Genomic DNA, 72089 nt, shown 5'->3' with positions numbered 1-72089 from the left:
AAAAAAAATATAACATTAGTATAATATTTAAAATATGTTAATTTCATTGCAAATATTCCTGCCTCATTTTGACCCTGGTCTAACCTTTGAACAGTGAACCAGTGCGTCAACTAATTTAATAGTCAATTCGGTTCTAATAACATTGCAACATATTGTATAAGAATCAGTAAGTTATCTTAAGATGATTTAAGCACCTAAAATAAAAATAAGTTAAGTAGAGCCATTAACAATATTTTATAAGTAAATGAATAAGTGAAGTAAGGAAATTAATAAGTGAAGTAAAAAAGTTTTGATATTAATTTAAAAGAGAAATAATTTTTTCATTTCTTTCAATAATTTAATATCAAATTAGTACTTTAGGACTATAGTAAAATTTTAAAAATTTAAAAGCTTTAAATGTAAATAAATTTGGTCAAAGATCGTTTATTGAAATTCTCCCTAAAAACTAATCATTCAACTAGTGTATTCGAGATTTATACATAAATGTGTTTTTCACATTACATGAGTTGTGAATTAAAATAGCATGATAAATTATAAATCTTCATCCGAAAATATTTATAGGTCATTCTTCAAAAATTTACCACAAGTGTAAAAAACACATTCACTTATATATCACATATATGCTAGTTACGTTTTTTTTTTAATTATAATTTGCGAATCTTAAAGGTTAACATGTAATTTGTAGGTGAATGTTTGCAAGTAATAATAATATTTAAAATATTAATATTTTTTAATTTAATGAGATATTGTTCAAACAAATTCATAGCCTACTTTTACCCCAAAAAAATAAAATTTCATAACCTATGTCATCGGCCGATATGGCTACTAGCTCCTTCGAAGCCTTGGCCTAGTTGATCATTTCAAGCGAGTCCTTCGTGTCTTTGTCACGCTAGCTATCTTTCCCTAAAATTAAAGGAAATGTTATATTGAAAGCTCACGTAAAAAAAAAATTAATTATCATAAATTTTATTAATAATTGAATTAATTTTTTATGTAAAATTTGTATGTAATTTTTCCAAAATTAAAAACACATAGCACATTAAACCAGTGTTACTCCCGTGGAAATTCTTTGCAAACTTATGGGAATTATTTTCTTTTTTTCTTTTTTGTTTTCCGAGATATACTAGTTGTCATGAAAAGGAATCTGAGTGTTATTCAAGTGATTGCCTTCTTCCAAGCAATGTTCTTCATACACAATTTTAAGAATTAAATTTTAGAATGATGCTTCAGGGGCAAAAGCCATTACCATCTATGCCACACTCATTTGATAACTAATTATGAGAATTATTATATATACTTGAAGCTTGCTTGATAACTTATTCGGGTCTTGTAAATTGAGGGCACAGGGTCCATTGCGTTCTCATTTCATGCATAGAGACTGTTTATTGAAATTAAAAATTTAAACCCTTTTTTATTTTGGCAATAAATTGTCTCTCTAGTAAAAAAAAATCTTGTATCTAGAAAATATAAATTAACTTTTTAAAAATTGGGGTGTATGGCTAGTTCATATTGATATACAAAATATTTATCATTGATATACAAAATATTTATCATTCATTTACAAAGAGTTTATTATTAAAATTTTAAAAATTTACATGGGATTTATCATTGAGATATATAACGATATATCATTAATAAATATAATAAATTAGTGATAATATAAATCATAATAAATGTTAAATTGTTTGCTTAGTTTGGTTCTAAAATAAAGGCTATATATGTAAAAACCTCTTGATAAGGATAAATTTGAGTCTAAAATCAAAATGGAAATAACGAATGGAAGTCGAGTGGGATTGGCTAATAATTTTTTTATCTTTCTCTTTAGCTTGACAAAACTGCCCTTAAGTTGGATCTACGCGTGTAAACATGGAATAAAAATATTGAAATTAAAATCCCATGTCATTTGCCCAAGTGTTTTTAGTTAGTCTCAGGTGGCACTTTCTATTAAATTTAACGGTTATTTTAACAGTAAAAGGTTAACGAATAATATTTGAAAGTTCAGCGTGTGTGTGTGTGTTTTTTTTTCTTTACATTTTTAATTAACTATATGTACTAATCTATATATATATATATATAAGTATAAGCACAAACAATGTCTTATGATGACACGTGTTCTTCATTGTATTTTCTTAAATTTATTTTTTAATTTTTTTATTTTTAAAAATAGATAAAATCACTTTACCTTCAAATATCTCCCATTATCTCAACTTCTTAAAAGAGCCTAACCATAAGTAACATCTAACCAAGACATGTGTCCCTAATTTTATTTTTCTCTATTTATTTTTTATTTTTTAAAAATAAATAAAACTATCTCACCTTCAAACATCTTCTGATCATATTAACTTTCTAAAAAAGTTCAACTGCAAGCAACATTTGATGACAACACATCTAACATGTCCCTAATGTTGTTTTACTTTATTTATTTTTAATTTTAATTTTTTAAAATAGATAAAACTGTCTTACCTCCAAACATCTCTTCATTATATCAACTCTCCATTAATATTTTACTAAAATAAATTATTTTATTGTTACTAACATATATTATGATGACAAGAAATTTGTCATTTAATAGTTAGAATCAAGATTGATAAATCCAATAGTCATTTGTATTATATTGAATTTATCAATCTAATATAGAATAATATAAATTTACCTTCTAAGTTCGAAACATGTCCAATTTACAAAATCCTGTAATTTTAAAGAGCCACACAAGATTTTAATAATGATATATAAAACAATCTAATTTATATATTTTAAATTTCCTTTTACTTCTCCTAATTTTCAGATTCCACAATCTATTCACTTTAACCAGAACTTCATAAATGTTGTTTAAATTTAATATTTTAAAATATATAAAAAAAGTATCCACGATGAAGAGGATTTAAAACCAAACATTACAACTTCCCTACATTCGATTTTACCTATCTTTTATAAAATAATTTAATTTATATCCCCTCTATTAAAAAATATAAGGTATTTTTAACCAAATCTCATCTCCTAATAAAGTAGTTATCTATTTTTAAACCAACCCTATCTTTTCATATTTATCTTATTAAACATCCTATAATAAATATAAAGTCACTATCAATAATGGTATTTGTGAAAAAAAAAAAAAAAGCAATGAATACACCTCGAAAAACTAAAAATACCTTAAATTTGTAAACATCCAACTCATCAAAAAATACCTTATATTTTTTAATAGATAGGGAGTATGTTTTAAATTTTCTTATATTTCTTTTGATATTTCAAATTTCACAAGCTATCTACTTTAATCATAACTTCCTTAATTTTATTTAATCTTAGTACATTTAAATATATAAAAATTCAAACACTATAACTTCCCCTATATCCTGAAAATTTCTCTCCTATCATAGCCACTCCCCCCCATCCGAAAACTTTCCCACTATCATATCTTCCAAACTTCTTATTCCCAAATTTAAAATTGAATTTAAAAGATCAAGAGAAATTTTAATTTTCAAACTTCCCCATTCAACTATCAAAGACCAATTCCATTTATAGTTTTCAAGTAATTCTCACTTTTAGTTTTAATGCAACCGTCACATTCCACTCCTACATTCAATCTTTAAAATGCTAACCTGTTTTTTTTTTTTAATAAAAGACACAAAAACCAAAGGGTAATTTGCCCGTGTCATTATTCCTATGCTTACTCTCCTTGCTTAGCATAATTACAGGATCTAAAGGAACATGAATGACGAGATGAAAGCCATGAAGCACACAAGATCATGATTGTTTTTGTGTGAAGAGGGTGAGAGATTAGTGGAAAAGCTGCAAAGCATGTTTCAATATGCAAATAAGGTGGACAAGTTGTTGACATTGTTCAGGATGTTGGGAAGTTTTGGAGAAGGGATATTCAAGTTCTTCTCATGATGTTTTTAATTTCTTAACGACGTGATTACTGCATATGGAGACACAAATATCATTTTGACAAAGCATGATGTAAATAAAGTTAGCTTCCTCAATGGAATATTCATTCTATACCATATAGATAACAATTCATAAGTAATTTTCCCAACATGTACTTAATTGTAAGAATTGTATGTTTTTAATTTCTATTCAAATTGTTTATACAATAAGCTTTAAGGCTAGGTACAATAAGGCTATTATAAGAGGAATTGTTGGGAAAGAACTACAAAGAGATAGACTTCAAGAATGAGAATGGAATACCTGAAATTCGTACTTCAACAAAAAGGCAAATTCTTTGGCACTCAAGTATCAAGTTTTTCAATAACATACCAAGTTGTCTCCCTTATTACAGTGGATGTCAACTCAATTTAAGATGCTTTAAGAGAAAAGGTTCCATCTCATTAGGTTTTTTCTATCAAAAGTGAAACCAATTTATTTGATAAAAATCATTATTGCTTTAATATTGATTTTAACTCTTTTTGGATAGGCTCTCAAATTAAGTTGAAAAAGAAAATAAAGCATGAGAGAGGATTAACCAAATGAGAAGTAAGATTAAAATAAATGGTTGCAATTTTAAAGCTCACTCGTAATCATATTAGTATAAGTGAAATATATGTCATAGATTCTTAGCATATTGAAAAACAAAATCCTTACAGATGCATTTTATAATTTCATTATTTACTTCAAATATATGAATTTGTCCATTATGGATTGCGGAGGCATTGCTTTTAGAACACATAGGTTCTTATTTTTTGGTTGATAATAACAATAGAAATTGAGTTCTTAAGATAAGAGATGAGTCACACTAATTGTTGAATGAGGCATTAAGTTAGGTTGTATGACTTTTGTTATTATGCATTGTGATATTATTAAATTTTATTTTTTGTAAAATCTCTAAATTTAATTTATGAGTCAATCATTTTTATTTAAAGGCAATTTACTCTAAATGTTAAGTAAATATCATTATTTATTTAAATTATTTTTAAAATTTTCACATCCCGTACGATGCACAAGCCACATACTAGTTAATTATCAAAAACTTGGCCTTAGGCAAAATCTCTCTCTCTCTCACCTCCCCCCCCCCCCCAAAAAAAATAAACACACTCTCTCTCTCTCTCAAAAATTTAACATTACAAACATACAAAACTTCACACAGTCATATTTATAACGCCCATAATAAAGTATATAGTTCACAAACAAACAATATAAAAGGTTACGAAATATGACATATGCAGCATCCAATGTTCCATGAGGAAATATGTTTAATCCAACATTACTACACAAAGAGCATTAAAAAAATTTGTGAAGTTTCCAAAACATAATAGTCCAATGTCCCTGAATTAAGCAAACATGTGCACAAGATCGATCAACTCAACTGTTATCTTCGTACTCTCTTTTGGAAGAGATCAAACAAATATATGCTGAAATGAACAAAACAAACATAGAGGAATTAAATAATTAATATTTGTCAACTTTTCACATACAAAAAGATATGAAAAATAATATGGAAAATGAAGTCAGTATCAAAACTAATGATTTTATTGATTAACATATAATATATCAAGATAATTTCATAACCTAAATAATCTAAAAGAAATTTTATTATGTAAATCTCAATTATGGATAACATCTTGCTGAAACATTTGTTCAAATTTAAAATAGTGAAAGATTCTCAAGCCTCTCAGTCTGCCATTATTTATTAAATCAAAACATTTTTTTACAAAATATAAAAAATGCAATCTTCATTTTATTTATACTACAAATTATAATTGCAATAACATTTATTATTTGTTTATATTTTTATTCTATTGACTTGACCCATTAGAAAGACTAAGAATTGAATTGATATATTCACCTTGTTTCCATATTTTGCATGGAATTTTACTTTTAATATAAGCTCACCAACAATTGGTCAAAACAGAACTTGTGTTGAACTAATCTAATTTCAATTCTCAGAACTCTTTCTAAATTCACGTGTAAATACGTTATCCTAATTATTATATTATTCAATCATATATATTCCTGATCATGCCAAAGACCATTATTGAAACAACAAAAACAATAAATCCAGAACATTGACTAAAAAACAGAGCACATGTTGTGTTGTGCTGAGGAACTAACAACAAATCTTCATAGAGGAAGACATAAAGACATCATATTTACCTGCTAATCAAGCATCTAATGTGCATTAAAGGATTGTAAGCTTGCATCCATCTTTCATCTCCAATCTTGCAAGATATTCTTCCATTTCTTTGGATGACTCTGACACCTCCACATTTCGCAGATCAAGCAATGACCATAATTCCTCTGGAAGCTTAATCAGTCTTTGATAATAATACTAAAAATAATATATACACCTTCCCTTAAAAAATATAAAGCATTTTAATTGAATTAAATTTTAAAATAGTATAAATGTTATATTCCCTCTGTTAAAAGGTATTTTTTAAGGGTTTGAATATTAAAAATATAAGAAATTTTTTGTTTTTCAAAGTGAAATTAATATGTTTTTTCAAAAATGCCCCTAATAAATAAATTACTTTATATTTATTTTAAAGTCAAACACCTTATTAAATAGAAGTAAATGTAAAAAGATTATGTTAGTTTGAAAATAACTAATTATTTTATTAGGAGTGTAATTTAATTAAAAACACTTTATAATTTTAAATGAAGAGGATATAGTTTTTTTAACATTCAAATCTTGAAAAAATGAATTACATAGAATGAGATGGTAGTTATTAACAACAAAAGAAGGGCACAGCTGATCTTGCAACCTCCTCTCTTCCACTGACTGTCCCCAAGTCCACCCTTTTGGCTTCTTCCATCCCCATGTTTACCCTTTCCATATTATATTTCAATAATATAAAATAATTTCCATGCATGTATTATTTATTATTTATTAATATTTATATAATATAAGCTTATATAATAAATAAGTTAACATTATTAATATCTATTATATAATACAATATCACGGGAGTTAGTAGAACAATTCACAATAAATAGATAATTTATTTTTGCATGTTTAGGGAAAAATATTTAAACAAGCCAAAAAAATATTGATCTTTTTAGCTAAATTTGTGTTCCATTTCTTGGTTGCAATTCATTTTCATATTCTATTAACTCCATGACAGCTTTTGCGAGGTATGAACTCTATCAATTGAAGACAAACAAGGACCAAATGTCAATATAGTTTAGGTGAAGTTTTATGGAGTCAATTGCAATATAAAAAGGGACAAGTGAAAATTTTGCTGATGTGTTATGGGATGAAAAATTTTGTTATGTAGAAATGATAAGATATCCAGTAGCATTAATATAGTACACAGAATTTTTTTGGGATTTTAAACTTTATAATCTTTTGATTTGTCCGACATAAGAAAATTAGCATATTTTATCATTAACATTTTGAATCGTGAAATTTACTTCACTCATTAATTTCATCTATTATTTTGTCCAGGGCCGTGTCATTAAGGAATTTTGAGCCCTAAAGCAAAATGAGAAAAGGGACCTAACATGTAATAAATTATCAATTCTTATATTACTTTTCTAGTTTTTTGAGATGCAAAATTAGATAACAAAATTTTGTAATTGAGTAATTCTAACATTTCATTCTCAATAAATAATAAGGCTAGTCCATTTAATCTATTTTATAACATACTTGATCTCAAATCAGATTTAAGTAACTTTAATTTTAAAAAACTTCTTTCTGCAGTAGCAACTGTTATAGGTATTGTTAATAATATTCTATAAGCAATACACGCACTTAAAAAAGTATCTAATCTTTTGACATAGTTTAATATTTCAATTGGTGTGTTAATTTCTTCTATTAATATTTCTTTCAAAACTTTTAATTCTGAAAATAAATCAAAACTATCAATATTAGAATTGTCATTAAAATTTAAAAAATTTTAAATATTAATACAAATTTTTTTCAATTCATCATCATCCAAAGCTTTAAATTTGTTTGGATTCAAATAAAAAATTAAAATGATTTCATATTTTAAAACTTATTTAAATCGACTTTCAATAGAAGAAATTGATTGATCTGAGATGTATCAAAAATATTCAATATGAAAAGAATTTTTAGCTGAAAGTAAGATTTCATCAAAATATTTTTTTTCCTATGACTTGTACATTTTTATGAAAATTAAGATTTATGTTTATTTCAATAGTCTTTTTTTTTAAATTTCAAAGCAAATGCAAAACCATTTTTTCTGTAATCCTTTAAATAAGGCCCATAAATGCCCTCTTTGATAAAAGTTCCCAACTTTGTTCTTTGTTGAGAGAGAGAAGCTGATATACAAACTGTTGAGATGTACTTGCAACACGAGCTACTTGTACTGATTGACTAGTGATCAATATTCTACTCCCATTTTTGTCATTAGGAAAAGCATCATTTATGGCATGCATACTTTAGGGCTCCCATATGTCATCAAGAACAACAAAATATTGCTTTTCCCTCGAGCTTTATTTTATGTACTAATATATACATGACATCAAAAGTATCGTATCATATTCATTATAAAATTACTAACAATAATAAACTAACAAATAGAAATTAAACATCATCATCATCAACAATTGGGGGTACGTTTGGTATGATGTTATTTTGTGTATATATTTAATCTTTTTTAAAAATAAAAGTACATAATCTATTATCACATGACATTTTTAAGTTATAAAATTATCTTTTTTTCCCATACATTGGGAGGGTTTGGATCAGTTATGATATTTTTAAAAATAATTTTATAACTAAGCCACTTGACACTAGCTCAGGTGGTAAGACTAGAGTACGTTTGGGGTATGATGCTACCCACCCTGCAATAAGCAAGATGTGGGTTCGAGCCTAGAGTGGCCACAAGTGTGCGTGTTTCCTTCCATGGGAAAGAAGTAGGCAACACACACACACACACACACATATGTGTGTGTGTGCATGCATGTATCATAAATATTAAAAGAAACTTAAATTGGCTATATATATGTATTAATTTTCAAAAACTTGACCCTTGCTAGCTAGGCAGAATCTTTCTCTCTGATCTTTCTATCTCTCTCTCAATCAAAAAATTTAACCTTACTAACAATCCATACAAAACACCACACACATATCCATAATCCAAATATTTAATTCACAAACAAACCATACAAAAGGAAGTGAAATTTGATATGCAGAATCCAATTGCAATGTGCCAGAAAAAATATGTTTAATCCAACATTACACACAAAGTGCATTCAAACATCCATAAAGTTTCCAAAGCATAACACTCCAATGTCCCTTAAGCAAACATGCATACAAGATCGAGTACAACTCAACGCTTGTCTTCACTCTCTTTTAGAAGAGATGAAACAAACATATGGATTTAATATTTAGCACCTGAAACGAAAAAACAGAGAGGAAATAATTAACATCTGTCAACTTTTCACCTATAAAAAGACAATGATTTAGAAGAGATCAGATGAAACAAATATGGAGAATGAAATCAACATGAAAATTAATTATTTATTATTTAAACAAAATATATATCAAGATAATTTCATAAGAGTCATTTTTCCCTAAATAATCTAGAAGAAATGTATCATATAAAATCTAAGTTGTGGATAACATCTCGTTGAAACATTTGTTCAACGTAAACAAACATGAAAGATTCTCAAGCTTCGCAGTCTTTTATTATTTATGAAATCAAATACAATATTTATTTTATGTATACTTCGAATTATAATTGCAAAAACAATTATCATTTTTTACATTTTTATTCTATTGATTTGACCCATGAAAAATACCTAGAATTGAATTGGTATGTTCACTTTATCACCATATTTTGTATGGAATTTTACTCTTAACATAAGCTCACCAACACCCAATTAAAACCGAACTCATGTAGAACTAATATGCTAATTCCAATTTTCACTAAATTCACATGTAAATACGTTATGCTAATTACTATAATTTCATTCGATCATATATATTCCTGATCATGCCAAAGATCATTAATAAAATAACAAAAACAATAAATCTAGAGCATTAACTAAAAAATTAAGTACATGTTGTTTTGTGCATAGCAACTAACAATGAATCATTATAGAGGAAGACATAAAGACATCATATTAATCAAGCATCTTTTGCAGCATTAAAGGATTGTAAGCTTGCATCCATCTTTCATCTCCAATCCTGCAAGAAATTCTTCCATTTCTTTGGATGGACCTGACACCTCCACATTTTGCAAATCAAGCAGTGATCATAGTTCCTCTGGAAGCTTAATCAATCTCCAGCAATTATTGATAGATAAACTTTGAAGGTGAGGCATTGCACCTCTGCTCAAATTCCAACTGCTACATGTCACTTCACTCATTTTAAAGACTTTGCGTGTCACACTCCAAAATATAAGATGTGACCGGTATGAGATATATATACAAAACTCATATCCCATAAGTCTTAACTAAAAAAATTTTAAATTTTTAAATAATAAACACATATAATATATAAATAGAAGTGTTAGATATTTTATTTTTATTATTATTAATTAATTTTTTTTATATTTTTCATGCAACCAAAATTCAAAATTTCCTATAAAAAATTTTAGCAAAATGTACCCTAAAAATGAGACTTCCCATAATTTATCACCAACAAAGAACAACAATAATACAAACAAAAAAATTGCACTCCTTACCAACAATTACTCAATCTTATAATAAAAATGAGGATCTTGCCTATAATTGAAGTGCCTAGGGCCAAACCATTGATTTAATACAAGGTCTAAATTACATCAAATGCGTCTTGCTGAAGAAATTCTTTCACTCCATTTGCATGATAAAATGCCACAATGAACATGTTAAAATACAAGTTGAGCATTTCCATCTGAGACTAAAAATATTTTTTCAGTAAATAACATCACAACAATAAATAATTGAACATGAATAAAAGAAAAGTTTGAAATAATTATGTAAGTTGGAGATAACAATTTTCATAAAAATTTAATAAACTTCAAAATAAAATGGCTCTGTATAATTTTAAATAGAATTTTGAACCATTAAACTATCAGATTAAATATTGTTGTCATGTGATTTCAAAAAAATAAAGAATTTTGAACCATTAAAATATTAGATCAAATGTTGTTGTCACGTGATTTCAAAAAAACAAATAAACAAAATAAATAATTATACATAAATTACTAAAAAAATCAATGAAATGTAAAATCACCAAATAATCTAATTTATGATTATAGGGGCTTATCAGAACTTTAACAAACGTGAACACACAATTCACGAGGGTAAATAACTAAACTCGGCTCATGCCATGAAGACAAACATGGACACACAGTCCATAAAGGTAAGTAACCAAACGCAGCCGAAGTCACGAAACAAACGTGAACACACAGTCCACAATGGTAAGTAACCAAACACAGTTGAAGTGACGAAACAAATGTAAGCACCATGCTTACAAATAACCATCCCTCTATTCCACGTGCATTGGCTATCGCATAATACCTCCGATAAACACCCTGCTAGCTAGGTGTACCATGACGCGCCAAGGGCTAACGAAATTATTATTAGCAACTAGTGTTTTATATAAAGTCTCTTTTTAAATTCACTTTCAAACATATGAAAAAATAATCACTTGCAAAATATAATTTTTCTTCTCAGTATCAAACTCACATGAACCATGTAAAACATCAATCTTTTTAAAAAAATTTATAATTAATATTTCATAAATTGTTCACTAATTTTCATAGTTGCCTTTACCAAATAACAGACTATTAAAATTTGTAAAAGTATTTTCATCAATCCAAAAAGTATAAGTCATGACTCTAAGAAGTAAAACAATTTAATTAATAAAAGGAACTAATGCAAGAGAAATATATAATATTTATAAATTGTAACATCTATAAATTGTTAAAACCATATTTTGATAAAGAAAATTTTCTAGTATATAAATTGATTGGGACGTTATCCACTTACCTGAAATTTTTAAAATGCAAAATTTCTCTCTAAACTTTGATCACATTTTTCCTTTTCCCAACACCCTAAAAATCATGTTAAGATTTTAAATAAACTTTTAATAAACTCAATAATTTCCTTCCAATATTACCGCTATCAAAATTTTGCTATAATTATTTGAAATTTTAAAATCAGGACTCTACACATGAAAATCCATCAAAGCCATAGCTCAATGCTCAGTTAAAATACAATTTCATATTAAACTTTTTTATCAAAATGCTAAAAGTACATTATTTCCAAAGAACTCAATTGATTGCACAATATCTTCACAATTAAATTTCTACAGCTAATGCCAAGCTCAGTTGACAAGATAATAGTAGTCAAACCATTTTTGTCTTTCAAATATTGAATAAAATTTTAGTGAATTTAATTTCAAGCAAAACTGTTCTAACGAGCATTTTATCAAACACCTTATGAGCATTAATACTCAAACAAATACCAACATCTTCCTCTTCAATTTGCAGCACGAAACAAGGGAAAACTCACAGTCGAATCTTCGACAAACTTATTGTGGCAGCAAACTCACGGTGAACTCACGATGAATGCTGGAAACTGAATCAGAACGGAAAAGGCGAGTAGGAGATGAAAGTTGATCAAAGGTTCTCTCTACCTAGGTTCTGGAGCATTCGACGATGGAGGAGAAGGAAAATGTCGGTTAAGAAGAAAGAGAATTGCCACGCTCTGTTTTCACGCACCGAGGAGAGAAATAAAAACCTGAACATAAAGATAATTGGAAAAACTACAAAAAAGAGCACAGAAAAAATTACAACAAAAGAAAAAACAAAAATTATTAAAAAAACAATTTTCTTATAATTTAAAACAAAATAAAATTAAAAATTTCTTTTTAACTCTGAACCTTTAAAAAATTACTGGTATAAATTTCAATAAATTATCACTCTTCACTTGTTATAGAAATAAAGTAATTAAATAAAATATTAATTAGGAGAGAAATTTATTTAATTTTAAATTTATGGTCATTATATTCTTCCTTCATTAAAAAAATTTGGTCCTCCGAATTTAAACATGCTTACATGAATCCTTGAACAAATATGGATATCTAACATGCATATCACTTTCAATTCCCCGTGTAACTTCTTATAATGATCTTTGGAGTTGGAAAGCGAATTGAGAATCTCTATCAGATATTCCTATCGTTGGAACCTTATATGGCTAAACTATCATATCTATGTATAACTGGGCATATTTACACACATTATAAGTTATAAAATGAGCTGAGTTAATCAATTTATCAACAATTATCCAAATTGAGTCATATCCTTTCTTAGTACGAGGTAATCTAGCAACAAAGTCTATTTTAATATTTTTTCCATTTAATAAGCACTTATTGCTATTGAATAGTATCCATAGTCTTACATATTGCGGAATGTTTTTTTCCTTGAATCACGTAAACCATCTTAAAAGTTCTATGTTAATTCATTAATAGCATCAAGACAGTTGAAAAGTAAAAACTACTACACTTGAATTGATTTCTCAACCTTATTTTCTCTAACCGACAAGGTAGCATATCGAGCATAACATGCAATGTAAAATAAACCTATAATCAATCACATTGCCGTTTGTAACTTATCCCAAAGAATTTCATTTCCTCCTTCTTTCTTATTATCTTTATATATATATATATATATATTATATGAAAACATATGGTTATAAGGCCACTTTTGGTTTCAAAAGATTGTACACAATCACAGCTACCAATTTATCAATTTTTTTGTCAAGTTGAAAATAGAATATATTAACATTACATTATATTATCACAAGTTTTTTTTCTGCATAATTAATATAATCAAACAATCTTTCAAGCTCGCACTAAACCATGCATCCAACCAACTAAAACTTTTCCTTAGAAAAATTATCACCTATTGGCAACGTTTAAAGTCAATATCATTACAAACATGCTCAAAACCAAACCAAGGTGTTCCTGAAAGTTCATGGTAAACTTAAACCTAACTCAATGAGTGAAGCCATTAGTTCCAAACTTTATATGCAAATAACAATGAACACTTAAATATTTGGAAATAACATAACCGAGTCAAGTCAATTAACATGACCAGCCATTCTATGCTTTCAATGAAATGGGTCATGTGCTACGCTTCCTAAGGTTGAGACAAGAGCATGCTATCAAATTATTCAAAACAACTGTTTATTGTAAAAATTAAAGCAATATGATCGATATTTTTAGCAAATTATACTTTTGTATTAGCCTCAATCACAACCAATTTCATGATCAAACTAACTCATATATCTCTCTCTACGCTTGCAATATGATTTATGTGTTCATAGAAGTTAAATCCTCTTTACAATGCAAAACTCAAGCAAGCAAGATAGTCATTATCTTTAATTGGAAATAAAACCCAATTTTATTTTAAACAAAGCAAAGACAAACATTGATTTTCACATACTTAACCAAAGCTTGAGAAGATACTGCAACTTTTGATGAAAGAAACTTAAAGTATTTGTATTGCTTTGAAACAAAAATAACATTCATATGAAAGAACCATTTTAGAATACAAAGAATTCTTTTCAAGGAAAAGGAATCAAAACAAAATGACAAATTTCTAATTTCTCAAGTTCTAGATTGAACTCAAGCGTTCATAGCAACAAAACAAAATCTTAGCCAAGTAAGTGTCTTTTCCTTTTCCTATGATAAAATTGAATCAACATACCCCATATTTAATATTTAACCTACTATCTTGACTTCAGAGCATTAAGGCGTGTGGCTTTCTTCAAAAGACTTTAAACCAGACTAATGTGTCACTCTACATTAAAATTTCACGTTCAAAAGAAAAATAAACTTAGTTATGTGTTTATTTTCAATCTCCAACCAAGGAAGATTACTACAACGAATTAGTTAAATTTTATTCTTATAACAAACAAAGCCCTCTAGTAAATTTCAAACTAAGTTAAATATTATTGGAACAAAGATTGACTTCACAAAGTCCGGTTATTTATATTAAAGCTCGATCAAAATGATGCATTGACCACTAAGCAAACATTAAAAGTTCATCACAAGCATTTTAAGAACAAGAACATGTATAAGGAACAAAAGGTAAAAATGTGAAGACTCTAAACTTAATCAAGTGATAATAAACTAAGAATCAATCTTTATGTAAAAAAATAAACAAGAGTCTTATGGCTAACATATCTTGCTTTTAACATGTAAGTGTCACGGCATGACAATCAAGTATTAGATTTCGAGCAACAAACTTCGAGTCTGTTTGGATTTCAGTTGAGTATAATATATTATGAAAATAATTGATTAAGTGATAATTTTAATCATAATTGATTATGTTATAACGCAATTTGTTTGGATACTATTTTTTTAAAATTGATTTTAACAGAATTGAAAATGTTTGGATAATTTAATCAAAATCAATTTTAGCTATATAAATTACTATATAATTTAATTCTTAAATATCAAACATTAATTTTTTGAGTATACAAAATTTGAATTTTATTAAGGAAAAAAAAAGGAGGAGAGAAGAGAGTTTAATTTTATTTTTATTAAATTATGTGCTTTATTTATAATTTTTTTGTTGGCTTTCTTTTATAATTTTCTCCAACATTTTTTGATAAACTTTTGACAAAAGCTGATTCCATCAGCATATGAGAAAACGCGCGTAATTTGTCAGAATTGATTTATATGCTTTTTGGACCATTTGGGTAATTTGCTGAAAAAATCGATTTTGAAGGGGGAAAATGGATTTTTTCCCTTATCGAAACACTCTTCTTTCTTTTTAGGTGATTAGAAAAGCTAGGCACTTAATAAAATTGTAGGAATAGATGCTTCACACACAACAACATCAAATATAGCTCATTTTCAAAGAAGAGTTTCTAAATTAATGAGACTGCATGAGGTTAAACAATCAGTTACTTTAATATGCATTACACTAGATATAAGTAAGGTGTTACTTCTTCCCACTAAGAATTGGCTATTACCGGTGTGTAATAATTTCCACCAAGATATCACAAGTTAAATAGAAGTTAGGCCAAGAACTTAAACAACTTAAGCAAAGATTTGATGAGGTACATTCAATACCTTTTATGCATCAAAATATTATAAGTCTCCAACACGAAAAATTCATATATGGGTAATATATACATAATCACTCCCATGCTCAAGCTCATAACAAGTCACCAAGCAAAACAATTCACAAAAATAACCATTTCAAACTTGCTTAGGACACTTTCCAAGACACTTAAACAATGACAAGCCCCTAGACCAATCAACAAATCTAAGAGTAAACGAAATGGACCTCTATAAGGTTTTCAATAATGCCGCAAATATAATTATGCCCGAATTCATAATTATATCTGAGACCCCACTAAAAAGCACTTACTCCATGTACTATAGGAAACCTAAGCTCCAATAGCAATCTGTCACACCCCAAAATATAAGGTGTGACCGGCATGGGATATATATATGCAAAACTTATATCCCATAAGCTTTAACTAAAGAAATTTCAAATTTATAAACAATAAACACATATAATATATAAATAGAATTGTTAGATATTTTATTTTTATTATTATTAATTAATTAATTTTTTTAAATTTTTCATGCAACCAAAATTCAAAATTTCCTATAAAAAATTTTTGCAAAATGTATCCTAAAAATGAGACTTCCCACAATTTATCACCAACTAAAGAACAATGATGATATAAACAAAGAAACTGCTCTCCTTACCAACAATTACTCAATCTTATAATAAAAATGAGGATCTTGCCTATAATCAACGTGGAGCACCTAAGGCCAGACCATTTATTTAATAAAAGGTTCAAATTACATCAAATGCATCTTGCTGAAGTAATTCTTTCACTCCATTTGAATGATAAAACGCCACAATAAATATGTTGAAATACAAGTTGAGCATTTTTATCTGAGACCAAAAATATTTTTTTCAATAAATAACGTCCGAACAATAAACAATTGAACATGAATAAAAGAAAAGTTTGAAACACTTATGTAAGTTGGAGATAACAATTTTCATAAAAATTTAATAAACGTCAAAATAAAATGGCTCTATATAACTTTAAATAGAATTTTGAACCATTAAAGTATCAGATCAAATATTATTATCACGTGATTTCAAGAAAAGAAAAAATTTTAAACCATTAAAGTATCATATCAAATATTGTTGTCACATGATTTCAAGAAAACAAATAAACAAAATAAATAATTATATATAAATTACTAAAAAAATCAATGAGATGTAAAATCACCAAGTAATCTAATTTATGATTATAAGGACTTATCAGAATCATTAACAAACATAGATACACAATCTATGAGAGTAAATAATCAAACTCGGCTCTTGTCACGAAGACAAACATGGACACATAGTCTACAAAGGTAAGTAACCAAATACAACCAAAGCCACAAAACAAACGTAGACACACAGTCCAGGATAAGTAACCAAATGCAATCGAAGTCACGAAACAAACGTGAGTACCATGCTCATGAATAACCATCCCTCCATTCCACGTGTATTGGTCATTGCACAGGGCTAGCACCTCCTATAAGCACTCTACTAGCTAGGTGTACCATGGCGCCCCAAGTTCTAATGAAACTGCCATTAGCAATCAGTGTTCTGTATAAAGTTCCTTTTCAAATTCACTTTCAAACAAGCAAGAAAATAATCACTTGTAAAATATAATTTTTATTCTTAGTATCAAACTCACATGAACCATGTAAAACATCAATCTTTCTAAATATGAAATTTTATAATTAATATTTCATAAATTGTTCACTAATTTTCATAGCTAGCTTTATCAAATAACAGACTACTAAAATTTGTAAAAGTATTTCCGTCAATCTAAAAATTATAAGTCATGACTCGAACAAGTAAAACAATTTAATTAACAAAGGAGCTAATGCAAGAGAAATATATAATATCTATAAATTGTTAAAACAATATTTTGATAAAAAAATTCTAATATATAAATTGATTGGGATGTTATCCACTTACCTGAAATTCCCAAAATGCAAAATTTTCCTCTAAACTTTCATCACATTTTTCCTTTTCCCAACACCCTAAACTTTTAATAAACTCAATAATTTCCTTCCAATATTACCCCTATCAAAATTTTGATAGAATTATTTGAAATTTTAAAATCAGGACTCCACACATGAAAATCCGTCAAAACCATAGCTCAATGCTCGATTAAAATACAATCTCATATTAAACTTTTTGTCAAAATACTAAAAGTACATTATTTCCAAAAAACTCAATTGATTGCACAATATCTTCACAATTAAATTTCTACAGCTAATGCCAAGCTCAGTAGACAAGATAATAGTGATCAAACCGGTTACGTCTTTCAAGTATTGAATGAAATTTTAGTGAATTTAATTTCAAGCAAAACTGTTCTAACAGACATTTTATCAAACACCTTATGGGCATTAATCCTCAAACAAATACCAACATCTTTCTCTTCAATTTCACTTTCAAAAATTTCATAATATTAATATGATAACCAATAACCAAATCAAACTTAATTAGGACTGAAACCCACATCAACATTATCTTATCCTTAGTACTAGAAGGTTTAGCTAAACTCAATTCACAAGATAATAGCATCCAAATCAATTATGTTTCCCAAAGAATTTTTTTTAATGAAATTTTAAGAAGTACCCAATCAATAATTCCTTCTAACATGCATTTTGACAAATATTTTATAGGCACCAATCTCCAACTTTCATGTCTAAGATCTTCTATTCCATTCTCATCCTAATTAATTTTTTTTCTTTTACATTAATCAAATCAAATGAAAATCAATTTAGCTCCAAAAATTCTGACCCATGTGTATCATTATCAACTTTAATATAAATTTTCATGTTAAATTTCAACTTCCTTCTCGCCACACAGCACGGACAGTAGCAGAACTCCAGGGGAAAAAAAATTCAATGCTAACAATATTATATCACACACACTCAAATGCACACAAAGCTAACTAGAGGAAGGTGCGAAACTCCTCATCCCAACCAAGCACCACAGAACAGGGAAGGAGTAAGGAGGAGGAGAGACTAACCATGTGAAGCTAAAAGAAGGAGGAACTGTCGCACCCAAAGCAACAACAAAGAACAATAGTCGGTGATGCAGATAAACAGAGGACGAATAAACTGAACCATAACTAATAAAGGTGAGCGATTTGCAGTGCGAAACAGGGGAAAAACTCACAGTTGAATCTTCAACAAACTTATTGTGGCAGCAAACTCATGGTGAACTCACGATGAACGCTGGCAATTGAATCAGAACGGAAAAGGCGAGGAGGAGACGAAGGTTGATCGAAGGTTCTCTCTGCCTAGGTTCTGGAGCATTCGACGTTGGAGGAGAAGGAAAATGTCGGTTAAGAAGAAAGAGAATTGCCACGCTCTGCTTTTACGCACCGAGGAGAGAAATAAAAATCTGAACGTAAAGATAATTGGAGAAACTACAAGAAAGAGCACAGGAAAATTATAAAAAAAGGTAGAACGAAAATTATAAAAAAGGACACAATTTTTTTATAATTTAAAACAAAATAAAATCAATTTTTTTTGGACTCTGGACCTTCAAAAAATTACTAGTATAAATTCTAATAAATTACCACTCTTCACTTGTTATAGAAATAAAGTAACTAAATAAAATATTAATTGAGAGAGAAATTTATTTAATTTCTAATTTATGATCATTACATTGAGATTTTGGAAATATCCACTTTTGCAGTCAAGATTGTCAAAGCTACATCTAGGTTGAGATTTAACAATATGGAATGTCAAAGCTATTTTTAAAACCTCAAGACTAGAAATGGCTCTAAGAACTTCTATAGAAATATCATCAGAATGCAACTTCAACGTTATCTTGGTCAAATTTGATGGAAGAATTGCATCTATGGGAGGGAAATTGTAACTATCAATCTTGAGTGTTTGTAGATCACATAAGGTTGGTAGGTTTTGCCAAAACATATTTGGATTAACAGTTTCTGTCCACGAAAAGTTTAACCCCAATTTTCTAAGGTTGCGAATATAGGTAAGTAAGGGACCTTGATTGTCTCTAATAGCAACATAAGAAAGGATTTCCAGATTGTCTAAGGGACCATTAAGAGGGGGAATATGTGAATGTTGTGGAAGCAAAAGAAGCTTTAACGTTTAAATTTCTCCATGCCCTTTGGTAGAATCGCTTTAATGCCCACAATCTCTAAAGTTTCTAAATTCCATAGGTCATATATTGCTTTTGGAATTCTTGGAAAGAAAGGACCAATATATAACTTTAGGTACCTAAGATGGATTAGATGCACAATTCTATTAGGAATTCCTATTGCTGGCATCTGAGTAGAGGAGATATCAAGGACTCGGACCAATTTGAAGTCCTTCAAAATGGCTTCCCAACATTTGGAATCATTTCCTTCTTTTCTAAAGAAAATCAAAGAATGTAAATATGAATGATTAGCATTAAGACTAGAAGTTAGGTAAGTTGAAGCTTCCTGATACACAAATAATCTTCGAGGGCTAACCAGATTTGAACTTCTAGTGGTAGTAATGATGTTGTAGAACTTCTGCCTTTTGCTTTCTTCTGTACAAAATGCTCTTAAAAGATCATGAATGTGACATATCTTCACACCTCCATCAGTCCTCTTGCTTTCAACTTGGATCAAGCTTCGATCAATAAGCTCCATCAAATAGTATTCTACAACATCCTTTGGGTTGTTATTGCTTCTATGTTTTGGTATTAACCCTTCTACTATCCAAAGTTTGATCAATTCCCTAACATAGATTTTGAAGTCTTCAGGATAATGACCAACATATAGAAAGCATGGTTTTAGATTTTGTGGCAATAACTTATAGCTTAATGCCAAAATGTCTGTGCATTCAGCTTTTTGTTGAAAAAGATGCCAAATTTCATTTCCAGCGATATACCACCAACATGCCTTGGATCTCTCTTGTTTTGCTAATATGCCAACTAATACCACAACGGATAGTGGTAAACCATCACAACTTTCAGCCATTTCCTACCAAGATTTTCCTATCCAAAAGGGCACTGTTCTCCCATAAACACCCTCTTTGATAAAAGTTCCCAACTTTGTTCTTTGTTGAGAGAGGGAAGCTGATATACAAACTCTTGAGATACACTTGCAACAGGAGCTACTTGTACTGATCAACTAGTGATCAATATTCTACTCCCATTTTGATCATCAGGAAAAACATCATTTATAGCATGCCATACTTTAGGTCTCCATATGACATCAAGAACAACAAAATATTGCTTTTCTCTCAAGCTTTCATGGATTTTTCGCTTTACAAAATCCTCCATACTCACATTTTGGAAATAACCACGATCCAATTCTTTTTGGATTTCTTGTCTTAGCTTTTCTATGCCCATTTCATGATAATTATCTGATCCTACTTGAGCCAAGAGAAAGAGAAATAATGTTTCAGCTTTCCAATCTTCTAAAACATCAGCCCACGCAAATCTATCAAAGCGTCTTTTGAGCTGATAATCATTTTTATAGATTTTTCTAGCAAGAGTGGTTTTTCCCTGCCCATGCCTACCGATGATGGAGGCAACCTTACGCTCTCTATGCCCACCCATGAGTCGCTCGATCACATCATCTGAGTAGATATTAAAACCAACCACATTGTCTTTCTCAACATTTCTCCTACGATCCCTCAAAACAGCCTCTGTATCCATCTCTGTCTGTATCTTTGTCTCTATCTCTCCCTGGATATTATGAAGCAACTCCATGGCGAGTTGTTGGTTGCTTTGTATTGCTTCAATCCTGGCCTTAATTTTTCCTATCTTGTCTGCAAGATCGTGAAGAAGCTGTGTGACCTACGTAATTGGTCAGATCCCACCACCGGTTGATTCTTTGCCGATTAAGATCGTAGATGTAAGTGTGGATCACATCCTCAGCTTCATGAACAACCTCTCTGAGTTGCTCAAACCCCTTTGCGATCACTTCATATTTGTTTAGCTTTTGCTCTGAGTCCTTGAGGAGAGCATTCAGTGTTTCCATTTGATCATGAAGCAACTTGATATTATGCTTTACATTACTAGGCAAATTGTATTCTTGTAAAAGTTGCCCAATCAATTTTTCTAACAGAAAACTAACAGAACTTTCTACCATTTCTAATCTAATCAAGAGAGCACACTCGCTCCTAATGATTTTGAAGGATCAACCTGATAGACACTTCCTAACTCAGATGGTTTTGAACACAACAAATACGCACCTTACTCGCTCTTTCTCTTTCAATGGCGAGAAACATCATGGAATATAATTGTTAGTATGCAGCAACCAAAAAAAAAAAAAATCAAGAAGACTTTCAATCACTATTAGACTAGGATTCCTTTTCGATGATGTGGTACGTTCACATGCATCACCCAATCAATATTGTCGGCATCATAAAATTCGAAAGAGATATAATGCATGAGGGTTATCTTTAATATCTTTTATTTTATTTTTTATATGTGTAGCATATAAATATACTATAATAATATTACGAGAATTATGTATTCCGTGGGTAAAATAAATAAATAAAAATGCTTTTCATCTCAGTGATGGACCAAAAAAATGGCATGTGGGGACTATTAGAAGATTAAAAAAAGTCTCACATTTAAAAATTAAAAGATAGATTATAAATATATAAGCTTAAAAAATATCTAAGCAACTAGTTTAAACTATTTTAGTAGAATATATTATCCTTAAGCTTACTTCATATGAGAAATGTAACCGGGACAAAACTTGTGCCTAATACAAATATTTTTTTTAAAAAAATATAATTATAAAATATATATAATTTTACTTGTGAATTTTAAATATAATTTATTATATTTTGTAAAATTTACTTTTATGATAATCTGGGAGAATTTTTTAATTATATATTTTTGATATTTTAAATATTTAAATGAGAGAAAATGAAATTCTCTTATGGAGGCATAAATTAATTATTGATGAGTTGGTGTAAAAAGTTAATTTTAGGGTAGCTCACAGTAGGGGCAATTATCATTTATCCCCGCAAGCCTAAACATTCTGGGTCTCATTTCCCACTGGAAAAAGCCGCAAACCATTGAACATAAGGCAGAATTATTACAAACTGGCAATGTTGGTCTTGGTTTTCGTTTTTCTTCCTTTTCATTATTTTTTTTTTAAATGAAGATTCTTTATCCATGTTGTGGTTCACAGCTGGTATGTCCCAATCTTTGCTTTTCCATCTTGTGATTTTGTTTTTTGTTAAAAAAAAAGAAATTCTTTTTTCATCTTGTAGTTCAATGCATGGTATGTCCCTACCTACCAAATTAATAATGGTTTAAATAAAATTAATGGAGCTTACTGCCAAAAAAATATTAGCATAGTTAAAAGATATTTTTGCTCTCAAATTTCCCTTTGATTTTATTTTAAGCCACCCCTAATCACTTTATCAAAATTAAGAAAAAGTTGTTAAATCATTAACCTTCGTTAAAAATATGTATAATAAAATTTTCCAATTTTACTCATATTTGAATGAAAATTTTTTAAATCGGTATTGCATTTTCTCTCATAATTAATGTGTTTAAATTGGATGTCCCATCAAATAACTTATATTGAGAATCATCAATGTCTTTTAATATGTGCTTTGTAATAAAGGCCGGAGGGAGTATTTTTCAACATTTGTCAAATTTTCATGTAACAAAAACATGGAGGAACTTTTATTACTCTACACATTAGAAAGTTAAAATAAATAAATAAAAAAATATAATTATTGATCATTATAATTTTATTGTATTTTGTTATCAGTCCTTATACTTTTTAATTATCAATGTTTCAAGTCTCTCTAGTTTCTTTTGTATACAATATTAGTCCCTCTACTTTTAATGTTCTTATAAGGATGATGATGCGACACTAACAGTGTTAAATTATTTGGCACATAACTAATAGTGTTAAACCTTGTGTTAAATGTGAAAATAATGATGAGATAACAATCTAATTAGCAGTGAAGAAAATGAAAGGGCAAAAGTTTAAACAATAGTAGCACTATGCACAAGAACTACATGCCATTTAACTTGGTTAAAAAATTTGATTAGGGCATCTGACTCATAGAGGTAAAAGACTTGATCGATAGTGATCGAAAGCTATTTTTCTAATTGATAAATATCGTTGTTAGTACTGTCTTCATCATAAAATAATTGTGGATTCATCTTGATTTAAACATGTCAATATTTTCATTAACACCGTTATTAGTTACATATAAGATAATCTAACATAATAAGTATCATCTTCTCTTTGATATTATTTAAAAATAGATAGACTAATGTGGCACACGAAAAAGATTACAAGGACATGAAACATTTTTTTAAAAAAAATAACTAATAACGAAATATGATAAAAATATAAACTTTAATAATTGTGCCTTTTCATAAATAAAATACATTCCATCATTTTTCATTTGAAATCGAAAAAGGCTACAAATTAATAAACATACAAAATCATTACAAAGTCGAGTTTTATCTTGCTTTTCACTTTTTTGACCAACTTTTGCATTACTTTTTTATTTTTAAATGAAGATTTCTTTTCTATCTTGAGGTTTGACTAGCATGGCCCAACTTACAAAATGTATGGGTTAGTTAATATTAATAAAGTTAGAAGACATTTTCTCTTCTAAATTATTTTTCAACATTCCTCAATTTTTTATGCATTGAAAAAAAAAATCAGTGATTGTCAATGATCATGTAATTTAGTGATATCAAGGCTTCTCTATAGATGAGATATTGCAGGTTTGATCTCACTTATTATAACCTCAGGTTATAAATACTTTTCCCTCTATTTAAAAAAAAAACCATCATGAGAAACATCAAGTAACTTTCATTACTCTGGACACTGGGAATGGCTAAAATAAATAAATAAAATAGCTTTCATCATTCAAGAAACATGTTTCGTTTTACAAGGATATGAATTTTATGATATATATTTTTGTGACTCATTTGATATTTTTAGCAAAAATAATAACCTTTAAATTACATTTTTTTAAAAATACAAAAAATCTAAAATCTAAAATAAATTGATACATTAAAAAATTCTTAAATTTTAAAATGGTAGAATGAACTGATAAATTAGAAAGTATTCAATCATAAAAAGTCTACATCTTGTGCCACTTGAGATAAGTCTAACATGACAATGAAAGTTTAATTATTTATTTATTTATTATTATTATTTTTAACTTTACCATCTTATGATGTGTTCACAGAAATTTAATGTTTCAAGTGACACTGAGGGACTGTATATCAGTGCTTTTTTTTTTCCCTAAGTTGGTTATTAAAAAATAATACCAATATAGTTTAGCACAGTAATTACTCTTTTATGATACGCATGGCATCAAAAGTATCATATCATATTCGTTATAAAATCACTAAGAATAAAATTTTAAAAAATAGAAATTAAACATCATTATCATGAAAATTTCGGTATATATAAGTTGGTGGTACTGGCGTAGTTTGATGTTACTTTTGTATGTGTGTGTACACACACACAAATATATATATATATACACTAATATTTTAAAAAATATTAAAAATAGATTGGGAGGGTTCGGATTATTACCTTTACTCTCACTTTACTTTAGTCTTAGCATTGAGTTATAAAATTATTTTAAAAAATATGAAAAAATAATCATTTGTTCCTTATAATTTTAACTTAGTTGTAAATCACTTTCTAAACTTTGGCTTATTGTAACTCAATCTTTATAGTTTTAACTCAATTTTATAATTTTAATTTAGTTATAACTCAATCTTTATAATGTTGACTCAGTTGTAACTTAATTCTTGAAATTACAAACAACCTAGCCTACTTTTGAATTTTTTTAAAAGTTTAATAAATCCATTAGTGGTCTAAAAATACTATTAACTCGATAAGTGCTTAATTTTACCATTTTACCCCTGTTTATACTTTAAATTCCAACTTTAAAATTCAAGAATATTACAAACAACCCCTTGAATTTGCTCAAACGCCTTAGCAATTACCTCATATGTGTTTAGGCTTTTCTCTGAAACAATTGAGGAGAGCTTTCAGAGTTTTCCATCTGATCTTGAAGCAACTTGATTTTGTGCTTTACATCACTAGGCAAATTGTATTCTTGTAGAAGTTGCCCAAACAATTTTTCCAACAAGAAACTAATAGCACTAGCTTTCTGCCATTTCTTATCTATAGAGAGAGTACACTCGCCCTAACGATCGATCTTGAAGGATCAACCCAACATATAATTCCTAATTCAGATGGTTTTGAACACATCACATGCCTTCCTACGTATTTCTCTTTCAATGATGAGAGACACAGAGACTTTCAATCACTATTAGAAAAAGATTCCTTTTCATCAATCATGGGGCTCAACTTTGCACCACCCAATCTATATTGTCGGCACCCAAAATCCAAAAGAGATAATACATTGTTAGGGTTACCTTTGATATCTTTATATATATATATATATATATCAATATATATATAGCATAAAAATATACTATAATAATATTTCGAGAATCATATGCATTGTGTGGATAAACTATGGACTGGCCCACGTAATTATGTTATAGCTTGTTTAACTTGAGAGTTAAGTGAGCATCATCACTAAATTGATTCTACTAAATTATGTCCCCTCCAGTATTAAAAGAAGAATTATTCTCACAGCCTGCAATTATGCATTCTCCTCTTTTGTTTTCAAAACCCTTTTATTAAAATTTTATTATATACAATTGATCTTTACCCACAATTTATATATAGATGTTGAATAAAAGTATATTATAATAAGTAGTCTTTTATAAAGTCTCTGAGGGGGTTGGAGGCCCTACGCTTTTCACTTACTACCTCTAGTCGTTATTATAAGTTATTTTCAACTAAGTAAATGTGATTAATTAACTCATTAAATAGATATGTCTTAAAATTAAAAAAAATTAACTTTGCCCCTATTTGAGAGAGAGAGAGAGAGAGAATCAGTCTTAACTGGTTCCTTCCTTTTTAGCTCTCTCACACACACACCGAGAAAACATTTAAAGTGTCATATAAAGACACTAAATTAGAATCAAATTCTCCTTTTAGTTATTTGTTAGGGATAAAATTAAAAATATTAATAAATAACTCTCTATGTAACTTATATTAATTAAGGATAAGAAATTCTCCTATAAGACGTCATATAATAAGACAAGGGGGAGTATATTTGCAGGAGTGTATATACACACAAAAATGTGCGTGAATATATATGTATATGCATGTATATGTGTATCTTTATTAATATATTTATTAATGTACATATATATATAACATATACATATATACATAATGATATGTGGGATTCCGGTATTTGTGTCTAATGTAAATATTATTTTCTTAAAAATATGTAATTATAAATATTCCTGAAATAAACATAGAAATAAAATTTATTAAAAGTAAATACTAAAGCAAACAAAACAATTATTAGAAGCTAACATCGCGTGGGAAATTTATCTCTCTTTAAACAGATTCTAAGATCAATAAGGATTCCACCCACCTACCGATTTGCTAACCCTTTTAAATTTTGGTAGCTAGAGATATACAAATGTTTTAAAGCCAGAAAAATAGAAAGAATAATTTTTACGTTATAGTATTTAATATTTTATCTAAAGTATAAATTACAATATTCAGAAATTAAAAATAAGTAATATAAGCTCTAATTTTAAAAGCATAAGCCAATGTTTAAAAATTAGATTAGACGGAAAATCAGAAAGGTTATCAGGTCATGAGAATTTAACCCATTAAATCTACAGTTGAAACTAGAGAAATAATAATTAACTAAAAAATTATATTTATATGCACATATATATATAATACTAAAAATACTGATAATGTTATTCTTAGTATCAGAGTTATTCAATTATAATATTTTAAGTATAATTTCCCATTTTTTACATGTATCTATGTTTTAATCACTCTTTATCTTAATTAAATGACGAGAAACATCAGGCAATATAATTGTTTCTTTTTTGATTTTTGGCCAGCAGGCAATATAATTGTTAGTTTGCAGCAACAAAAAAGAAAAAAAGAGGACTTTCACTCACCATTAGACTAAGTTTCCTTTTCAATGTTGGGGTACGTTCACGTGCATCACCCAATCAATATTGTTGGCACCATAGAATTCAAAAGGGATAATGCATGATGGTAATCTTTGATATCTTTTATTTTTTTAATGTATAGGATATAAATATACTCTAATAATATTACGAGAATTATGTATTATGTGGGTAAAATAAATAAAATAAAATACTTTTCATCTCAGTGGCGGACCAAAAAAATGGTATGTGGGGACAAAATTTGTGTCTAATATAAATATTATTTTTAAAAATATATAATTATAAAAATATATATAATTTACTTGTGAATCTTAAACATAATTTATTATATTTTGTAAAATTATTAAATTTATTTTTATGATAATCTGGGAGAAATTATTTTAAAATATTATTTGTTATATTTTAAATATTTAAATTAGCATAAATGAAATTCTCTTATGGAGGCATAAATGAATTACTTTTTATGGATGAGTTGGTGTAACAAGTTGATTTTGGGGCTTATATAAAAAACTAGAAAACTACCCGTGCAATGCACGGGTCTTGTATTACAGTTTTTATGGATAATTGTTAATCTTGTTGGAAAAAGTTTCTCAAAAGAATAACTTATAACAAACACTTTCAATCTCCATATCATCTTATATGCAGTGGGGCTATATAATTATTGCCATGAATATTAAATATGCATATTAGAGTAAAGTAGATGATAAAAAATTAAATACATACTGTCAAATGGATATGATGGGAGGAAAATTAACAAAAATTCATAATTATTTAAATCAAATTGCCAAAGATTTTCCTATAAGTGACATCAGAAGTTCTATCTACAGAGCAACCATCTCCATCAAGAATCAATATTTTTAAACCTTAATTCCTGCTTCAGACATGCGAAACAATAGCATATAATTGATTGTGAGGTGAGAACAGGATGAGGCAAGCACAAACTAACATAACACATGCTCTAGCCTTAGCTCTTATTAATGATCATGGCAAAAAATAACATAATGAGAAACTACCCCTTTATCATAGTAAATAGCAACATGGAATTAGATGGACATACACACATCAACATGGAATATATATATATATATATATATATAATTTTTTCCTGTATTTGATCTATAGACATTTATTTGGCTTAATAACATATTTTTTAATTCTTGTAATCATGAGACATGTATCATTACACAACCCCATAAATATATCAATGTTCTACATTAAAATAATTAAAGCATCCACTTTAACCTTAGTTCATAATTCAAGAGGGCCTAGCATTGAAATTTAATTTAGAAAATCTATAAAGTCAAGTAAATATATGTCCCCATCATCTTTCACAACACTATCAAAGCTCAAGTACACAATTTTTCACCAAAAAATAAGAACAACATGTACCTATTTACTTCTTTAATCTTAGTCGACATAAGAGTTAATATGGCCATATCTCTAAAATTCAAAGAATTATAGACACTGTTAAGGATAATTTGAGAAAGTTGAATCAATAATGAACTTTATTGGGTTATCCAAACCTTTGAATAACAAATTTAGTGGGATATTAATATCCACAGGTCTTTCATTAATTCTAGTAGCAATTCAATCACCAGTTGATAATCTGATAAGAAAAATAGTGAGGAACACTAATAGATGCCCTAGTATTTGTTGTTAGAAGTCATATGTTTCTTATTAGTGTAAGGAGTTGACAATTATCTCATATGTACGAGGAGTTAATAGTGGCAAGAAAAAAAATCATCTCTTGACCTACTTGGAATAACATGAAAGACTTGCTTAAAATCTCAACCAAACACAACAAATTTTCCTTCAAAGGGAAAGATCGTCAATTAATGGGTTGTTTAACTTTAGAATATCCTTTAAGCATATGTTAAGAGCTTTGATACAAAACTTATGTGTCATTAGAGCCTTATCCTATATTAACAATTTCAAAATAGTAATTCACAACTTTAGTTTAAGTCTTAATGACACGATCATAACTTCAATATTGTTGTCTAATAACAAATGTATTTATCATATTAACAATTTTACCTTTGTTATTGACAACTTTAGTTTAGGTTTTAACAATTAAGTTGTCTATTATTTTATAGAGGGTTAGAAACATAATTACTAACAAAATTACTCCATTTCACAATCCTATTTTGTCATTTACTTATTTTAAAGAAATTTATTTGTCATTTTCCAAAAATTATATATGTATATGTATGTTGTACTTATATTCTAAATTTTCTGGCTCCGTCACTGGAATTGGGTTAGTTATCAACTCGATTCCTAATCTTTATGCACTCAGATCGGGACCAGCCAACCTAATATAAAATATAGGTTTGATCTTCTTTTGGAAACATGATCATTATCAAATAAGTTTAAAAGAACAAATAAATGTTATATACTATCTCCGTCTAAAATTATTTTCTCTTGAAAAATAATATTTTTAAATTATAAAAACTCAATGATTATATAGTATTTTAGCAAACAAATTAAAATTTTGAATTAAAATAATATATTAATTTTTAATATTTTTTTTTATAATAACGAAGTAATTTATATTAGGTATGACACATGAAGAAAGATAATCTTATAAATTCAACTAACATTAATAAAAATTCTAAATAACACTCACCAACAACTTTTCTTCATTTAATTATTAATGTCTTAAACAAACCACAGCATAATGGATATGATAACGATATTAAATGTTATTAAATATTTTTTAATTACTGAAAAATATTTTTTTATTGGAGGCAATATTATTTATTGCATGGTTAGGCAATAAAATTGGACATCTCTCCCAGTTGAGATATTAAATATAACACAACTATGATTATTTAATAATGAATCTATCATTTTTTTTTACAAAATAAAATCAATAGAAGAAGAAACATTCAGGTAGATTTGGTATAAACAAATGACAGACTAATTAAATATTGGCAACGTAAATACATGATGGGATTGAATGATAATTAGAAATTTATGATACACTAATTTACACAATAAACTCATGAATGATAGAATTAATTCAAGCTTGAATCATGAAATGAAATCATAGCCAAACTCATGTTTATTAATTTATAATTATAATTGGCATAGTATCTACATTGGAGGAAATTTTGAATTTAAATTGGCAATTTAATATAATTATCAGATATGTTTTGAATTTAAACCTAAAGACATTTTCCTAAATAATAACATAATTCTTTTTTTCTTATTTTATTTCTTAGACATTAGAATAAAAGGTCAAAATCACCCCCAACTGATTAATTGCATAGTTTAGATTTTTAAAGTTTAAAATTACTACCTATTGACTAATTGCATAGTTTAGATGTTTAATTGATCTTTTCACAATAATCAATATTCTTCCCTTTAATTATGAGATATTAGATATTATGGATCTCCATCCAAATCTAAACAATTAAAATTCAAATCACAATACTTCATAATTATATAAAATAACTTAACAACATAAAATGAATTAGTGTTCAAATAGGACTGTTTGAATTAAGGAAAATAAAAAATTGAAGAACATTAAAAAAATTAAATAATTGAAATAAAAATCATAAAGTATAAACCAAACTGATATATAATATATTAAGAAGAAAAAATTTCATATGCCTTTTTACTTCCATGTAATAGAGTATACAGCTACACATTGCATAGATATTAGATGGATGGCATTAGATTAGAATTGTGCAATCTTACACCTTTTTTAAATAATATTGTTGTTACACTTGAGTGATCATTTGAACTAATACATTATTTTTTTAATTATTAAAATTGGTGTCATTTAGAAGGTAGAATAATTATGACATTTTTTGTTTGAACGATTAATTTAATAAAATAAATTAGAAATATAAAATAAATTAGTGTTTGTATTTGAGTTGATAACAATTTGAATTTAGTATCAAGATATTTGAATTTAAAAGTCTTATTTATATTATGTAATTAAATAATTATTTTTTAATTTGAAACATGTCAGATTTATCGAAATAGATTAAAAGAAAATAAAATTAAAATTTAACATTTAATCCGTTTTAAATTGGTTCAGAGATTCTACGATTGATCAAAAAAATTATTCTAAGCATGCATTTTTTTTTGATTATATGGTTTTTAAGTTAATAAGTTACTAATTTTAACTTTGGAAATGGCACACATAAATATTAAAATTTGAAATCATTTCATAATTATATAAAATAAGTTGATAGCATATACTAAAGTGATGTTCAATTAGGAGAGCTCATAAGAATATTTAAGTGACCGGATTTGAATCTCAAATATTCATATTATATCATTAATAACTTTTTTTAGTTTATATAAAAAATAATTAAAAAATTAATTCAAAAACTATCCACCAATCAACAATCAAAATTAACTCCTGAAGCATAGAATTGCATAAAAGACATTGTGAAATAAAAAATTTTGGGATGCACAGATAAAAAATATTTTTTAAAATATATCCTAACTTTTATAGTCTTTTCTTTTTCTTTTTAATTTTTTCATTAATTTTTTAATTTAGTGAAAAAGCTAAGTCAATGCTATTTAAGTTCTCAAATGCATTTCTACTTGGCATTCTTCAAACATGAATCACTTGAACCAAAATATACCACTCTTTTTTCATTGTGTTGATAGTACGAATTGTATGAATATCATATGTTAAAGCCATAGATAGTATGAAAATTTAAGATACACATACTACAAATAAGAAAATAGATAAATTAAGCTTTAAACAATATCTAACAAAACAATGAGCTTAAAAAATAAATTGAAGAATACTTGGCAACAAAATAAAATTGAAGAAGTTATAGGCATTGGTTAGATCTAGGGACATATGAAATGCAATATTAGCAACCTTAGTTATTTATAATTAGAATAATATAAATTAATTTAAAAAATTAATTCACATTAATGTAAAATAAACGAATAAGCTTTTGTGGAAATAAAAATATATTAGTTCTTAATAAAATTCACATTAACTAAATATTATATTTTGGTTTGAAAATTTGAAATTATATAGAATAAAATTCACATTAAGTATATCATATTATCAAAAAACTGTTATAAAAATAAACATATATTACATATATCATATTTAGAATTCAAATTATATTAATAAAAGATAAAATCCAAACCATATTTGATGAGCCAATGTTTTCATGTGGAAGCATTGCATATGCATATTTTGGTGAAAATAATACTATAAAGTACAAATAGACTTGCTGTGACTATAAACATTTACTTATTTAACTTTAATGTTTCCATCATATCCACATCTCTCTAACATAGCAAGTCTAACTTAACATGCTTCCTATAAATAAAGTATAATGCTATGTATATATTTCATTAAGTAAAGTGAAAAAAATAAAGTTTAAGATAAGAAAAATTTCTGAGTGGGTAGAGTATTATATAAGGGCATTAAATAAAGTTTTTAAATAGATAGGAAAAGTTTAAGATAAGATATTATCTTAATAGTGCTAAATAAAGTTTTTGAATAAAAAATTCAAAAAATTTAATAATATACCCACTAAGTAATTGTCATTCATTGCCTCTCTATATGCAATATCTAAAATATTAACAAAATTTTACCCAAAACAATGGATAGAAGTTGTCTTAGGATGCAACTTCACAGTAGTCAAGTACATGAAGCTAATCTTTATATGAATGGTTTGTTGTCTAATATGATCTAAAGCATTGGAAGACCTCAAATTTTGAAATTTCACATATCTTAAATGGCTGCAACCTATCTCTAAACTATTTTATAAAAAAAAGCTTCTAAATTACTACAGAGATCTAGTATTAGATAGATTACATAAGTATTACATATTGAAAAAAATTGGACGTAATTGATAGGTTACAACTATAAAAAAGAAAATACAAAAGTCATAAAAACTTACTCCAACATCATGGAAGACCAATTCAACACCGTTGGAGTTTTCAAATATATTTTTACCTAGCAATTTCCACATATGATGAATCACCTAAGCAAAATATGCCAATCCTTTTTTGTTGTATTGTTTGGATTGTACAAATTGTATGAATCTCATATGTAGAAGCCATTGATAGTATAATAATAGTTGAGAGGAGAATAAACTTAATATGATTACAGGAGTGACCTAGACATAGAATTGTAAAGTATGATATTAGCTTAGTCTAGTAATTTATAATTTAATAAGGTTGAATTGAGAGGGAAAATGAAGAGAAGATTTTTTAAAATCATGATTATATATATTAAATATTAATTTTTGTGATGATAGATATCTAAAGTGATTCAAAATTAATTTAAATTCAAAAATCAATTAGCACTTACCATGCACACACATATTGTAAATCCTAAACGAAGTTAATATTTTTAAACTATGCAATACTAAGTACTTATATCAAACCATTGAAAGTAATATTTTTAAACGTGAATAATTGATAATATACATTTCCTTGTCTATAAAAATAGGTATTTTACTATTTTCAAACCCATAATTGCATTAATTATTTAGATAGATTAATATTAATTTGACTTCAAATAAATAGATATCTCTACTTTATTATATGATATAAATTTTTTGAAATCATGAGAATAAATCTAAATATTCAAACACAAATTATTTTTGTCAATATATATATATATATATATGTGAATTTGAATTCAAATAGATAAATACACACACACAATCATATGAACCTTGATTTTTGACAAATCTTTAAGATAGGTGGAAATTTTCAAAAATGATGATGATATATGGAAATCCTAAATAGAGTTATTTTTTTAACATTTCAAAATAGATAGATATTAATTTGAATTCAAATATGATCATATTTGAATTTTAAAATAGGTAAAAATAAATTTTTATGTACATATAAAAATTAATAATTTATCCCGCATTTAACTCCAAAAATTAATTATCACTTACCACACACACATATATATTGTACATCCTAAACGAAGTTAATATTTTTAAACCATGCAATACTAAGTACTTATATCAAACCATTGAAAGTAATATTTTTAAGCATAAATAATTGATAATATACATTTCCTTATTTATAAAAATAGGTATTTTACTATTTTTAAACCCATAATTTCATATTAATTATTTAGATAGATTGATATTAATTTGACTTCAAATAAATAGATATCTATATTTTATTATATGATATAATTTTTTTGAAATCATGAGAATAAATCTAAATATTCAAACACAAATTATTTTTTCAAAATATTTAAATATATATATATATAAATTTAAATTTGAATTCAAATCGATACTCCCTCTGTTAAAAAATATAAGATATTTTTTGAGAAGATGAATGTTCAAAATGAAAGGCCTTTGTAGTCTTTCGAGGTGTAATCATTGCTTTTTTTTAAAGTACCCGTATTGATAATGATTTATATTTATTGTAGGGGTTTAATAAGGGTAAATATAGAAAGATAAAGTTAGCTAGAAGGTAAGTAACTACTTATTAGAGGTAAGATTTAATTAAAAATATCTTACATTTTTAAATGAGGGAGTAAATACACACACACACACACACAATCATATGAACCTTAATTTTCGACAAATCTTTAAGATAGATGGAAATTTTCAAAAATGATGATGATAGATGGAAATCTTAAATAGAGTTATTTTTCTAAATTTTAAAATAGATAGATATTAATTTAAATTTAAATATGATCATATTTCAATTTTAAAATAGGTAAAAATGATTTTATATATATATATAAAAATTAATAATTTATCCCGCACCTAACTCCAAATTTAAATAATATATTTTATAGACATTAAAAAATAATAAATCATTCCAAATCTAACCCTAGATATGACTCTGAAGCACAAAATTACAACAAATTTAAAAATAAACATGTGATATTCTCACATAATTTTTAACCCTATTTTTATATATATAATGATTTGCTCTCTCGGTGGGGGCAATTTTCATTTATCTCCGGGAGTCTGTGGATCTCCTTTCCCACTTGAAGAAGCTGCAAATCATCGAACGTGGGCAGAATTATTACAGACTTGCAATGTTTGTCTTGGTATTTCATTTTTTTTTTGACACTACATTTAAAAAAAAATAAGATTTTTTATCCATGTTGTGCTTCACAGCTGGTATGCCCCTACCCTTGCGTTTTCCATCTTGTGATTTTTTTTTTTTTTGAAAAAGGAATTCTTTTTCCATCTTGTAGTTCAATGGTATGACTCTACCTACCAAATTAATAATGGTTTAATTAAAATTAATAGAGCTTACTACCAAAAGATATTAACATATTTAAAAGATATTTTTGCTCTCAAGGTATTCCCTTTGATTTTATTTGAAGTCACCCCTAATCACTTTATCAAAATGAAAGAAAAATAGTTAAGTCATTAACTTTATTGAAATAAAAATTTTTAAATTGTTATTGTATTCTCTCTCATAATTAATGTTTTTAAATCAGGTTAATATTAACAATTAAAAAGTTCATTAATGCCCCATCAAGTAACTTATATTAAAAATCATTAATCTCTTCTAAAATGTAGTTTATAATAGAGGCGAAGGGAGTATTTTTCAACATTTGTCAAATTTTCATGCAGCAGAAACATGGAGGAACTTTTATTACTCTACACATTAGAAAGCTAAAATAAATAAATAATGAAAAAAATATAATTATGGATCCCTATACTTTTATTATATTTTGTTATTGATCCCTATACTTTTTAATTATTAATGTTTCAAGCCTCTCTAGTTTCTTTCATATACAATATAAATCCCTCTACTTTTAATGTTCTTATAAGGATGATGATGCAACACTAATGATATTAAATTATTTGGCATATAACTATAACTAATAGTATTAAATCTTGTGTTTAATGTTGAAAGAAGGATGAGATAACAATCTAATTAGCAGTGAATAAAATGAAAGGGCAAAAGTTTAAACAACAGAAGCACTATTCACAAGAACTACATGCCATTTAACTTGGTTAAAAAAATCGATTAGGGCATCTGACCCATAGAGATAAAAGACTTGACCTATAATGATCGAAAGCCATTTTTCTAATTGATAAATATCGTTGTTAGTGCTGTCTTTATCATAAAATCATCGTGGACTAATTTGATTTAAACATGTCAATATTTTCATTAGTACCGTTACCGTTATTAGTTACACATAAGATCATTTAACATAATAAGTGCCATAATCTCTTTGGTATTATTTAAAAATAGATGGACTAATGTGGCACACAAAAAAGATTACAAGGACATGAAACGTTTTTTTAAAATAAAATAACCAAAAACAAAATATGATAAAAATATAAACTTTAATAATGGTGCCTTTTCATGAATAAAATACATTCCCTCTTTTTTCGTTTGAAATTGGAAAGGGCTAAAAATTAATAAACACACAAAATCATTACAAAATCCATTTTTATCTTGCTTTTCACTTTTTTTTCTTGACCAGCTTTTGCATTACTTTTTTATTTTTAAATGAAGATTTCTTTTCCCTAGCATGGCCCAACTTACAAAATTATATGGGTTAGTTAATATTAATAAAGTTAAAAGGCATTTTCTCTTCTAAATTATTCTTTGACATTCCTCAATTTTTCATGCATTGAAAAAAAAAAATTCAGTGATAGTCAATGATCATATAATTTAGTGATATGAAGGCTTCTCTGTAGATAAGATAAGATGTTGCACGTTTGATCTCACTTATAACGTTAGGTTATAAATTCTTGTCCCTCTATTAAAAAAAACAAAACCATCATGAGAAACATCAAGGAACTTTCATGACTCTAGACAATGGGAATGGCTAAAATAAATAAATAAAATAGCTTCCATCATACAAGAAACACGTTTCGTTTTACACGGAAAAAACGAACTAATTAATAAACAAATACAAAAATGTTACAAATTCTTCCCATGTCTATCTTGCTTTCCGTTAGTACTTTTTTTTTTTTTTAACCATATTATCAATGCCTTTTTGGCTCACTAGTATATTGTTTTTTAATTTTTTTTAACCATGATATCTTGCTTTTCATTTTTTTTGTTTTAAATTAAGATTCTCTTTCATCTCGTGGCTCACTAGCATGTCCAAACCTACCAAAATGATAGTTTAGTTCAATAATAATAGGGTTAAAAAAAAAAAGAAATTTTCACAACTAGAATATTTTTGAGCTTTTACATATGCAGCTCATATTATAAAATCAAATCAAATAAATAATTTAATATTTATTATATTTTATATTATGATCGATTTATTATATTTATCAATGATATATCATTATATATAAATAAAACAGAGGATACTACTACAAAAAATAATATAAATGATGGTTTTTTTTAACTTATAAATGATGGTTATTTACCCATCATTTATTCCTTTGTATAAATGATGGTTAAATAACCTGTCATTTAAAATATATTTTTTTGTATCTTCTGTAAGAATAAATGATAGGTATTTAAAATACCCGTCATATATTCTCATCATAAATGACAGGCAAATATTTTACCATCATTTATTCTATCAGACAATATATGATGAGCAAATATTTGCCCGTCATATATTCTATGACTTTTTTTTAAATAACGGTCTGTTATTTATAGCAAGCTCCCTATAACAACTATACAAATAATAACCAAACAGCAATTCCAACATTTTTATACATGAATATCAATTAAAATTGAATTATAATCAATAAAAATAAAATAAAAACTAATCTCTTATTCTAATCTATCAAGTAATCAATGTATAGAAATTTTTAAAGGAAGTAATTCACCAACTAATATCAAATAATGAGTGAAAATTAGTAAAACTATAAACACTAATCCTACTTACACTAAATCTATTGATTTTTATCTTTGTGCAATGACCACACTTGGAATATGTACTAGCACCACTATTCAATTGCCTCATTTATTTGTGCATGCCCAAATTATTCAATGTAGGAATCCTCATAGTATTGTAAAACATAAATTATCCACCATAAATTTATTTTAATAAATTAAATTCATTAGCAATTATAAAGTGAAAATTAATTGTTGGCATACCATCGTAGGAATTGTGCTCTCATTATGGATAATGATGTCTTTCATGAACCTCATAACACAAAAGCTACAATTCAAGCTATTTTTCATTTGTTTTGGGCACTACAAATTAAAAAACTAATGAGTACATATGAATGCATTAAAAAATTATGAATATTTAAATTAAAAAATAATATTAATTTCCTTTATTATATTCCAAGTGTAGGCTGCATCGAAATTTGTAAATGACCTTGAAATTATTTATTTAGTGTTTATGCGGTACAACACAATTGTCCTAATAAAAAAAAGAAAAAATATGTCAATATAGAAATAAACAAATAAATATATAAAATATTTATTTTTTGCACTTACGTATTAATCAACTCCAATAAAATTTATCTATTCTCTGGTTTTTCACCAAGAGAATCAAGATAATATATTCTTGGAGTGCTACTATATGGTTCAGTGGCAATCAACATCCAATGGTTTCTATTAGCATTAACAGGTATTATAAAATTATAATTAATTAACTAAATTAATCTTAACAAATCCATTAATATAAGTAAGAAGTAGGTTATCCTTGGCAATATGGTATTAAAAATAATGTCCCCTTTTGAGCCCTTGCTTTAAAATTTTCACTTAATTGCTTGGCTTGATCTAAAATCTTGTCTTTTTTAATTAAAGCATGTGCGCCAATCTCATGGGGACTAAAAAAAACGAACTTCGTTTGTAGGCCGAAAGGGATAATAAATTTTTCATGCAAGCACCTGCCATTAATATATCAAATGAATTAGTATATATTTAAAATAGTAACTATTCATATATGAAAGATAATTTACCATATATAAAAGCTGAGAACAGTGAGGTTGGTCATCTCATGTTGCAGCACTTCATCTGTAATATCGAGCGAAAGCATATCATATCGTGGTGCACTGTATATTCCTGCCTCGAATGGGATTTGCAAGATTGGAGGATTAGACCTATGAATCATTGCATACACCTGAAGTAAATTTCGATGCTGGCTTGACAATTGAAGCTCTTGTTCAGGTATTGCTACATGTGAAACAATTTTTGAGGAAAGCCTAGATATTTGTACAGTCTTCTTCTTGGATTGTGTATCTTTGTTAGCTTTTTTTGGACTTGGCATCTTAACATTGGTAGATTGCCATCCAACAAAGCTACCCATCACCTCTCCTACAATCCCTGCATCTTTGGTGGGAATAGGTAATGTATAGTTGAGATCTTTAGACACATCAATAGCAACTCGTACATACGATGCAAGGAGTGGCATATTATGTAATGTGTCTCTAGGCATATTGAACACTCGACCAATAGCAACCACGTGATGATTTAGGCTATTTGCTAATAACTCACATATATTCTTGCCCTATATTAATGAGTAATATATTATATTAATGTTATGGAAAATAAAAATAGTGAAACATATGTAAAATAAATAAGTATTATTTTACCTCAGGGAGATTTTTAACGGGCTGTATTACATTGAAACTACCTTTCCTACTAGGACTATTATGAAACTCCCCCTCCCGCCTCTCCTTGTCCTTTAGCAAGGTATCAATCAATTCTCGTTGCCTAACAAGCTCCTCTTTTAATGTGGCAATCTCAGCTCTTGCACCCACGTCCTCTATTGACTTCACCTTTTTCTGTGTCCCAAATATTTGTTTTTTTATGACACCAAAGCCATAACCCCTAACCCAACCGGAGTGTTCAGGATTACTTGTGCCTTGCCCAAGACATCTCCATCATCAGGTAGGCCACTTTTTTCTATCTCAGCCTGTGTAACATATAGTGAGAAAGTTAAGTTTATTAATTGATTATAAGAAAAAATGACAATATTAAAATAATATACTTACACATTTGTTAGCAAGCTCCTGAATACGTTCGTCAACAATATTTCCTTCTTTATTGGTCCGAGCTTCTACAAAGAGTTTATGACGTGAAACAGAACTTGCTCCTGAACCCTCTCACTTGATCTATGCATTTAAATAAAGTTGAACATTAATAGTGCACATATCAATAAACTAAAATTATATGACTTAAATATTAACATACCATTTGCTACTCAATTCCTGCATATTCCATGCACCTTTTCTTGTAAGGGTATATATCTTTCTCATGCAACTCTTTCTTTTAGTTACTCAATTCCTATGCAAAACACATTGAATTAGATCAAAAATATATATATTGATAATAAAAACTTATAGTTCTTACTTGGAATTGCCCCTTGAAATGTTAAGCAATAAATTCATCCCATGGTTCTTGTGAGACTAATAGCCTTATTAATTCGGGAACTTCAACATTAATGTTTCTGGCCAATTTTTTAATGTATTTCATTCCAACGAAATACCAAAATGTTCGCATTACTTTTCCAGCTTGTTGAATGACAAATTTCATTCGATTAGCATCAATTACAAACGCTGACTATAAAATAAAGAAATTAATTAGATTTGTAGTCAAGTAATTAAAATTAATTATATTGATTATGAGTAAAGTATTTTACCTCTTCTTGCTCCCAAATATAATTCTTTATTACTAAACTAACATTGTTCCAACTCCTGATTGTAATGGGCACATTTGCCTTTGCCACAACTTCTATATAGCTGATAAATTTATTTCTGTTAGTCTTAATAGGTTGACCTTTGTAATTCTATTCAAGTTCATATTTTTTTCTAGTAGCCCTTCTCCTATTCACATCGCTCATCAATGTCAATCCCCTTATTATTTGATTTGCTTCTTGTTGAATTTGTTGGTCATTCATGTCAATGCTAAGATCAGTATTGCTAGGTCTACTAGGATCAATACTTTTTTGAGAAACCATTTACCTACAAAAATAAAAAAAACAAATATGGAGAAGAAATGAATGATAAATTGATTAAAAAAGTAATTGACTACTCTACATGTAAAAAAAAATTTGGCAGCATAACGTCATAAAAACAAGTATTTCCCAAGCTTAAACTCACTTTTTAAACCTAACATCTTATATCAATAAGCTAACACAATCTCAACAGCAAAAAAATCCAACAAAATGACGTTTTCAACCATACACAATTTCAAAAAAAAAAATCATTGAAAAATCACAAAAAAAATACCATAAACATCAATTCCGATAATTGCTTTTTGTCTCATTTATCATTCTAATGTTACTCATACCTTACAGTAGTAATCTCATACCAAGATAATATCATTCATTATAGCAATTGTCAAAATCTCAACAAAATAGTTATAATTTTTAGAGAAACTGCGCGTCAACTTTGGTCACTCAAATCAACTTTAATTGTAATGAAATTTGATACACTAGTACATTTCAATATGAAGTTTCTAATGATAAAACTATCCAAATCAAATAAGGCATATAATTTAAAAAATTATTCAAAAAATTCGTTCAAAATTAAAAAAATACAATCATCATGAATATACATTTTGATCACTCATTTTCATCCTCATAATTATTTTGAGGCTATGCATAACCTCCATTAGCATCCTCAAGCCAAGAACATCATATATGGTCAATTTCGACAACCAACATTACCAAAATCAAGCAATAATATGCACAAAAAGTTAATTATGTAAATTTAAACAATAAAACTCTATAAAACAATGACTAAATCATTCCCACAACCAAAAATCAAAAGATATTGAAAGAAATGCTAGAAAACATGAAAAAAATGTACCTAGGAAGAAAATGGGTCAAAAAACAATGGCAAACTCAAGGCACAACGAACAACAGTGAGGACGACAGTGAAAACATGACAGAGGTAGGGGTTGATGGTTGACTATGAAAATGAAGTCACTTTATGGGTTTACTTGTGATTTCGTGTGAAAGTGGAGAAGAGAAGAGACGAGAGTCCTTCGAGCGCGCGAGAGAGAATATGAAATGGGAAGAGCTAAAAAGTTTTTAAACAAAAATAAATGACGGGCATTTAAATACCTGTTATTTATTCCTCTTTATTTGACGAGCATTTCAAATGCCCCTCATATATTGTGATGACTTTATATGACAGCCATTTGAATGCCCGTCATATAAAGCCTCTTTTTTTTATTTTAAAAAATTAAACATTATACAACGGGTATTTTCAAATGGCCGTCATATAAAGCCTCTTTTTTTTTATTTTACAAAATTAAACATTATATGACAGGTGTTAAAACACCTGTCATATAATGTCATCAATATAAATGATGGGTATTTAGAAAGACCAACATTTATGTTAATATTAATTTTTAATTTTTTTTAGAGGCAGAATTTGAAGTCTTATATGACGAGTGTTAAAACACGTGTCATATCATATATGCTAATGAGATAAATGACAGGTGTTTAAAATACCCATCATTTATTTTGCAACCATCACCCACCTCTCTTTTAAATGATGAATTTTTTTAAAACTGTCATTTTTAATAATATCATATATCAATAATTTTATAGTTGTGGGAGCGGACACGATTGGAGATGGAGGGTTTGAATAATGACATGGTGTGGGCATTAAAAAAAAAAAGAGCATAGGTCCCACACTATTTTAATTCTTTTTGCATGTTTCATCTTTTTCTTTTTTATCTCAAACGGTGCATTCCTTTCTTCCTTCCTTCTTTCTTTTACTTCTTTTTCTTTTTTCTTAATATCTTATTGTATATCTTATTATCTTATTATTATTACTATTAAAAATATTGTATTGAAATTATAAAAATATTGTATTGAAATTATGTCTTAATTTAAGCCCAATGATTTTTTCTAATTAAACTAATTATATTCAAATATTTCTGGTTAATTTATATTAATTCTAGTTAACTCTTAAATTTTAAATTTGGATGTTACAGGCCACACTTCTAAATTTTTAAAAATTTAATTCATATTTTATAAGCACAAGATTTTTTTGACCACTAAACCAATTTATCCAATATTTTTTGAGAAGTATTGATTATCATAAATTCAATTTAGGGTAATGTCACCCTTTTATATATATATATATATATATATAAGTCTAACGTGGCCCCTAAAATTCCAAATTAGCGTAAATTATCTTATTTTTTATCCTTATTAACTACCACAATAATTTAATTTACAACTTAATTAGTTTAAAAACACATTTACTTATAAGTCTTAGAGGTTGGCTTGTAGATTGCATCTTAGGACTTGTGAAAATAACGATATTTAGGTTATTAAATGTTTAAAGTATATATTAATATTTTAATAAAATATTATCAATAAAAATATTTAAATTACTTACTATTACTTTACATTTTTTTTTGGGCAAAACTTACTATCACTTCACAATGATGATCTATCGACCAGTATAGATGGTCAGTCAAAAAGATTTGCCAAACTGATATTTTGACATTTTAGATTAGCAAAAATTAAAAAATAATACTAGTCTTTTTAACATTTAGTTATGGTAAATGAAATTTTGGGGACTAATCAGTATTACTTTTTTTAGAAGAAACTTATTTGTAATTTTTAGAGGATAATTTCTAATTTGTCTTTTTGCTAACACTCAAATTAACATAAAATTAACATACGGTTTGCTATTATATCTGGACTTTGGGACAACATTGCAACAATTTAAACATTAAATTGACAGGTGGTTTAAAGAAAATAGTTGATAGTTAAAAATTTCTTTTGGAAATCCTATTAAAATATGTCTCATGATATTATCTCCATTGTTAATCATAAAATATTTCCATCATCGAAAGCCTTCAAGAATTATAACCTAATACATTAAAATTTGGAGCAAGAATGATAGTTAGGCCAAAAAGATTAGAAAATTAATAATAGTTAGGTTGCTGATAAAATTATAACCTAGTGATCTTTCTCTCACTTTTACTATCGTGTGACCCAAATTAATCTTCTTCATACACATATGTCATCCATATATGCCAAGCCACAATGTTTATTTCTTCCTTACTATGAAAGCACCTTTTCATCCCAAAAAGCAAATGCTTATATGCGTGTTTAACTGTTTATCCACCTGTACACACGTATGAATTTCTTAAAAAAATTATTTATAAATTATTTTTAATATATTTCATCTGAACTATAAAAAATACTAAAATTTATTAATTTTGTTTAAAAATTCAATAAGTTTTTTATTTCACCCATATTATATATACAGACTTTAATAATATACTTTATTTCAACAACACTTAATGGAAGGTTAAAAAAAAATTGCAATGAAAAATTAATAACATGACTTATAAATAAAATTAAAAAATCTTTCAATCTCTAACTTATAAATAAAACGAGAGAGAGTATGGGTGCATGTGTGTCTCTTTCTCTTCATTGAGTCAATTGATTTAGAGCTTTTTTTATGCTGTTATTAGGTTGAATTTGAGTATGATGCTCAAAAAGCTAAAATATGGGGACAATTATTGCTTTATATAATTAGTAGAGATATCAAAATTTTTAGTCTCTTATGTTTAATTTGCCTCAATAATTTATTTGGTTTTTATTATTTGAAAAGGAGATAATATCAATAAAATCTGTGGATATGGATATCGGAATTTAATTTTGATTTGGTCCCCATGTGCTTAATGAAAAAAATGTAATTATTTAGATAGGAAAAAAATAAAACAAACACAATTTTTTTTAAAACAAAATGCAACGCATAGGAGTAAGATTGACAAAAATTAAACATATTTGAGGGACATTTTGGGGTGTGACATGATTAAAAAAATCTCTAATTGAGGTTAGAATAATGAACTGAGATTTTTAAACTGAAGGAGGTTAAAAGATTGTGAATTATGTTTGGTTATATTTTTTTAGAAGTCAATTAAATAAACTAAAATTAATTTAGATAATTTGATTTAAAAGCCAGCTTAGATGTATAAAAGAAAAAAAGGACATGAATTTTATGATATATATTTTGTGACTCATTTGATATTTTTAAAAAAAATAATAAACTTTAAATTACATTTTTTTAAAAAGATACAAATCTAAAATCTAAAATAAATTCATACATTAAAGAAAGGCTAAAGTATACATTTAATCCTTTAATATTATACAATGTTTCATTTTAATCCTTTAACTTTATAAAATATATTTTTAGTTCTTTACCTCTAACACTATTAGTTTTATCTCAACAAATTTTTACATTAAACTTTTAAATATTGACAAAATATTTTTAAATGTTGACATGCTAAGTTTAATTATTTCAAAATAATAATGATTGATACAAAAAATAATCATTTAAAACTAACAATGTTAGGGTTAAATGACAAAAAAGATACTTTACAAAATTAAAAAATCAAATTAAAATTTTATATAAAGTTAGAGAACTAAAAGTATACTTTAATCTTAAAAAAATATTAAATTTTAAAATGGTAGAATGAACTAATAAATTACAAAGTATTCAATTATAAAAAGTCTACCTCTTGTACCACATGAGAAAAGTCTAACATGACAATGAAGATTTAATTTTTTTATTGATTATTATTTTTTAACTTTACCCTCTTATGATATGTTCACAGAAATTTAATGTTTTAAGTGTTAGTGAGGGACTATGTAATTGGCGCATTTTTTTTTCCCTAAGTTGGTCATTAAAAAAAATATACCGATGCAGATTAGCACAGTAGTTAGTATTTTATGATGTGCATGGCATTAAAAGTATCATATCATATTCATTATAAAAGGGGTTAATATGTAATTTGGGCCCTAAATTATAGGTTTAGGGATGATTTCAATTCTAAACTCCTATTTGGTATATTCCAAACACTAAACAATTAAAATTAGTGTAATTTCGCCCCACTGTTAAATTAAGGCAAACGTTTGTTATTTTTAAAAAAATGGAGCTTAATGTACAATTTTTTTCAAAGAAAGGTAGGAGGGAGAATGAGAGCGAAATTTGATAAAAAATCATACATTAGACTTCATTTGAAAAAAAAAAAAAAACACATTCGTTTTAATTTAACAGTGGGTTGCAGTTGCACTAGTTTTAATTATTTAGGGTTTATAATGTATCAAATAAGAGTTTAGGGTTCAAATGCCCTTAAATTTATAGTTTAGGGTCTAAATTACATATTAAATAAGATCACTAACAATAAAATTAAAAAATAGAAATTAAACACCATTATCATACAAAATTTAGTATAAATAATTTGGTAGCGTTGGCCTAGCATGATGTTACTTTTGTGTGTATATACATATATATATATTAATATTTAACAAATATTAAAAATACATTGGGAGGGTTCTGAATATAACCTCTACTCTCACTCTAGCTACTTTAGTCTTAGCATCTAAGTTATAAAATTATTTTAAAACATATGAAAAATTAATCATTTGTTCTTTGTAATTTTGATTCAATTATAACTCAATCTCTAAACTTTGATTCATTGTAACTTAATCATTATAATTTTAACTCAGTTAAAGCTTAATATTTATAGTTTTGACTTAGAAGTAATTCAGTTCTTGAGCTTTGACTTTTCAACTCATTTCTTATAATTTTAACCATTTAAAATATTAAAAATAAAATAGTAAAGATTAAAATTATGTTAAAATTTAGGACTAATATTTTAAATTATTAAACCCATTTTAACCTTTAGAAATATTAAAATTTTAAACTATTTTAAATTTTTAAAATTTTTCTTTTAAAATATAAGAATAAATATTTTAAATAGTTAAAACTATAAAAAACTTGAGGCTAGGCAACCTCTCACCACTCCCCCACCCCCCAACCCCACCCCCCAAAATTAAAAGAAAAAAAAAACCTTACAAACCATATAAGCAATAGAAAGAATAATTTTTTTGTTATGATATTTCTTATTTTTTCTAAAATATAAATTACAATATTTAGAAATTAAAAATAAGTAATATAAGTTTTAATTTTAAAGCATGAGCCAATGTTTTAAAAATTGGATTGCATAACAAACCAGAATGGTCATGAGGTCATAATTATCATAGTTTAACATGTTAGTTCTACAAAACTAATGATATAATAATTAAATTAAAAATTATGTTTATATGCACGCGTGCGGTCACACATATAATAGTAAAAATACTGACAATATCATTTTCAGTAAATCAAAATTGTTCAATTATAACATTTTTAAGTTTAATTTCCCCTTTTTTTTACACAAACACATTATTTATCTTATTTGTCCTCTTAAAATAAATGATTTTTAATTTTCTCCATAGTTAATTTATATAATGTCAATAAATAAATTATTCATGCAAAAATTTGACTATAACACTAGAAAAAGCTACATATCAATAAACACATAAAATCATTATGAACTGATAAGTGTTTATCTTGCTTTTCACTTGACCATTGCTTTTCATTACTTTTTAATTTTTAAATGAAGATATTCCTTTTCCATCTTGTGGTTCACCAGCATGCCCCCCACTTGCGGCAAAATTGATGGTTTAGTTAAAAGGGTGTGAGTTAAAAGGCCTTTTCTATTCTAAATTAGTTTTCAACATTCCTTATATTTTATGTACTAATGCATGCATGACATCAAAAGTATCATATCATATTCATTATAGAATTACTAATTACAGTAAACTAAAAAAAAGAAATTAAACATCATTATCATAATCAACAATTGGGTTGCGTTTGGGGTATGCTGTTACTTTGTGTATATATTGTAATTTTTTTTAAAAAAATAAAAGTACATAATCTATTACCAAATGACATTTCTAAATTACAAAATTATTTTTTTTTTTTCATTCATTGGGAGGGTTTGGACCAATTTACCTCCACTCACACCCTCATCTAGTCTTACGGCCTGAGCTAGTATATCAAGTGGCTAAGTTATAAAATTATTTTTTAAAAAATATCATAAATATTAAAAGAAACTTAAATTAACTGTGTGTGTGTATTAATTTTCAAGAACTTGACCCTAGCTAGCTAGGCAAAATCTTTCTCTCTGTTATCTCTCTCAATCAAAAAATTTAACCTTACAAACAAATTACTACAAAACATCACATACATATCCATAATAAAAATATTTAGTTGACGAGCAAACCATACAAAAGGCAGCGAAATCTGACATATATATGCAGAATCCAATGTGCCATGAGCAAATATGTTTGATCCAACATTACACACAGAGCGTTCAAACATCTGCAAAGTTTTCAAAACACAACACTCCAATTAATGTCCCTTAAGCAAACATGCATACAAGATCGAATATAACTCAACACTTATCTTCACTCTCTTTTAGAAGAGATGAAACAGAGATATGAATTCAATATTAGCTCCTGAAATGAGAAACAGAAAGGAAATAATTAACATCAGTTGACTTTTCACCTATAAAAAGACATAATGATTTAGAAGAGATGAAACAAATATGGAGAATGAAATCAACATGAAAATTAATCATTTATTGTTTAAACATAAAATATATCAAGATAATTTCATGAGAATCATTTTTTCCTAAATAATCTAAAAGAAGTTTATTATATAAAATCTCAGTTATGGATAACATCTCGTTGAAACATTTGTTCAATCTTTATAAAAGTGAAAGATTCTCAAGCTTCTTAGTCTCCTATTATTTATGAAATCAAATATAATCTTTATTTTGTTTATATTTTAATTTAAAATTGCAATAACAATTATCATTTTTATATTTTTATTCTATTGATTTGACCCATGAGAAAGACCAAGAATTGAATTGATATGTTCACCTCATCACCATATTCTGTATGGAATTTTACTTTTAATATAAGCTCACCAATATTTGATCAAACAGAACTCATACATGTTGAACTAATCTAATTCCAATTTTCAGAACTCTTTCTAAATTCACTTGTAAATAAGCGATCTTAATTACTATAATTTCATTCAATCATATATATTCCTGATCATGCCAAAGATCATTACTAAAAAATAACAAAAATTAATAAATCTAGAGCATTTACTAAAAAACAGAGTACATGTGTGTGTTGTGCAGAGCAACTAACAACGATTCATTATAGAGGAAAATATAAGGACATCATATTTACCTGTTAATCAAGAATGTTATGCGGCATTAAAGGATTGTAAGGTTGCATCCGTCTTTCATCTCCAATCCTGTAAGGTAATCTTTCATTTCTTCGGATGGCCTTGACACCTCCACATTTTGCGGATGAGGCAGTGACCATAGTTCCTCTGGAAGCTTAATAAAAAAGTAGCAATTATTGATGGACAAGCTTTGAAGGCGAGGCATTGCATCTCCACTCAAATTCCAACTTTTGTATCTCATGAATGTTATTTTAAAGACTTTGAGATTTAGGAAATATCCACTTTTGCAGTCAAGATTGTTAAAGCTACATTCATTGGGGAAAGGATAATGAGCTACTTTTAAAATCTCAAGACTGGAAATGGCTCCAAGAATTTCCATAGAAATATCATCAGAACCCAACAGAAATGTTATCTTGGTCAATTTTGATGGAAAAATTGCATCTATGCCAGGGAATTTTTAACCCTAAATCTTGAGTGTTTGTAGATCAGACAAGGTTGATTGAAAGGTTTTGCCAAAACGTATGTGAATTACTTTTTTCTCCCCTTAAGTACATCCCTAATTTTCCAAGCTTGCACATATAGGTTAGTGAGGGACCATGACTGTCTTCAAAAGCAACAAAAGGATTTCTATATTGTTTGAAGGGCCATTAAGAGGGGGAATATATGACCATCTTGGAAGAAAAAGACGCTTTAAACATTTAAATTTCTCTACGCTCCATGGTAGAGTCACTGCAGCGCCGATAACCTCTAAAGTTTCTAAATTCCATAGGTCAAATATTGCTTTTGGAATTCTTAATAAACGTTTACGACAATTATATAACTTTAGGTACCTAAGATGGATTAGATGCACAATTCTATTAGGAATTCTTGTTACCATAAAAACAGAGGAGATATCAAGGATTTGAACCAATTTGAAGTCCTTCAAAATGGCTTTCCAATATGTGAAATCTTCTCCTTCTCCAAAGAAAATCAAAGAACGCACAGATGAATGATTTGCACTAAGGCTAGAAGTTAGATAAGTTGAAGGTTTCTGATATACGAATAATCTTCGAGGGCTGATCAGATTTGAACTTCCAGTGGTTGTAATGATGTCATAGAACTTCTGCTTTTTGCTTTCTTCTATACAAAATGCTCTTAAAAGATCATGAATGCCACATACCTTCACACCCCCATCAGTCCTCTTGCTTTCAACCTGGATCAAGCTTCGGTCAATGAGCTCCATCAAGTAGTATTCTGCAACATCCTCTGGTATTTTATTGCCAGTTTCTTTTGGTATTAACCCCTCTGCTATCCAAAGTTCCATCAATTTCTTGACATAGATTTTTAAGTCTTCAGGATAATGACCAACATATAGAAAGCATGGTTTTAGATTTTGTGGAAAAAACTTATAACTCAATGCCAAAACATCTATGCATTTAGCTTTTTGTTGAAAAAGATGCCAAATTTCATTTCCAGCGACATAGGACAAACACACCTTGGATTTCTCTAGTTTTGCTAATATGCCAGCCAACACCACAATGGATAATGGTAATCCAACACAACTTCCAGCCATTTTCCTACCAAGATCTTCCAAATCAGGAGGGCATTGTTCTCCCACAAACACCCTCTTTGATAAAAGTTCCCAGCTTTGTTCTTCGTTGAGAGATGGAAGTTGATATACAAACTCCTGAGATACACTTGCAACACGAGCTACTTGTACTGATCGGCTAGTGATTAATATTCTACTCCCATTTTTGTTAGCAAGAAAAGCATCATTTATGGCATGCCATACTTCAGGTCTCCATATGTCACCAAGAACAACAAAATATTGCTTTTCCCTCAAACTTTTTCATGGATTTTTTGCTTTAACAAATTCTCCATACTCATATTTTGGAAAGAACCATCATCCAATTCTTTTTGAATAGCTTGTCTTAGATTTTCTATGCCCATTCCGTGATAACTACTTGATCTCACTTGAGCCAACAGAGAGCGATAATGCTTCAGCTTTCCAATCTTCTGAAACATCAGCCCACGCAAACCTATCAAAACATCTTTTGAGCTGATCATTTTTATAGATCTTTCTAGTAAGAGTGGTTTTTCCTTGCCCACCCATACCGATGATGGAGACAACCTTACTGTCACGGGACTAGTCTTTCGACCCGTGCGGCACTTAGACAACCTTCACTGGAAGTTGCTAAGTAAGCCTAACTCGTAGGAAAGGAGGATGCTTAACTAAGAAGAGGAAAGGGAAAGCTTTAAGGCAAAGGAGAGTAGAGAGAGTTTGGAGAATATGAGAGTTCTATAGCTTTGAGAACTCAAGGATGATTTACAAATGAGGAGGGGTGAGGTATTTATAGGCCTCCCCTTGGATCTAGAATGTTCCCACCTCCTTAATGGACGGTGGAGATTAAATCTATCCTACGGTTACAATTGATTCTCTAGAATTCTCTTAACAAATATCTAGATATTTTAATGGAAGAATCTAGAGACAATATTAAAATATTGAGGCTAGAGTTGTGTAGGCTTTTCTAGAATGTTCTTGCACTATCTAGCACTCTTAAGGTTAGCTGGGAGCCTTCTGGAGGGTTCTGGAGCATTCCGGACCTCTTTAACCTTGTGAAAAATGACGAAACGTGACATTCTCCCCCACTTGATTTCGCGACGCCCTCGTCGCGCCTTCCTCCTTGTAGTGTTGGATTTGGTTAGTGAATTGCCACAGGAGGTCTTCACGTTCCCAACTAGCTTCAAAGTCTGGTTGACCCTTCCACTTGATTAAGTACTCGGTGTAGTTGGGAACTCCTCTCTTCTTGATCACCCTGTCGGCGAGGATCTCTTCTATCTCCTTGTCGTACTCGGTGATGACCGCTGTCGGTGCTCTCTTAGAGATACCTCGAGATGGATCTTCTTCGTCTCCATAGTATTTCTTTAAGAGACTAACATGGATGACAGGATGAATCTTAAGCTTGGAAGGGAGTTGTACCTGGTACACAACCTTTCCCACACGTTTAATGATAGGGAAAGGGCCTTCATATCTCCTGACCAAGCCTTTGTGGACTTTGCGTAGTGACTTGAATTGATTCGGTAATAACTTAACCATGACCAAGTCACCTACTTGAAATTCAATGGGGCGCCGCTTCTTGTCTGCCCACTTCTTCATTTTTCGAGAAGCTTTATCCAGGCATGCACGAGTAATGTCGGCTTCTTCTTGCCATTCCTTGGTAAACTTATAGGCAGCTGGATTGTCTCCCTTGTATGGAGTGGCAAGTGCGTTGGGGGTTAGAGGTTGTTGTCCGGTAACTATCTCAAAAGGGCTCTTACCTGTCGACTCACTTCGCTGCAAGTTGTAAGAGAATTGGGCCACATCGAGCAACTTAGCCCAATCTCGTTGATGAGCGCTCACATAGTGGCGAAGGTAGAGCTCTAACAAAGCGTTGATTCGCTCCATTTGTCCATCGCTCTGAGGATGAAAGCTTGTTGAGAAGTTCAAGTCTGTCCCCAAGAGCTTAAAAAGTTCTCTCCAGAATTTCCCGGTGAATCGGGGATCTCGATCACTGACGATGTTGCGAGGGATCCCCCATAGCTTCACAACATGCTTGAAAAACAAGCGTGCTGCTTCATCAACCTTGCAATCTGCTGGGGCTGGTATAAAGGTGGCATATTTGCTGAATCTATCAACCACCACCATGATACTCCCACATCCTTCAGACTTAGGGAGAGCAACTATGAAGTCCATGGAGACACTCTCCCATGGTCTCTCAGCCACTGGCAAAGGTTCGAGCAGACCAGCAGGATGTTGTTGTTCAACCTTATCTTGCTGGCACACTAAGCAAGTTCTCACATATGCTTCAACGTCATCTTGCATATGTGGCTAATAGAAATGATTTTGTACAAGAGCAAGTGTTCGTGCCATACCTGGATGTCCGGCCCATATGGAATCATGGCACTCTTTTAAGACATCCCTTCGAAGGTTGCCCTATTTCAGCACATAGACTCGGTTCCCAATGGTGTAGAGTATTCCATCATTCACCCAAAATCTTCGAGTCTTGCCTTCAGTAGCAAGCTTTACTAAGTTGGTTGCAGATGAGTCCTGAGACATACCTTCCTTGATTCGTTCAAGGAAGTCATTCTGGGGCATGCTTGCTGAGAGAGTGGCTAACTCGGCTTTCCTGCTTAAGGCATCCGCCACCACGTTTGCTTTGCCTGGCTTGTACTCTAACCGATAATCAAACTCAGCAAGAAAATCTTGCCAGCGAGCTTGCTTCGGGCTGAGCTTCTTTTGTGTTTGGAAGTAGCTCGTAGCAACATTATCTGTCATAATAGTGAACTTACTCCCAAGTAAGTAATGACGCCAGGTTCGTAGACAATGGATAATGGCAGACATCTCTTTTTCTTGCACCGTGTAGCGCCTCTCTGTGTCATTGAGCTTGCGGCTCTCGTATGCAATAGGGTGTCTTTCTTGCATTAACACGCCCCCTATTGCAAAGTCTGAGGCATCAGTGTGTACCTCAAACGGCTTCGAGTAGTCGGGCAAGGACATAACAGGCTCTTGCGTGACCATCTGCTTGAGCTTTTCAAAAGCATCTTGGCAATCTTGTGACCATTGCCAAGACTTATTCTTCTTGAGCAAATCTGTTAATGGAGCAGTGATTTTTGAATACCCCTTTATGAACCGTCGGTAGTAGTTCACCAGACCAAGGAATGATCTTAACTCTGGGACCTTGGTAGGAGGCTGCCATTCTTGGATGGCTCGAACCTTAGTTGGGTCCATCATGAGCTTCCCATCCTTGATCTTGTGCCCCAAGAAGTCCACCTCTTGTTTGGCAAAAGAGCATTTTTCCAACTTAATATAGAGTTCGTGATCAGAGAGTACCTGGAAGACTTGCTTCAAGTGTTGAGCATGCTCTTCAAGAGTGTCGCTATATACCACGATGTCATCCAAGTATACCACCACGAACTGGTCCAAGTAAGGGTGGAACAACTTGTTCATGAGCGTGCAAAACGTTGCCGGGGCATTCGTCAGTCCAAAGGGCATGACAAGAAACTCGAATGCTCCATATCTCGTCACGCAGGTTGTTTTCGGCTCATCACCTGCGGCGATGCGTACTTGATAGTACCCGGATCGAAGATCAAGCTTAGAGAAGTACCTGGCTTTTCCAAGCTGGTCGAACAAGTCAGCGATCAAAGGTATCGGGTACTTATTCTTGATAGTAATCTTGTTCAAGGCCCTGTAGTCGATGCACATTCGCAACGATCCATCCTTCTTCTGGAAAAGGACTGGAGCACCATATGGGGTCTTAGATGGTTGAAAATATCCTGAATCAAGGAGATCTTGCAGTTGTCTCCTTAACTCTGCAAGTTCTGGAGGTGACATGCGGTAAGGTGCCAAGGCAGGTGGTTTGGCACCAGGCTCCAACTCGATCTGATGGTCTACCTCTCTTCTGGGAGGTAGTTTCTTGGGCAACTCATCGGGCATGACATGCTTGTATTCCTGTAGCACCTCTTGGATACAAGGTGGCAAGGTTTCCCGTGGTTTGGTTGGGCCATCCTCTTCCTCGGCCAATGAACGTACAGTGGCAATATACCCTTCTGAGTTCTTGAGACCCCTCTTGAATTGCAAGGCAGAAATCATAGGGTTGGATTTCTCCAAGCGTTTCAAGGGAATTACCCGGATCATATTAGAGTCAATGACCACCATAGACTTGGCTTCGGGAATAGGGAAGGCATGTGCTTTGCAAAAGAAAGCAAGTCCCAATACAACTTTGAAATCATCCATAGGGACAACAGTAAAGTCCAGCGTACCTTACCAGTCCCCGATCTTCACCTTCACATCCTTGGCAATCCCAAGGACTTGTTTGGCTGGGGAGTTCACTGCCTTGATGGTGCCTTCTCCCTTGTTGAGTTGGATACCCAATCTCTTAGCTTCTTCAGCCTCCATGAAGTTATGAGATGCTCCTGTGTCGAGCATGGCAAAGGCAGACTTGCCTTGAATGGCGAGATCAGCATAAAGTAGACCCTTCTCTTCCTTCTTAGATGGAGAAAAGAGTCCAGTCAAGGAATTCAAATGTTGGAGGGAACTAAGATTGATCTGTTGCTCCTTGTCCTGGTTATCCTTCATCTCAGCAACCAAGGCATTCATAGCCTTGCGGTTGGGCCAGTCACAAGTCCAGTGTGGACCATCGCACATGAAGCATGGTCTCGGTGGCTTTGAGGCATCACGCCTGATTGAGGGTGGTTTATCTTGTCTAGAACTCCCACCAAAGAATCTACCACCATCCTTACGATCAAAATTCTTCTTTTGTCCTCCTTTGTCTCCTCCACTGCTACCAGGATTAAGCTTTTTGGACTTGGTGGAGTAGTCGATTATAGACTCAGCAGCAGCAATTGCCTCATCTAGAGTTTGCACTTTGCGTCTATCCAGTTCTACTCTCGCCCAGTCTTTAAGTCCGTCCATGAAGTAGAAAAGAGCCTCCTTGTCGGACAGGTCCTCGATCTCGAGCATGATGGTAGTAAACTCTTTGATGTAGTCAGGAATACTACTAGTTTGTCTCAATCTACGAAGCTTACCTCGAGCCTCTGTCTCAGCATTATGGGGAACAAAGTGCTTGCGGAGTTCTGACTTGAACAACTCCCATGTGTTGAGAGTGCAAAGGCCCTTTTCTCGTTTAGCATGCTTTCTGCGCCACCATAGTTGGGCTGCATCCCGGAGAAAAGTTGAAGCACTGTTGATTCTGATTGAGTCGTTAGAGACTCCTATGGCCTCGAAGTACTGTTCTAGGCCAAAGAGAAAGTTCTCCACAATCGTAGCACTACGAGCCCCATTGTACATAGCCGATTTGGGCACTTTCAGACCCTGAGAAGTGGCATTTGAAGTACTACCACTAATAGGGCTACTCACACAGTAATGAGATTCCCATTCATGACGAATCTCATCTATTTGAGTGCATAGACCTCGCACCTCATCTCTTACATATTTGCGGAGATCGGCGAGATCACATCTGAGGGAACGAATGTCTTCCCCTAAATCATCGTTAAGGTCTGCAATCATCAACTTAGCAGCCCGCGTTATCTCAGCATTCTCTTGGAGGAGATTGTTGAGTTGATCGTTGAGTCCCCCTATAGTAGATCTCACTTCCTCCATGTTAGATTCCAAGCTACCAACACGAGGTTCAAGGGACTCACCTGCGGGTGCCTTGCTTCGGCCTCGCTCTCCCTTGGACCTGGGGTGAGCTTGCTCCTGTTGCGCATGAGCTTGCTCCTGTGCTTCCGTGCCAACGACGTTTCCTTCCTCAGTTGCCATCGTACAATACCTTCCTTCAAGCACAACTGTAGAACCGAGCTCTGATACCAACTCTGTCATGGGCTGAGAGTCTGGCGCAGCACACGGCGCCCGTGCGGCGTCCTGGAGGACCCCATAATCCTCAGGACAAGCCTTACCACATACGGATCGCACTGGTTTCGCCCTGCCATGGGCTCATCAGGGAGGCGGCACTAGCCCTCGACTAGTTGTACGCACAGTCCGAAGACTGAGGCAGAACAACCCCAATGCTAATGTCGCCCCCTTTACCCATATTGTGCGAGGCTAACCAGCGGACCGTTCATTATCTTGGTCTTTACACGGTCACGGAAATATCATCCGTGACATTACGCTCTTAATGCCCGCCCATGAGTTGCTTGATCACTTCATTTGAGTAAACATCAAAGCCAACCATATCGTCTTTCTCAACATTTCTCCTACGTTCCTTCAAAATAGCCTTAGTATCCATCTCTGTCTCTATCTTTGTCTCCGTCTCTCCCTGGACAATATGAAGCAACTCCCTGGCGAGTTGTTGGTTGCGTTGTATTGCTTCAATCCTAACCTTAATGTTTCCTATCTTATCTGCAAGATCATGAAGAAGCTTTGTGTGACTTACGTAATTGGTCAGATGCCACCATCATTTGATTCTTTGCCGATTAAGATCATAGATGTAAGTGTCAATCACATCCTCAGCTTCACGAACAACCTCTCTGAGTTGCTCAAACGCCTTTGCGATCACTTCATGCTTGTTTAGCTTTTGCTCTGAGTCATTGAGGAGAGCGTTCAATATTTCCATCTGATCTTGAAGCAACTTGATATTCTGCTTTACATCACTAGGAAAATTGTATTCTTGTAAAAGTTGCCCAGACAATTTTTCCAACAAGAAAATAAGAGCACCGTCTGCCATTTCTTTTCTGCAGAGGAAATAAAATCACTCTAACAATTCTGATGGACCGCCCTAACACATATACTTTCTAGTTGAGAAGGCTCTGAAGGTACAAACGCAGGTCTTCGAGCTTGCCTTTCAACAATGAGAACTATGAGAAACATCAACTCTCTTTCATTACTCAGCACAATGACTTACCGGTGAATAATGACTTGTTGGTATGGTTCCTTCACATGCCCTTACCTTATTATTGGTATCTTTTATCAAACCTTCTTCTCATATGCTAACTCACAATTACATTAATTAACGTAGTGCAAGGTGGTTGGATTAAATTATCAGTCGTCAGATTGTGCCCACTTAAATTAAATCCCATGCCAGAAGAATAAGACGTTCCAATTGCTGTATCTATCAATTTAGTGACAAATCTTTTTGAGAAATATTGGCTTCATTTGATGAGGTCAAATCTAAGTTAATTTTTGTTTTTTGTCCCTCCGTGTTTGGGTGTTTAATTACGATGTTATCCTTTCTTGTTATATTGTTGGTTGTAATTAAGGACAACGCTTGAGCCTTAATGCATGGGCCATCAAGTTTAGAGAATTAAAAATCAAAGACATTATACAAAAGGATATACCAGACTCAAAACAAAGTGAGTGATCACAAGTTCAATTTCATCACTTATAACTTCTTCAAGTCATTAATGTCCGCCCCACTAAAAAAAAAAAAAGGACAAAATCAAAACAAAAGTAAACAACGTACAAGACTGTAAAGACTTGCTTGGTGCATAAAGTAAAACAAAATATAATAAATGTTACAAATTAATTTATCTTATAAGAAGAAAATGAGTTTTTTGGCCCTCATTTCGAGAACATTTTGAAACAATATGCATTAGCAAAAAATCTAAAGCTAATGGAATGGTAAATGAAAAAGATCGTGGAAGGCACGCGGTTTTATATTTTTTATATGAAAAAATATTCATTTTCAATTCTGGATATTAATAAAATGGTGATAAATCTATAGCTAATGGAATAGTAAATGAAATTCCATGTGAAAAATAAGAGTGAAAAATATAGTAAGTGAAATTGGGTGGAATTTGGGCTAGAATTGTGAAGAAATGGAATGGGGAATGGCCATGGAAAATAGTAAGAATAAATGGACAGGAAAAATGCTAAAAAATGAATGGAGAATAGAATAACATACAAGGAGAGGAAAGAAGAGGAAAGATAGGAGAGAGAAATTTCTCACTTTATCCTCTTGCTCCTTCTCTTCTCCATGTAACTACCCAAACAAAAATAAAATAAAATTTATTTCAGGGAATCAAAAATTATATTTGATAAAATCTGAAAAAAATCCTAAAAATTTCCAAAAATATTATTTTTCCCTCAAATATCAAATATGAGCAATTATTCTAAAATATATCAAAACAAGTGCTGAAAAAACAATATAAGAGAAATAAAAGTATGCAAAATATGTTAATTATCAACACACTGAGGTGCTTGTCAGTGTTTCAATGAATAAAATAGATGTGGGCTGTCCAAATTTAATTTAGACAATCCATATTTGCAGTTTTAATTTTAACTTATTAAAATAAAAGTTTATAAAAATTTTAATAAATTTGTTCACCATTTGCTTGGGCAATATAGATATGATCTATATAGTTCAATTTAATATTATAAATATTTATAATTTTTATAAATTACCTATACAGATATGGTCTAAATAGTCTAGATTTGTATGACCTTAATCTTGACCTTAATTTTTCCTATCTTATCTGCAAGATCGTGAGAAAGATTTGTGTGACTTACATAATTGGTCATATCCCACCATCGTTTAATTTGATTCTTTGCGTTATAGATATAAGTGTCGATCACATCCTCAGCTTCATGAACAACCTCTCTGGGTTGCTCAAACCCCTTTGCAATCACTTCATATTTGTTTACCTTTTGCTCTAAGCCCTTGAGGAGAGCGTTCAATGGTTCCATCTAATCTTGAAGCAACTTTATATTCTGCTTTAATTTACATCACTAGGCAAATTGTATTCTTGTAAAAGTTGCCCAGACAATTTTTCCAACAGGAAACTAACAGCACTTTTTGCCATTTCTTATCTATAGAGAGAGCACACTCGCTCCTAATGATTTTGAAGAATCAACCCAACATATACTTCCTAATTCAGATGATTTTGAGCACAACACATGTCTTCCTACCTCTTTCTCTTAATTTGATGGCGAGACACATCAGGGAACATAATTGTTAGTTTGCAGCAACAAAAAAAGAAAAAAAGAAGACTTTCAATCACTATTAGATTAAGATTCCTTTTCAATGTTGGGGTACGTTCACATGCATCACCCAATCAATATTGTCGGCACCATAGAATTCAAGAGAAAATGCATGCTGAGGGTTATCTTTGATATCTTTTATTTTATTTTTTATATGTATAGCATATAAATATACTATAATAATATTACGAGAATTATGTATTATGCGAGTAAAATAAATAAAATAAAATACTTTTCATCTCAGTGGCGGACCCAAAAAAAAAAAGGTATGCGGGGGACAAAATATGTGTCTAATATAAATATTATTTTTTAAAAAATATATAACTTTACTTGTGAATCTTAAATATAATTTATTATGTTTTGTAAAATTATGAGATTTATTTTTATGATAATCTGGGAGAAATTATTTTAAAATATATATTTGTGATATTTTAAATATTTAAATAAGCATAAATGAAATTCTGTTATGGATGCATAAATGAATTACTTTTCATGGATGAGCTGGTGCAATAAGTTATTTTTGGGGTTTATATATGAAATTGGCCCTCTCAGTGGGGCCAATTGTCATTTATCCCCGCAAGTCTGAACATGGGTCTCCTTTGCCACTGGAAAAGGCTGCAAATCATTGAATGTCGGCAGAAGTATTACAAACTTGCAATGTTTGCCTTGCTCTTCCATATATATATATATATATATATATATATATATATATTGACAACGATATCTTTCTTTTCATTACATTTTTTTTTTTCAAAATTACGATTCTTTATCCATGTTGTGCTTCACCCAACCATTTCTTTTTCCATCTTGTAGTTCAATGGCATGTCCCTACCAACCAAATTAATAATGGTTTAATTAAAATTAATAGAGCTAACTACCAAAAGATATTAACATAGTTAAAAGAAATTTTTGCTCTTAAGATATGCCCTTTGCTTTTATTTTTAAGTCACCCCTAATCACTTTATTAAAATTAAAGAGAAATAATTAAGTCATTAACTTTATTTAAAAATATATATATATAAAAATTTTAATTTTACTTGTATCTAAATTAAAAATTTTTAAATTAATATTGCATTCTCTCTCACAATTAATATGTTTAAATCAGGTTAATATTAAAAAGTTCATTAATGGCCCATCAAATAAATTATATTGAGAATCATCAATCTCTTTTAAAATGTAGTTTATAATAAAGGCTAGAGGGAGTATTTTTCAACATTTGTCAAATTTTCATGCCGCAGAAACATGCAAGAACTTTTATTACTCTACACATTAGAAAGCCAAAATAAATAAATAATGAAAAATATAATTATGGACCCATATAATTTTATTATATTTTATTATTACTCCCTATACTTTTAATTATTAATGTTTCAGGTCTCTCTAGTTTCTTTCCTAAGCAATATTAGTCCCTCTACTTTTAAATGTTCTTATAAGGATAATGATACAACACTAACAAAGTTAAATTATTTGGCATATAAGTAATAGTGTTAAATCCTGTCTTAAATGTTAAAATCAGGATGAGATAACAATCTAATTAGCAGTGAAGAAAATGAAAGGGCAAAAGTTTAAACAACAGAAGCACTATGCACAAGAACAACATGCCATTTAACTCGGTTAAAAAAATCGATTAGAGCATCTGACTTAGAGGTAAAAGACTTGATCCATAATGATTGAAAGCTATTTTTCTAATTGATAAACATCGTTGTTAATACCGTCTTCATCATAAAATAATTATGGACTCATTTTGAGTTAAACATGTCAATATTTTCATTAACACCGTTATTAGTTATAGATAAGATCATTTAACATAATAAGTGCCATCATCTCTTTGGCACTCCCTCCGTTAAAAAATATAAGGTATTTTTTTAAGAAATTAAGTATTTAAAAATATAAGACATTTTTAATCTTTTGAGGTGTAATCATTGCCCTTTTTTTTAGTGCTCCTATTGAAAATGACTTTATATTTATTATAAGGTATTTAATAGAGATAAATATAAAAATATAGGGTTAATTAAAAAGTAAGTAACTACTTTATTAGAGTGAAATTTAATTAAAAATATTTTATATTTTTAAATAAAGTGAGTATTATTTAAAAATACATGGACTAATGCGGCACATGAAAAAGATTACAAGGACATGAAACATTTTTCTTTTTTAAAAAAGTAACCAATAACAAAATATGATAAAAATATAAACTTCAATAATTGTGCCTTTTTCATAAATAAAATACATTCCATCATTTTTCGTTTGAAATTCGAAAAAGGTACAAATTAATAAACGCACAAAATCATTACAAAGTCGATTTTTATCTTGCTTTGCACTTTTTTGACCAGCTTTTGCATTACTTTTTTTATTTTTAAATGAAGATTTCTTTTCCATCTTGTGGTTTGACTAGCATGGCCCGACTTATAAACTTGATGGGTTAGTTAATATTAATAAAGTTAGAAGGTATTTTCTCTTCTAAATTACTTTTCAACATTCCTCAATTTTTCATGCATTGAAAAAAAATCAGTGATAGTCAATGATCATATAATTTAGTGATATGAAGGCTTTTCTGTAAAGGAAACGTTGCAGGTTTGATCTCACTTATAATCTCAGGATATAAATACTTATCCTTCTATTAAAGAAAAATAAACCATCATGAGAAACATCAGGAAACTTTCATTACTCTAGACACTGGGAATCGCTAAAATAAATAAACAAAATAGCTTCCATCATTCAAGAAACATGTTTCGTTTTACACGAAAAAAAGCTACTAATTAATAAACACGTACAAAAATGTCACAAATTCTTCTCGTGTCTATCTTGCTTTTTGTTACACTTTTTTTTTTTTATAACCATGGTACCTTTGCTTTTTCGGCTCACCAGCATCTTGTTTTTTTTTTTTTTAAACCATGATATCTTGCTTTTCATTATTTTTTTTTTGTTGTAAATTAAGATTCTTTTTCGTAATACCTTAAATTTTTTTTTTCAAAATAATTAACTCAAACCATGATAAAAAAAAATATCCATCATGATAAACAGAATTGAACTTATTCAATATTTTTTAAAAAATAATTCTATAATTTAAAACACTACCATAGTAAAAAATGATAAAACAAAGCTTTATAAAATATTTCACCTTTTAAAATGACTACCATAGTATACAAGATTCTACCATGATAGAAAGAATTGAACTAAATAAATAAATACCATCATGGTAAGTAGAATTAAACTCCTTAAATTGTTATTTTTAAAATTTGGGACCCCAAGCTTTTATAAAATAAAAACAAATGTGAACGGCACACATGATCCCATTTAAAATTGAAAACATGATAAATAAAATAAAATAAGAAAAGCAAAAATAGTTACCCGTTTAAAAATTTTATAACCTTTTCAAATAACACAGAATAATTTTTGTTACTACTCATACACATCTACAATTATAGTTGGGTTATAACCACTCAACACAATTTATATAGAGAAAATCAACATAAATTCATCTAGCATTAGCCTTTGGTTTAGGCAGCATAATATCATTACAAAATTATCCTTTCACATGCCATTTAAGACAAAATATTATTTTTTCACCCTTATACTCTCTACAATTACACACCAAAGCCAACAATAATAGATAAACCAATTGGTCAAACTCAATAACAAGCCAAAATACATGGCCCAATCATCATGTCTTTCTTAAAACATCCAACATTATCTTGTATTATTAATGTCTCAATAAATAAAAAAATATTTATCAACAATGCATATTTATAGTCATCCCAAAACATATAACATGTAGAAACTATATAAAGAGGCATAATTACAATTATAAATCCATATGTTCAATAAATAATAAAAGCCTTAACATTGACAATAATGCATTATAAAAATCATAAATCCAAGCTCAGAAAGAAAAAATGGTTCCACAACACTAAGCCTCAGAGGCTTCTCCAAATGCCACACACTTGGCTCTTTTCTTAAAAATTATTAATTATATAATAAGATTCAAAAGTCTCAGTAATCATTGCCAATTTATTATAATGTATATAAATAGTTAAATATGTGTTTGTTAAGTGGGGGTACAATAATTCTATAATTCAAACAGAAATACAAGCGATATTGTAGTGCATGATAAACAACCATCCTTATCTCCCTTCATTAATCTCAAGCCATAGTCCTCACTCGGTACTAAATTACCAAAACAAAGGTAGGTTAGCTCAAGCCCTTATAAGCTACCTATTGAGTCTCCAATAAAAGCATACCACGTGGCACATAAATATAACAATAGCAATAAATCTTCCAATACCTCCCACAATAATAAAAAAAAATCATATGTGCATTGTACAATTATACAATATTACAATCTTTATAATTTTTTCATTTTCAATAATTACAATATGACATCCCACTTAATAAAAATACTTCAAAATGCATATCCACAATTTTATAATTTTTTTCATAAACATAACAAAATAATTTCTTAACAACAATTCATCATTTTTTCAATAATCACCCAATTAACATGAAGCAACATTAATCACAAATTAAAAGCATAGTTATCTCATGGCTTTTTCAATAAATTATTGCTTACAATTTTCCTTTCACCACATTTTTCATCAATAACACAATCTACAAATAATATATTATATATAAATATTAGTTTCAATTATTAAAACTAATAAAATAACTCTAATAATAAAATTAGAGAGAATAACATAATTTCTAGTCTCACTATTAATACAAATTTAGAGTTAGTACCATCGAGTAAAATTTTTAACTCCTTTTTTAGTCATCTATAATCACCAATAAGCTCGAATCAACTTTTAAATTAATTTTTATTATCAAATTTTTTTATTTCATAACTTCACACCTAAAAATATCCAAAAATTATAAATTTAATCTCAAGCCTATAATCATCATTTTATAGCCATAATAATCTATTTCTCTTCCCAAATAATTATCTAAATCTTAATAAATCAATATATATTTTCATATTTAACAAAAATTTACTCAGAAAAATCTAGAGTTTAACTCGTAAGCCTCAAATTCAAATTTCATTAATAAATTTATACTCTAAAACATTTATTGTACTATTAACAATCTCAGTAGCCATATTTATACATCATAAATTCATCCCTATTCCAAACTTTAGATTTGTCATCATCAGCGAAATCAGAAATTTAAAATAAAATCTTACTAAAAAATATTTAAAATATTTATATAGTTTAAAAAAATTTAAAATCGCACTGTGAATGTTTTATCATGAATCATTTCCATTTAAAATTCAGACACGCTGTGCCCACGAACTCACTCACAGTCGCTCGCACTGTTCGTGCGCGGAAGAGAAAGTGAAAAGAGGAGGGAAATTTAAGGGAAAATGACATTTGTTGATTTAAAAAGCATGTGTGGGTCCCATGCTTTTTCCCTCCCTCATTCATTTTCATTTTCTTTTTGTTTTTTGTAATTTGCCTCACGTATGGATATATCCGTTGCCACTCCTTTTTTTGTTTTATTTTTTTTATTCCTTCTCCTTTTATTTTACTAACCATAATAACAATAATAATAGTAATAATAGTTTTTTTACGAATCTTAATATAAAATTTTATCTTAAATTAATTTAATAATTATCTCTCAAATAATTTATTTTTTTAAAATATTTTTTAAAATTTTTATTGACTTAAATTAACTAATAAAATTTAAATTGAGATATTATACTTTTATCTTGTGGCTCACTAGCATGTCCCAACCTATTAAAATGATAGTTTAGTTCAATAATAAAAGGGTTAGAAAAAAAACATTTTTGCAACTAAATTTTTGAACTTTTACATATACAGCTCATATTATAAAATTAAATTAAATAAATAATTTAATATTTATTATATTTTATATTATGATTCATTTATTATATTTATTAATAATATATCATCATATATAAATAAAACAGAGGAGCGGACGCCCTTGGAGACGGAGGGTTTGAATAATGACATGGCGTGAGTATTAAAAAAATAAATAAGAACATAGGTCCCACACTATCTTTTTTATTTTTTTTACATGTTTCATCTTTTTCTTTTTTATCTCAAAAACGGTGCATTCCTTCCTTCCTTCTTTTTCTTTTTTTTAAATATCTTATTTTATATCTTATTATCTTATTACTATTAAAAATATTGTATTGAAATTATGTCTTAATTTAAGCCCAGTGATTTTTTTAATTAAAGTAATTAAATTCAAATATTTCTGCTTAATTTATATTAATTCTAGTTAACTCTTAAATTTTAAATTTGGATGTTACAAGCCACACTTCTAAATTTTCAAAAATTTCATTTATATTTTATAAGCACAAGATTTTTTTTAACGACTGAACCAATTTAGCCAATATTTTTTGAGAAGTATTGATTATCATAAATTTAATTTAGTATAATGTCACCCTTATATATATATAAAGTCTAACGTGGCCCCTAAAATTCCAAATTAGTGTAAATTATCTCATTTTTTATCCTTATTAACTACCACAATAATTTAATTTGCAATTTAATTAGTTTAAAAACACATTTACTTATAAATCTTAGAGGTCGACTTCTAAATTGCATCTTAGGACTTGTGAAAATAACGGTATTTAGGTTATTAAATGTTTAAAGTATATATTAATATTTTAATAAAATATTATGAATAAAAATATTTAAATTACTTACTATCACTTTGCCTTTTTTTGGGCAAAACTTACTCTCACTTTACAATGATGATCTGTCGACCGATGTATACAGACAGTCAAAAAGATTTGTCACACTGATATTTTGACATTTTAGGTTAGTAAAAATTAAAAAAAATACTAGTCCTTTTAACATTTATTTATAGTAATGAAATTTTGGGGACTAATCAGTACTAGTTTTTATAGAAGAAACTTATTTGTAATTTTTAGAGGATAATCTCTAATTTTTCTTTTTGCTAACACTCAAATTAACATAAAATTAACATACGGTTTACTATTATATCTGGACTTTGGGACAGCATTGCAACAATGTAAACATTAAATTGACAGGTGGTTTAAAGAAAATAGTTGATAGTAAAAAATATCTTTTGGAAATCCTATTAAAATATGTCTCATGATATTATCTCCATTGTTAATGATAAGATATTTCCATCATGGAAAGCCTTCAAGAATTATAACCTAATACATTAAAATTTGGAGCAAGAATGATAGTTAGGCCAAAAAGATTAGAAAATTAATAATAGTTGGGTTGCTGATGAAATTATAACCTAGTGATCTTTCTCTCACTTTTACCATCGTGTGACCCAAATTGATCTTCTTCATAAACTTATGTCTTGCATGTATGCCAAGCCACAATTTTTATTTTTTTCCTTACTATGAAAACACCTTTTCATCCCAAAAAGCAAATGCTAATATGCGTGTGTATGCACCTGTACACACGTTTGTATTTCTTAAAAAATTATTTATAAATTACTTTTAATATATTTCATTGGAACTATAAAAAATATTAAAATTTAGTAATTTTATCTAAAAATTCAACAAGATTTTGATTTCACTCATGTTATATATACAGATTTTAATAACATACTTTATTTCAACAATACTTAATGGAAGGTTAAAAAAAATTGTAATGAAAAATTGATAACATGACTTATAAATGAAATTAAAAAGTCCTCCTCTCTCTGACTCATAAATAGAATGAGAGAGAGTATGGGTGCATGTGTGTCTCTTTCTCTTTATTGAGTCAATGGATTTAGAGCTTTTTTTATGCTGTTATTGAGGTTGAATTTAAGTAGAGTATGAGGCTTAAAAAGCTAAAATATGGGGACAATTATTGCTTTTATATAATTAGTAGAGATATCAAAATTTTTAGTCTCTTATGTTTAATTTGCCTTGATAATTTATTTGGTTTTTATTATTTGAAAAGGAGATAATATCATTAAAATCTGTGGATATGGATGTCGGAATTTAATTTTGATTTGGTGGCCATGTGCTTAATGAAAAAAATGTAATTATTTAGATAGGAAAAAATAAAATAAAAAAAATATTTTTAAAACAAAATGCAATACAAGGGATTAAGATTGACAAAAATTAAACATATTTGAGGGACAATTTGGGGTGTGTCATGATTAAAAAAAATCTCTAATTGAGGTTAGAATAATAAAATGAGAATTTTAAACTGAAGCAGGTTAAAAGATTGTGAATTATGCTTGGTTATATTTTTTAGAAGTCAATTAAATAAACTGAAATTAATTTAAATGATTTGATTTAAAAGCCAGTTTAGATATATAATAATAAAAAATGACATGAATTTTATGATATATATTTTTGTAACTCATTTGATAATTTTATAAAAAATAATAAACTTTAAATTATATTTTTTAAAAAGATAAAAATATAAAATATAAAATAAATTCATACATTAAAGAAAAGCTAAAGTATACATTTAGTCCTTTAATGTTATACAATATTTTATTTTAATCCTTTAACTTTATAAAATATCTTTTTAGTTCTTTACTTCTAACACTATTAGTTTTATCCCAACAAATTTTTAAATGTTGACATGCTAAGTTTAATTGTTTCAAAATAACAATGATTAACGCAAAAAATAATAATTTAAAACTAATGATGTTAGGGTTAAATGATTAAAAAGATACTTTAAAAAAATTAAAAAATTAAATTATAATTTTATATAAAGTTAGAGAACTAAAAGTATACTTTAATCTTGAAAAATATTAAATTTTAAAATGGCAGAATGAACTAATAAATCACAAAGTATTCAATTACCAAAAGTCTATCTCTTGTACCACGAGACAAGTCTAACATGACAGTGAAGGTTTAATTTTTTTTATTTATTATTATTTTTTTAACTTTTCCCTCTTATGATATGTTCACAGAAATTTAATGTTTTAAGTGATAGTGAGGGACTATATATTTGGCGCATTTTTTTTTTCCTAAGTTGGTTGTTAAAAAAAAAAAAATACCGATGCGGATTAGCACAGTAGTTACTATTTTATGTTGTGCATGGCATCAAAAATATTGTATCATATTAATTATAAAAGAAATTAACATGTAATTTGAACCCTAAAATTATAGGTACAGGGACAATTCAAACTTTAAATTCTTATTTGGTATATTCCAAATACTAAACAATTAAAATTAGTGTAATTTCACCTCCACCGTTAAATTAAAACAAATATTTGTTTGTTTTTTTAAAAATAAAGCTTAATGTGCAATTTTCTTCAAAAGAGGGTAGAAAAGGAACGAGGGTGAAATTTGATAAAAATCATACATTAAGCTTCATTTAAAAAAAAAAGACATTTGTTTTAATTTAATAGTGAAGTTGAAATTGCACCAATTTTAATTGTTTAAGGTTCAAATCACTCTAGGACATATAATTTAAGGTCTAAATTATATATTATAATTCTTATGAGATCACTAACAATAAAATTAAAAAGTAAAAATTAAACATCATTATCATCAAAAATTTAGTATAAAGTTGGTGGCATGGGCCTAGTATAATGTTACTTTTGCGTGCGCACGTGCACACACAGATTAATATTATATAAATATTAAAAATATATTGGGAGGGTTCGGATTATTGCCTCTGCTCTCACTCTAGCTGCTTTAGTCTTAACATCTGAGTTATAAAATTATTTTAAAACATATGAAAAATTAATCATTTATTTTTTATAATTTTGATTCAATTTAATCTTTAAATTTTAATTCATTGTAACTCAATTCTTATATTTTAACTTAATTGAAACTCAATATTTATAGTTTTGACTCAGAAGTAATTCAGTTTTTAGACTTTGACTCTTGCAATTCATTTCTTATAGTTTTAACCATTTAAAATATTAAAAATAAAATAGTAAAGATTAATATTATGTTAAAATTTAAGACTAATATTTTAAATTATTAAACCTATTTTAACCTTTAGAAATATTAAAATTTTAAAATATTTTAAATTTTTATAATTTTATTTTTAAAATATAGGGATAAATATTTTAAATAGTTAAAACTATAAAAAACTTGAGGCTAGGCAATCTCTCCTCACTCCCCCACCCCCCAAAATTTAAAAAAAAAAAACTTACAAACCATATAAGCAGTAGAAAGAATAATTTTTACATTATAATATTTCTTATTTTTCTAAAATATAAATTACAATATTCAGAAATTAAAACCAAGTAATATAAGTTCTAATTTTAAAGCATGAGACAATGTTTTAAAAATTGGATTGGATAAGTGTCACACCTTGAACTTTCCAAGTGTGACTAGCTAGAATATAAGAAAACTCATATTCCATAAGTCTAAATCCTTAATACATCTATCATATTAATTATAATTTGTCATACAATCCTCATTTATATTAAGTAATCATTAATAGGTACAAAATATTTGTGCTACTTGTCGAAATTTTGACAAAGTCTCCATTGAAAGTTGGACTTTTCAAAATTTCTACAACCTGTCAAAAAGAATGTCCAGGCAACAATCAGAGTTTTTGCTCCAAAACAGTATACACATATATAGCTCAAAATTATTTAATTAAGGGTCTTGCTATATGATCCGTGGAGTGATTCTAAGACAAAAGGATAGAATGTTTAGATATTTACATTGATCCACTATGTAATTGAAGCAACAAAATATTTCTTGTCTTAAGAAGTCTCACAAGATCTATTAAAGAGCAGGTCCACTCCCACTATCTGAATACCAAAATTTTTTTCAATAAATAATGTTTTCAAATAATAAACAAGTAAATAAATAATGATGATTAAGTAATAAAATAGAAAAAAGAGAATCATGATCAATAATTTAAAAATATATCTTTTATATAAACAAATCATAACGATACAGTTCTTAAGAATGAACAACTTGAGAAATTGGTTTTTTGTTAGGACTTAAACAGAATGAATAATAGGCGTAGACACATAGTTCACAAAGGTAAGTAACATTCGGTGTGGTTAGAAACCATAAAAAACAAGCTCAAGCATAAAGCTCATGAATAATAGGCGTGGGTTATATCCACAAAATTACATCCTCCATTCCGCGTGTGTTGGCTGACACATGGGGCTAGCATCTCCCATATACTCTGTTAGCTGGGGGTACCATGATGCGTCAAGCGTTAACAAAACTTTCGTTAGCAACCAACATTCTGTATTTAGTCCTTTAAGACATTTTTGGGATGTATGGAAGGAAAATATACTTGTAGCTCAAATTGTTTACAAATTTATAATGTATACTTAATCTCTCCATTGGTAGATTGTTCAATCCATGCATGAATAATGTGTTTTGAAAAACAAATAGCCACATGAAAATATAAGCCAATAAATTTAAATCCTATGAAACCATGTACATACTTCAATGCAAACATTCCAAGGCTCCATAGTATATATATATAAACATACAATTAAATTGAGAAAAGTTCTATTTATTTATTCAGACAAAAAATCGTCATCATCTTTGATTTATAAGGAACGTTATTTACTTACCTGATATACGACCTAGTTCCAAAAATTCTTTCTTTTTTCCAGCTGCAATCAAGTTTTCTCTTCTTCTAATGACCCTATCAAAACATGATAGAATTTTAATAAATTTGCGACCAGATGAAAAAACTCTCTTACTTCGATAGCAAAATCACAATCAACTTAAATAAATTAAAGTTTGTCCTTCATCATTATTTAAGTCTCCTTACTTTCTTAAATCATTTTCCTTGATAGTTACCAACACAATTATTATACTTCACAACACCAATTCCCATCAGATGTCAATTTCAATTTAGGAAA

The 72089-nt window shown here is 28.8% G+C and overlaps 1 protein-coding gene and 1 pseudogene across 1 annotated transcript; both read right to left on the bottom strand.

Annotated features, from left to right (window-relative positions):
- Positions 1-20052: 20052 nt before the first annotated feature.
- LOC129302672 (putative disease resistance protein At1g58400) lies at positions 20053-22035 on the bottom strand (annotated as a pseudogene).
- Positions 22036-39795: 17760 nt separating this feature from the next.
- Positions 39796-52001, bottom strand: LOC129302671 (putative disease resistance RPP13-like protein 3). The gene is made up of 5 exons (XM_054941576.1): positions 51853-52001; positions 50784-51732; positions 40699-40755; positions 40433-40624; positions 39796-40347 (listed from the first exon to the last, which is right to left on the bottom strand). The coding sequence occupies exons 1-5, from the start codon at positions 51999-52001 to the stop codon at positions 39796-39798; spliced, it is 1899 nt and encodes a 632-aa protein (XP_054797551.1).
- Between the last annotated feature and the right edge of the window lie 20088 nt (positions 52002-72089).

The sequence above is a fragment of the Prosopis cineraria genome, unplaced genomic scaffold, assembly GCF_029017545.1.
Source record: "Prosopis cineraria cultivar Desert tree isolate PC_DT_omini unplaced genomic scaffold, ASM2901754v1 PC2, whole genome shotgun sequence".
NCBI lineage: Eukaryota > Viridiplantae > Streptophyta > Magnoliopsida > Fabales > Fabaceae > Prosopis > Prosopis cineraria.
The sequence above is the reverse complement of the archived record's forward strand: the minus strand, read 5'-3'. Positions and strand labels throughout refer to the sequence as shown.

Excerpts from the sequence above, each read along its gene's own strand:
- LOC129302671 (XM_054941576.1), bottom strand. The coding sequence starts at position 52,001 with ATGGGTGGGCAAGGAAAAACCACTCTTACTAGAAAGATCTATAAAAAT. Across the intron at positions 40,756-50,783 it reads ATATCTCCTCTGTTTTTATG|GCTGAGATAGAAAAAAGTGG; the intron begins GTAACAAGAATT and ends TATGTTACACAG. Across the intron at positions 40,348-40,432 it reads CCGTTAAAAATCTCCCTGAG|GGCAAGAATATATGTGAGTT; the intron begins GTAAAATAATAC and ends TCATTAATATAG.